A 72089-nucleotide genomic window follows, 5' to 3' on the forward strand; every position below is an offset into this window, starting at 1 on the left:
TTGTTTCATAGTATCATAGCAATATTTGAACTGAGTTGAAATAATAATTTATAATTGTATCCCTTTTCACGTCGTATGATATTTTATGAAAAAGGAAAACGTCCAACATAGTAATTGTGAATGCTCTTGAGTTTTAGATAACAGAGCTGTTTTCGTAGCGGCCAACTATTGAAATGTCAAATGGATACCCCGAATATAAAGGTTTTAAGAAGTTTGACATCAGCTTCAAGTCTTCTCAGCCGTGATCCCTCAGTCGCCCTTAAGACGGTTGAGCAAAACAATAGACAAAGCAGGGCGGGCCTCATGACGCCTAATCTGAAATAATTAGACATTGAGTGAGAAATTGAGTGAATTAATTGACAAGAAGAAACAAATTAAATAAATAAATAAATAAATAAATAAATTAATAAATAAATAAATAAATAAATAAATAAATAAATAAATAAATAAATAAATAAATATATTTAAATAAATAAATAAATAAATAAATAAATAAATAAATAAATAAATAAATAAATAAATAAATAAATAAATAAATAAATAAATAATAAATAAATAAATAAATAAATAAATAAATAAATAAATAAATAAATAAATAAATAAACAAACAAACAAACAAACAAACAAACAAACAAACAAACAAACAAACGGTGTCAAAAAAGCTTAACTAAAGCTTCGCAAAAGCGGTGCAAAAGCTTCGCAAAACGATGCGGTATTGGCCAAAAAAAGTGCACCTTTTGCGAAGCTTTAAAATTGTAAAAAAGCGCAGCTTTTAAAAAAAACCAGCTTTAGCGAATCGTGTTTTGGCTAAAAATGCAGCTTTTGCAAATAGCTGCGCTAAAGCTTCGCAAAATCGGTGCTAAAACTTCACAAAAACAGTGCTACAGGCTTCGCAAAAGCTTTGCTTTTTTAACAGAGAAGCGCCGCTTTAGCAAAGCGTTGTGCGGTACTGGCCAATAAAACGCAGCTATTTGCAAAAGCTGCGCTTTTTGTTTGAAAAAACTCCGCTGTTTTTGCAAAGCTTTGTAGGGTACTGGCCAAAAAGCGCAGCTTTTGCGAAGCACTGCGCTTTTTATTAAAAAGAAACAGCTATTGCATAGCATGTGCATTTTGGGCAAAAAGACGCACCTTTTGCGAAGCATTGTGTAATTACAAGAAAAAAACGAATCTTTGCGAAACTTTTAGCAGTTTGGGAAGTTTCGAATACATTTTATTTTTTACAGAAACAGACATTGCGATCAGCCATATTTTACCTGTAATAATATTGTATTAACAAACAAAAACGGTTGGCCGATATCTTAAAGAATTTAATGGGGTTGCAAAATTGAAAGTTCATGCTGTATAAATGTACGAGAATCAGTTCTCAAGTATCAAGGTTAACAAACATTTAAAACGTTTATAATAACTAGATGATGAAAACATGGTTCAATGAAAGAAGGTTGAATCATATTTACGATTGTTAACGACATGTTATGTTTTCCATGAATCATTATGGCTTGACCAAACAGATTCCAACGGATGTTTGAAAAATAAATTTTAGTTTAAAGGGGCAATTCAGCATGGGGAAGAGATGTAAATAAGATAATAACAGAACAACAACAAACTGTGAAATTAGTAAGTAAAAACGATGCATAACATAGCACGTACGTCTAAAAATATACATTTTTTATCTCCCTAGTCTGCGCTTGAAAGCGCTTATTGAAATGTGTTGTAAATCTGTAGTTTCCGGTGTTTGCAACTCTTTAAAAATTAATATTGTCTTTGCTACATTTTAAGACTACTATTTACTGTTACAGAAATAATAGCATAATAAATTGATTAACCTTAAAAGTTGAGAATTGGTGAAAGGACTATATGCTATTGTGTTCGGTATAATGAAATGGCAGTACATATTTAAAATATTAGGGGTAAAGGCAGTTGCTTCGCGTCAAGCAACATTATTTCCCTCACGTTGACAACATGTTCTGTCACACTAGAATCCATGCGATATTTATTTACATAAACTCCAAGAGTCTTGTTCAAATCATTATATAAATAAAACACAAAGCGATCATGAATGTTAAGCCCATAAGCCTGTTGTTTGTTAACTATATTGTTAATGTAATATGGGTTCGTTATATACAATTTTATATAAAAAATAACTTTAAACCTAGGCTATTCCAGGTTAAATGAACTTGCAAGAACAAACTCTTTATAACTCTCACTGAAGGAAAAACAGAAATCATCATCACAGTTGATCTTACCTGGATGCCGGTTTCACAGCTTATTTCCTATTTCCAGCAAAACATATAACTGTGTCTGTCTTAGAAACTGAGATTTCTCTGCAATGAAGCCACTGCAACAAATCCTTCGGTATATATGCAGCCTTGGGACAGAAATCGATTAAGAAAGTAGGATTTGAGCTGCAATGAACGAAATGAAAGAAACGAGTAAAGCAAAACTAATAGATGTTGTGGATATTAAAGAGGGTTATAAGTAGTTTTGATCCGAGAGGTTGTATTCGACTCGAGTGGTTTTTTGCAGATTCGGATTTTAAAAGGCGCATTCCGAGTGAAATCAAAATCTGCAAAATCCACGAGATCCGAATACGACATTCCGGATCAAAACGCAGTACTATTAACCCTTTAATTATACACGTTACTGGTTAGATCGCTTTAAAGCCACAGGTTTTCATAATTAATGTCATTTTAACGACGCACTATTTTGTTCTATGACGTCATTTGAACATCGCGCAACAATACTTGTCATGACGTGACGTCACAAGAGTGGAATATGGCCGTATTGCACTGGAGTGGAATACGGACTACCGTATTTTTCGATTTGAATTGCGTGTGGATTAATGATGGGTAAATAATAACTTAATAATTTTGTGACTGACACAAAGCGCATTGTTTGTATGTTTACCGAAATTTGCGTGTGACGTTGTTTATTGACGTGATGATGTGAATTTATATTATTATTGACGTTAAAAAAGTTAATAGACTTTTAAATGTTAATTCAATGGGATATTTCCTGTGGCATGTTGGATTTGTATTATATCTTTGCTAGTTGATTTCACGAGAGCTGGCTGCAAGACTGCATGAAGAACGCGTGATTGCTCTATGTCTACATTGCATACATTAACCAACTTACCTGTTTCCTGAGGAAGGGGGTGGCTTTAATATGTTGGGTATGTTTTGGTAATTTGTAAATGGCAACATTTTTTGGACGTAACACACACACAAATCATCTCTGAGGTAGGGGAAGGTGCTTTAAATGATTTCTTTCTGCGTTGTTTTCTATTGACGTACGAAATAAAATATCTAAAGTGTAGTGCTCAAAAGCAGCTACGTTGCTGACCTGTAGAGCCTTTCAATGACAATAATGGATAAAAAATGATCTTGTACGGAATGCCATACATTCTAATTGCAAGAAAGAAACATGACCCCTATCTATCTTACGATAAAAAAATATGTGGGGGTATTTTATCTAAGAAGAACATCTAAGCATATGTAGTTTTGACTCATCCAAAATACGTTTGTGTGGTCAATTAATACAATTTAACCTTGATATTGTTCAAAATGTATCGCAAAATATCATATATGTCATGTGTTTTGTTTTCAAAATCTTTGAAATCATCAACTACTCTGCACTAATTATCAAATTTATGGATACATATACAGTTGTATGATTGTTTAAAGAGATTTATATACTTTAACAGTAATTTTTGTAGTTTTATTCCCTGTAAATATTGCTTTTGTGTCTTCTCTGCATATTCTGATGTGCCAAAAAGCTACGGTATTTCTCCAAGAAGTTATCAAGCCATCAGAGACCTGGAGATTCAGCTATGAATCCGATATTTCAGGAGAATGCAGATATGTGTCACCTCTGAAGGACTTGTGTGAGTAAAATATTCAAAAGAAGTACATTTACATCAAATCCGTTAAAATTAAGCAGCATATAATCATGAATGACATTTATGGCAAATCAGATACTTAAATTTAAATGGTCGGCAAAGTGATTTCTCTCTGCATTTATTTTGTGCATCATGTAGTCATCTGACATATGGAAACACAAGCTATTATCATGAATATTTCAGTCTGTTTGTGATTGTTGTCCATTTCTCCTGTTGCGGCACGTCCAAGGGCTTAGCAGTTTGGTACATAGTCTATCAACACAGATAACGTTTTTGCATATATACTATAATCAATCAGGTCTGTTAAATATGTACTAAAATGGACCTGGGAAGCACACTTTGATTAACTGAATCTATCATTTTACGTTTACAACTAAAATGATTTAACGAATGGAAAAGGCCTTGAAGAGTTGGCGGGCCAGTTTAATTGTGTTCTTAATAACACCATTGGAAAGGTAATAAGCGAGGTTAACATATTTAATTATTTCAATGCACAATAAAAAATGGCTGCTTTCATCGACTGAAATGGCTATTTATGCTTTGTATAAATGCCACTATTTTTTTTTAATATTGTCACTCTTTAAGTAGTGAAAACAGTATTTTAGTTTATTATAATGTATACAGTATTAATTTATTGTATATGTTTGTGTATATATTAGATAAATTGTCAACCTAAGCGGAACTGCTTGATATTTAAACTAAAGGTTAAATATATCCAAGTTGCATAAACATAGGACACACGTTTTCCTTTCATATCTTGTATGTCCCATTTGATGTATTAAGTGAACTATATCCATACCGTATCCGCCAAAGACACTGCAAGCCCGTAGAGATCACCTTAGTTCATATTTACTGTTTTGTTAGACATGAAAGCATATAGTAACGAGATGATTTTTCAATTTTACATAATTAAACATGATACATAAGCCCAAAGAAGGCAAGTATATATCATGCATATACAGTTTTACGTTAATATTTTAGTGGTGTAGTCAGAATCCATCCTTTGGTCTCGGTAATTTTACTTTCGCGTTGTGAAATGAGGATACTATGTTTTAAACATTTCCGATCTCTCTTAGTATGTCTAACGATGATGTATTTATTGTTTTATAATATCAAGTTTAAACAAGTTATTTTGCTAAATGAAATTATATTTTTATACCTGCTCTGCTTAAGATGTTTAGAGAAATTCGGGCCTTTTTATTAGCTTTCATGCCTTATACTGCCTTTATCTGTAAAAAATGAGCTATATTTTTTACTTTTAAAAAGGAGATCCTCATTACCCTAAAGATCATTCATACGTTCTTGAGGTAAAATATATATATTCTATACACTAACATTATTTAGGTCAGTTGTTTATACAACATGATCTCTTTATCACTTGATTGTGAACAATATATTTAATTACTACACCTTTAAAGCGTAGCATAAATAGAACATTACACAGGAGATCTTTTTTTTAACTAGTAATAGTATTGTGCAGTGTTCTTTCTCCCACTATTTTGGGATTGGGACTGAGAATATCTCTGTCATTGTTCACTGAAATTTGATTTTCAATTTTGCCATAAGTGTTTTATAAAAAAAAAAAAAATATTTAAAACATAACAATGGGATCAAAAGTTAGTAACAGTTATACATAATATGTAGAAATGTATATAATGTGATTTTTATTTGTTCTTATTTTCAAAGAATAAGTTGTATGTATGCTTACAGCCTTGGTATTATAGAAGTCGTCTTCGGTCATAATACAAAATATTCTCATGAAACTTGGAATACATGTTACCAAAGACAATAAACTTAAAGACATAAAGCAGCCATTATGTATCAAATACGTATTTTCATAGGGTTTATTTTGTGGCCGTCGATGGCGTGCAAAAATAACCTTTTGTAAAGGTAAAAAAGCTAGTCAACATATAAAAATGGAACTTAGTAAACATGTTATCAATGACAATAAACTAATATGGAGCAACGTTCATGGCTTAATAACTAACACTCTCGTAAGCAAAGTTTGAAGGGGATTTATTGTAATGCAATACGGCTTGTCTGTTGTTCTGCTTGTCGATTGCTTGATACTTTTGCATTGTCCTTATTTGAAGTAGAAGTTAATCATAAATCTTTAATTGTCTGTCAATAGTGATTTCGGGGGAAAACATAAATCCCGTGCCATTAAAAAGGCATCTGTGTTGCGATACGTTTCTTCAATCTTGAATCAAATTAAGGTCATTCATCCATCATAATGATGCAAAACTGAGTGAGTGCATATCAATTGTGTATTCATATATACAAAAGGGCTAGCAGTAAGATTCAATTTTAAGCATCAAACTGTTATGTTTGAATATTGTTTTAAGTTTTTACCGTGACTCTTTTATATAGACACTTATTTAAGAAATACATTATCAGAATGCTATTTAATCATTTTCATTCAGTCCCTTTAATAAATCGTATGACGGCGTTGAAGTATTTGACGTTAAACGATTTGAAGTAAAGGTTCATGGTCGAGGTTACTTTTAGCAGTGAAATTGTTTCATATCAATAAAAAAAGTAACTGACCCTCAAACATTCAAGTCAAGTTCGAAGTGACCGTAGGTTGCGAAATGGCTTCCGATCAATTACTAATACACGTAGACAAATCTAAACATGATCGAGGTCAAGGTCAAAGTAAAACTTCAGCTGTGAAATATTGTCAAATCAATAACAAAAAAAGGAGATTTGGGTCAAGGTCAAAGTTACATTTAGTAGTGAAATGGATTCCGATCAATAACCAACAAACGTAGATGACCCTTAATGATATTGGAACTAAGGGACAAGGTCAAAGTCAAATTTTGTAGTTAAATGGTTTCCAATCAATGACCGTGAGAGGTTGATGACCCTTAATGATTTTTGGGTCAGAAGTCGAGGTAAAAAATACCTTTCGCAGTGAAATGGTTTTAGAGTAATTACCTATAAAACGTATTGATAATAAACATTCCAACTACGCGAAAAATGATGGCAAATGATCACATATATCTTTTCGAAGGAAAGAGTCCAATTGATTTGAGGGGGAAAATGCACACACCCCATTACATAAAAATGAAACAAAGTAACTTGACTTAAATTGCTTTTTAAATGGGACGAAACTCTACCCTGCATTGTTTGCCTACATATCGTCTTTGACCAAGATGCAGTAAATGTGCGTTATAGCGCTCAGAGTGTATGCCATTTAAATGTGTTGGACCAATGCTCAGAGTATATGCCTTTATTTCGTTTTGAACCAATGTTGAGAGAGAGAGAGTCCTTTAAAACGTGTTGGACCAATGTTCAGAAAGAGTCCTTTAAAATGTGTTGGACCAATGCTCAGAGTGTGTGCCTTTAAAACGTGCTGGACTAATGTTCAGAGTGTATGCCTTTAGAACGTGTTGGACCAATGTTCAGAAAGAGACCTTTAAAATGTGTTGGAGCAATGCTTGGAGTGTGTACCTATAAAACGTGTTGGGACCAATGTTCAGAGAGAGTCATTTAAAATGTGTGGGGTCAATGCGCAGAGTGCACTCATTTCAACCGTGTTAGACCAATTTCAGCGAGTGTTCTTTAACATGTGTTGGACCAATGTTAAATAGTTTCCTTAATAGCTTGTTGGACCAATGTTTTCTTGACACAACTTGTATATTATTTGTTTTATTATGTATGTCACGAATTTTTGGGCCGGTTGCCTTCGATTGCTGTATACATTTCTTGAATTGACTTGACTTGACGAATGTTCCAAGTTTGTACCTTTGTGTTGGACCAATGCGCAGAGTGTATGACTATCAACGTGATGGACCGATGTTCAAATAGTGTCCTAAATTATGGGTTGGATCAATGTTCGGTGTGTGTGCCTTTAAATCGTGCTGGACCAATGTTCAGAGAGTGTCCTTTCAAACTTGTTGGACCAACAGGCGCGTAGCTGACTGTGCGCAAGTACACAGTTGCGTAATAAAATCTTGACAGGTCGAAATTTTAGCCATACTAAAAAATATTTGAAATATAATACGAAGGGGTGGGGAATGGTGGTTAAGGGATAAATGTGCTGTCCGTAATCGATCTGCGAAATTCCAAATTAGCCCTAGCTACGCACCAGGTCAATGTTGATAATTTTCAAACGTGCTGTATCAATATTCAAAAGTTTTGCCATTAAAACGTGTTATACTAATATTCCGAGTTTGTGCATTTTGAACGTGTTATAACCAATGTTCCTAGTTTGTGAATTGGAAACATGATGGACTAATGTTCAGAGTTTGTGTCTTTGAAACGTGCTATACAAATGTTCAGAGTTTGTGCCTTGGAAACATGCTTGACCAATGTTTTGAGTTGGTGCCTTGGAAACGTGCTGTACCAATGTTTCGAGTTTGTGCCTTGAAAACGTGCTTGACCCATGTTCAGAGTTTCTGCATTGGACACGTGCTGGACCAATATTTAGAGTTTGTGCCTTGAAAACGTGCTGGACCAATGTTTAGAGTTTGTGCATTGGAAAAGTGCTTGATCAATGGTCAGAGTTTTGTACCTTGAAAACGTGCTGGACCAATGTTCAGAGTTTGTACCTTAGAAACGTGCTTGACCAATGTTCAGAGTTTGTGCATTGGAAAAGTGCTTGATCAATGGTCAGAGTTTTGTACCTTGAAAACGTGCTGGACCAATGTTCAGAGTTTGTACCTTAGAAACGTGCTTGACCAATGTTCAGAGTTTGTACCTTGGAAACGTGCTTGACCAATGTTCAGAGTTTGTACCTTGGAAACGTGCTTGACCAATGTTCCTAGTTTGTACCTTGGAAACGTGCTTGACCAATGTTCAGAGTTTGTACCTTGGAAACGTGCTTGACCAATGTTTCTAGTTTGTACCTAGGAAACGTGCTTGACCAATGTTCAGATTTTGTGTCTTTGGAAACGTGCTGAACCAATGTTCCTAGTTTATGCCTTGGAAACGTGCTGGACCAATATTCAGAGTTTGTGCCTTGGAAACGTGCTGGACCAATGTTCCTAGTTTGTGCTTTATAAACGTACTGGACCAATATTCAGAGTATGTGCCTTGGAAACGTGCTTGAACAATGTTCAAAGTTTGTGCCTTGGAAACGTGATGGACCAATGTTCAGAGTTTGTGCCTTGGAAACGTGATGGACCAATGTTCAGAGTTTGTGCCTTGGAAACGTGATGGACCAATGTTCAGAGTTTGTGCCTTGGAAACGTGATGGACCAATGTTCAGAGTTTGTGCCTTGGAAACGTGATGGACCAATGTTCAGAGTTTGTGCCTTGGAAACGTTCAGGACCAATGTTCCGAGCGAGTGCTTTGGAAACGTGCTGGATCAATGTTAAGAGTGTATGCCTTGTAAACGTGCTGGACTAAAGTTCCGCGTATGTGCATTGTTAACGTTCTTGGCCGATGTTCCGAGAGAGTGCATTGGAAACGTGCTGGATCAATGTTCAGAGTTTGTGCCTTGGAAACGTGCTGGACCAATGTTCTGAGCGAGTGCATTGGAAACGTGCTGGGCCGATATTCGAGTTTGTTCACTAGAAACGTGCTGGACTAAAGTTCCGAGTGTGTGCATTGGAAACGTGCTGGGCCGATATTCCGAGAGAGTGCATTGGAAACGTTCTTTGCCGATGTTCCGAGAGAGAGCATTGGAAACGTGCTAGATCAATATTCAGAATTTGTGCCTTGGAAACGTGCTTGACCAATGTTCTGAGCGAGGGCATTGGAAACGTGCTGGGCTAAAGTTCCGAGTGTGTGCATTGGAAACGTGCTGAGCCGATGTTCCGAAAGAGTGCATTGGAAACGTGCTGAGCCGATGTTCAGAGTTTTATGCCTTGGATACGTACTGGACAAATGTTCAGAGTGTGTGCCTTTGATACTTGCTGGACCAATGGTCAGAGTTTTTGCATTGTAGGCGGGCTGGACAAATGTTCAGAGTGCATGTCTTGTAAACGCGCTGGACAAATGTTCAATGTTTGTGTCTTTGAAACGTGCTGGACCGAAGTTCAGAGTTTGTGCCTTGTAGGCGGGCTGGACAAATGTTCAGAGTGCATGTCTTGTAAACGCGCTGGACAAATGTTCAGAGTGCATGTCTTGTAAATGCGCTGGACCAATGTTCAGAGTTTGTGCCTTGGAAGAGTGATGGGCCAATGTTCAGAGTTTGTGTCTTGGAAGAGTGCTGGGCCAATGTTCAAAGTTTGTGCCTTGGAAACGTGCTGGGCCAATGTTCAGAGCTTGTGCCTTGGAAACGTTCTGGACCAATGTTCAGTGTTTGTGCCTTGGAAGAGTGCTGGGCCAATGTTCAGAGTTTGTGCCTTGGAAGAGTGCTGGGCCAATGTTCAGAGTTTGTGCCTTGGAAGAGTGCTGGGCCAATGTTCAGAGTTTGTGCCTTGGAAGAGTGCTGGGCCAATGTTCAGAGTTTGTGCCTTGGAAACGTGCTGGACTATTATTCAGAGTTTGTGCCTTGGAAACGTGCTGGACTATTATTCAGAGTTTGTGCCTTGGAAACGTGCTGGACTAATGTTCGGAGTTTGTGCCTTGGAAACGTGCTGGACTATTATTCAGAGTTTGTGCCTTGGAAACGTGCTGGACTAATGTTCGGAGTTTGTGCCTTGGAAACGTGCTGGATAAATGTTCAGAGCTTGTGCCTTGGAAACCTACTGGGCCAATGTTCAGACTGAGTGCATTTAACGCATGTTGGACTTATGTTCAGAGTTAGTGCCTAAAACGCTAAACCAATGTTCAAACTGAGTGCAATAATAGCGTATTGGACTACTGTTCCGACTGTATGCATTTACAACGTATCGGACCGATGTTCAGAGTTTGTGCCTTGGAAACGTGCTGGATGTTAAGAGTGAGTGCATATAACGCGTGTTAGACTTAAGTTCTGAGTGAGTGCCTTTAAAGCGTGCTGGACTAATGTTCAGAGTGTGCCTTTAAAACGGGTTGGTTTATGTTTAGCGTATATGTCTTCAAACGTGTTGAACCAATCTTTAGAATGTGTGCCTTTCAAAAGTGTTAGACCATTGTTAAGAGTGTATGAAATAGAAAGTGCTGGACCAAAGTTCATATTGTGTGCCTTAAAACGGGCTGGATAAATATTTAGAGTATATATGCCTTTAAATGTTTGAGACCAATGGTCAGAGCGTATGCCTTTAAACGTTTTAGACCAATGTTCAGAGTGTTTGCCTTTAAACGTTTGAGACCAATGATCAGAGTGTTTGCCTTTAAACGTTTGAGACCAATGATCAGAGTGTTTGCCTTTAAATGTTTGAGACCAATGATCAGAGTGTTTGCCTTTAAACGTTTGAGACCAATGGTCAGAGTGTTTGCATTTAAACTTATTTGACAATTGTTCAGAGTTTGACATTGTTAATGTGAATGAACGTAAATAAATTTTACGTTTGCAAACTTGTAGTTAACATTTCAAGTTTTCAAGAATACAATTTATTCCAATACCTGGGCTCATTATAACATGACGGCTTGACTATATGAAAAATAACCTAAGAACTATAATGCTGTTTTAAAGAACAGAAGAAGCAATATGCAAATGAACAAAGCAAAATGTTACAGGAAAAACAAATGTTGATTAAGAAGTTTGTTTAACAATGTGAGATATTTATGAGATGCAAAGTATATTTCATTGCTTATAACATATAAATAATTACATATGCACAGTGTTAAAACGTATTAAAATGTGTTAAAACGTGTTCAATATTTCTCTTAGAAACAGGCAAAATAGATTTAAAGGACGTCTGTTTGCTACAGAATTACATGTAAGATTTATACTTGACTGCATAGTTCATGGCTTTTCATTGTTTTTCATAGTGGGCGTCTTGTCATCAAATTATATAATGCTCCTTGACATTTATTTCGCTGTCTTTCGTTTCATAAATACATGGTTCTTGAACAAACGATAGTACATTCATTTAAAAAAAAGTTTAATCTCCATTAATCCTCGTTGGTAGGACGATCATAGTCATTGACATTGTTTGTACCGTTATAGTTGTATCTCCATCAAGAGAAACGTGACGATTATTAAACAGACATTTTCTGGTGCCTCCGCTGGATTGCTATTCAGTTTCTAGCAACCATAATTAACAACAAAACATTTCAATAACAAATGCATGTTCAATTGTCACAATATCAAGGAAAAAATCATTTTTTATAAACACAATATAAATTATACCTCTTTGATCGTATTATAATGTTCACACTATGTTAATTCCACATACGGAACCCTACGTCCTCGGCATGACCACAGTCGTGAACACCCCACCCATGGTGAGGACAATCTAAGAAACTGCTTTCTCCTCCTCCACATTTCACACCGTCCATCCAGATGTCCCCACTGCCCTCACCCAGACCTGCCTCGCACACATAATGCACGTTTGTTTTGCAAATAAACAATTGATATTATAAACTAAACTAAGCATTAAACAACATTCCAATTGAAAATTCATAATATATTGTCACTAAATCCAGAAGCAAATACACAACATATTGATCCTGTCACTGTGCTGGTGCTATTATGTTGACACTATATTAATTCCACATACGGAACCCTACGTCCTCACTATGAACACAGTTGTGAACACCCCACCCCTCGTGAGGGCATTTTAGGAAGCTACTTTCTCCTCCTCCACATTTCACATTGTCAATCCAGATGTCCCCACTGCCCTCGCCCAGACCCGCTCGCAATACATAATTACATTCCCTGAACCCGAACATCCTACACACAGCGTTAACGTTGTTTGTTATGTAAGGTTCACTTACTTGAGTGTGCTCAAAGCTGTCGTCACACACCGTTCCCCACGTATTATCGTGACGGACCTCTAGCCGCCCCTGGATGCCGTTGGAGCCATATGAAGACGTGTTGGCCAAACGGATGTCTGTTACACTTGGGATATAATAATAATGTAACCTTTTCAGAAAAACAATTTCATTCCCTAAATGACTCGAAGTTAACTCCAATTTATTCCCAAGCCTTTCCTCTACCCCTTTTATTTCATTTTTAGTTGTTTGTAAATCTAATGATAAATTAGTGATTTGAATTGGCATTTCCGAAAAGTTAGTATTAATAACATTTACAAGGTTTTCTGCTTTAAGCATCATTTTACTAACATTACGATCAGCAAATGTCAGGAAACGTTCAAGATTGTCTTTATTCTGGCGATATGCGGAAGAAATATTTTGTTTGATTTTTGATTCCGTTTCATTTAATTTTAAAGTAAGCTGTTGACATGTGTCTTCAAACAACTGTTTTATTTCTTTTTCGACAGTGTCCGAAAACATGCTTACGTTGGAAATAGACTCATTGATGAACTCTGACAAAGTAACATTTGCCATCGATATATTTTCATGAATGTACTCGATATTGTGTTGCACGTCTGCAGTCAGGTTATTCATGTGGCTAGTTATCTTTTGTGTAAGCTCTCTCAGTTGGCCTTTAACATCGTTCTTCAGTTGATATAATCCTTTTTTGTCGTTTGCGTAAGCCTTTCGCATATTTTGAACCTCTGCTGTAACAACATGACTTAATATATTATTCCCAGCACGTATGAGTTTCTCGCCACTTTCTCCAGTTGTATCACCAAGGTTGTAAGAAGTAATGTCATTGTCTTGGTTTGGACTGTTTGGGTCGTACGTAACCGTTAAGTTTTCCAAAATGTCGACTCTGTTTGAGATTTCGTTGACCTCATCACGAATTGATAATAACTCCTGAAAGAACATTATATAACGTGCATTATTCGTAATGCATTGTTTCTGTATTACAGTGATAACAGTTTCTTTAACTGAAATATATATATCTTAAATTCGTGTTGTTGGTAGTTTTATCATACAGTGTGTAGAGAAGAGATAAGACAAATATTAGTTTCGGTGAAAGATAGCAATATATTTCATCGAACCAATATACCAGCACAAAAAGCTATATTTGCTTTTTGTGTCGACGAGATGAACTATATTTAAAGATGCACTCTTACTCCCAAATAAGATTTACCAAAATAAATTAAAGTGTTTTAATATATCAAAAAGGATGTCAGCTGCCGAAAACAATTGTTCTGATGAAGGATACCGAGTTTAATTTGAACGAAATTTGCAGAAAACATGGTATTTCTACCTTATACGATAGTAGATCACAGTAATTATTTTACCACTCGCCAATCATTTAATAGTTTTGCGTTTTCAGCTACTAAATGCATGGTTACAATCTTGTTATTAGTTATTAATATTTTCCACAAATGCAGCATTTAGTTAGTAAGAAGATTTATTACTCAAAATATTTGTTTGTTATACATGTGTTTGGACTTACTTTAAATAAGAGAGTAATTTTGAATATATAATTTGAATAAAAATATATTGTTTCATTATCGTGTCAACAAATCTTTCATAAACAACAATTAATTGTTATATAGTAAGCATATTGCACCAAATATTAACTTAATTAACTTAATTACTCAATACTGGAATTGCGTCTAATTCCCAGAGCTGTTTTTCTTAATGTTTTCCATTTTTATACAGAGAAACATATTTCGCATCGATTAACTTTCTTGCGCCTTTACGTTTTCCATTTTGATACAGAGGAACATTTTTCGCATCGATTAACTTTTTTTCGTCTTAACGTTATTTTTTTTTCATTTTTATACAGAGGAACATTGTTCGCATCGATTAACTTTCTTGCGCCTTTACGTTTTCCATTTTTACAGAGAAACATATTTCGCATCGATTAACTTTTTTGCGCCTTTACGTTTTCCATTTTTACAGAGAAACATATTTCGCAACGATTAACTTTCTTGCGCCTTTACGTTTTCCATTTTTTACAGACAAACATATTTTGTATCGATTAACATTTTTGCGTCTTTACGTTTACCATTTTTACAGAGAATTTTTTTTCGCATCAATTAATTTTCTTGCGCCTTTACGTTCTCCATTTTTTACAGAGTAACATATTTCGTATCGATTAACTTTCTTGCGCGTTTGCGCTTTTCATTTTTATTCAGAGAAGCATATTTTACATTGCGCCTTAACGTTTTACATATTTCACAACAAACATATTTCGCATCGATTAACTTTTTGCGCCCTTACGTTTTCCATTTTGTACAGAAGAACATATTTCGCAAAGATTAACTTTTTGGCGCCTTTATGTTTTTCATTTATAAAGAGAAACATATTTCGTATCGATTAACTTTGTTGCGCCTTCACGTTTTTCATTTTTTTACAGAGAAACATATTTCGTAGCCATTTACTTTCTCGCCCTTTTACGTTTTTTATTTATACCGAGAAACATATTTCGCATCAATTAACTTTGTTGCGACTTTAGGTTTTTTATTTATACAGAGAAACATATTTCGTATCGATTAACTTTCTTGTGCCTTTACGTTTTCCATTTTTATACTGAGAAACATATTTCGTATCGATTTACTTTGTTGCAACTTTACGTTTTTCTTTTATACAGAGAAACATATTTCGTAATTGTCTTGCGCCTTTGAGTTTTTCATTTATACGGAGAGACATATTTCGTATCGATTAACTTTCTTGCGCATTCACCTTTTCAATTACACAGAGAAACATATTTAGAATAGATTACCTCCCTTGCCAAACCGTGAGTTTATCTGAATATACTGCACATTTTTTTTTCATCAATATAAAATAATTAAAATTGACGTGAGAGAATATATGTTTCTTTAGATTATGCCTGTTGGTGAACATAATAGCTAGATAATTCACATATTACTATATGCACTGTCATTTTATTCCATATGAATTCGTATCTTATGGCATTCAAAATCAATTTGTTGTTTCTGATTTCTTTACGTTTCATTCTTTCCTGCTAATCAAATCCTGTATTGTTTCAAAATGGATTTTGCAAAATCGGGTCAAATCATTTACAAATGACAAAACATGTATACCAAACAGTATAAGACATTGTTGACCATGGCTTTTGGTTGATAATTGCCGCAGTGAAAAAAAAACATGGTCAACAGTGCATTATTCTATAAATAACACATTATAAAAAATATTCAGCAATAGCGTAAAATTTTCGATTTCTTGTTAATCAATCAATATGCAATCTAAACTCTAACGAAATATCAATTCACCATTGTTTACCTTTTACTAGATTATGATGTCGTCAAATAAAGCACATAAAATATTATTAATATATTTGCTTTATCCACCATTTTATCCTGTGAGCTAACATTTGGCATAATATTCCAATTAGGATGAATGTAATTGAATTTAAGTAGTTAACACGCTTGAAAATAACCATAGTTTGTCTCAGAGTGACATAGCAACAGATGACAATGGATTGGCTTAATAATATATATTAATATCTATTATATAAACCCAAACTATCCTTCTATAAAACAAAGTTTCATGTTGTATAATGTGTAATGAAAAAGAGGAACGTCCAAAATTGTACTTGTTTAAGCGTTCTTGAGTTTAAGATAGCATTATTATTTTCGTAGGGGCCAACTATTGAAATGTCAATATGATTACCCTGAATATAAGGCTTTTAAGCATTTTAACATCATCTTCAAGTCTTCCCAGGCGGGATCCGTGGATGGGCTTTACGACTATCAAGCACAAAAGCAGATACAGCAGTTCGGGCCTCATAACGCCTTTTCTGAAATAAATAAATAAACAAACAATTAAATGAATAAATGATTGAGTAAATGAGTGAGATAGTGAGTGTTTGGGTGTGTGAGTGAGCGATTGATCAATTGAGTGATCGATTGAGTGAGTGAGTGAGTGAGTGAGTGAGTGAGTGAGTGAGTGAGTGAGTGAGTGAGTGAGTGAGTGAGTGAGTGAGTGAGTGAGTGAGTGAGTGAGTGAGTGAGTGAGTGAGTGAGTGAGTGAGTGAGTGAGTGAGTGAGTGAGTGAGTGAGTGAGTGAGTGAGTGAGTGAGTGAGTGAGTGAGTGAGTGAGTGAGTGAGTGAGTGAGTGAGTGAGTGAGTGAGTGAGTGAGTGAGTGAGTGAGTGAGTGAGTGAGTGAGTGAGTGAGTGAGTGAGTGAGTGAGTGAGTGAGTGAGTGAGTGAGTGAGTGAGTGAGTGAGTGAGCGAGCGAGTGAGTGTCAGTCATTTATACATATTTCATGACTACCAGTGTGACAGTTCATATTGGCAACATTCGGGTAAAGACAGTTGCTTCGCCTCAGGTAACAGTATTTCCTCGTGTTGACACTACGTTCTGTCTGGCTAGCATCCATGCGATATTTATTTACATAAACTCAAAGAGTCTAATTAAAATCATTATATAAATAAAACATAAAGCAATCATGAATGTTAAGCCCATAAGCCTGTTGTTTGTTAACTATTTTTAATATAATATGGGTTCGTGATATATAAATTTACATTAAAAATAACTTTAAACCTTGGTTATTCCAGCTAAAATGAACTTACGAGAACAAACTCCTTTCTAACTGAAACTGAATGTAAAACAGAAATCATCATCTCTGTGGCTCTTACCTGGATACCGGTTTCACTGCTAAATTCCTATTTTCAGCAAAACAAAACTTATAACTGTGTCTGTCTAAGAAACTGAGATTTCTCTGCAATGAAGCGGCCGCAACAAATCCAGGTATATATGAGACAAAAATCGGTTAAGAAAGTCGTATTTCAGCTGCAATGAACGAAGTGAAAGAAACGAGTAAAGCAAAACTAACAGATGTTGTGGACAAATAATATCTAATATCCAGAAACAGAAAAATGATCTCTTCTCTAATAAAACTTTAAATTATTTGTATGAAGTGACTGAAAGCAAAATTAATAGATGTTGTTAATAATTAATATATAATATCCAGAAACACAATAATGACCTCTTCTCCAATAACACTTTAAATTAGTTGTATGAAGTGATTGACATGAAGCGCATTGTTTGTACATTTAACCAAAATCCGCGTACGACGTTGTTTATTGATTTGATGATGCAAATTTATATCATTATTGACGTTAAATAGATTAACTGACCTTTAAACACGTATTCAAATGGATCTTTCCTGTTGCATGTTGGATTTTTACTGTATCGTTGCTAGCTGTTTTCACGAGAGCTGGCTGCAAGGATGCATGCAAAACCCATGCTTGTTCTGTATCGACCTTGAATACATTAACCAACTACCCTGTTTTGGGGACAATCAGATTTGTGGTGTAGGCTTTTGGTTATTTGTAAATGGCAACAATGTTTTAAGGTCACACACCATTACATCTCCAAGCTATGGGAAAAATGCTTTAAATAAATACGTTTTACGTTGTTTTGTTTTTTTGTATCACAAATAAAGTTCTCTATACGAGCCGTGGCCCTCCGAATGAATGATTTAAAGTGAAGAGCTTTTATTTGTACGAGCCGTGGCCCTCCGAATGAATGATTTAAAGTGAAGAGCTTTTATTTGTACGTGCCCGACTCACCCAGTGAGTGATCTAAAGTGAAGAGCTTTTATTTGTACGTACCCGACTCACCCAATGAATGATCTAAAGTGAAGAGCTTTTATTTGTACATGCCCGACTCACCCAATGAATGATCTCAAGTAAAGAGCTTTTATTTGTACATGCCCGATTCACCCAATGAATGATCTAAAGTGAAGAGCTCATATTTGTACATGTCCGACTCACCCATTGAATGATCTAAAGTGAAGAGCTTTTATTTGTACGTGCCCGACTCATCCAATGAATTATTTAAAGTGAAGAGCTTTTATTTGTACGTGCCCGACTCACCCAATGAATGATCTAAAGTGAAGAGCTTTTATTTGTACGTGCCCGACTCATCCAATGAATGATTTAAAGTGAAGAGCTTTTATTTGTACGTGCCCGACTCACCCAATGAATGATCTAAAGTGAAGAGCTTTTATTTGTACGTGCCCGACTCATCCAATGAATGATTTATAGTGAAGAGCTTTTATTTGTACGTGCCCGACTCATCCAATGAATGATTTAAAGTGAAGAGCTTTTATTTGTACGTGCCCGACTCACCCAATGAATGATCTAAAGTGAAGAGCTTTTATTTGTACGTGCCCGACTCACCCAGTGAATGATCTAAAGTGAAGAGCTTATATTTGTACGTGTCCGACACACCCAATGAATGATCTAAAGTGAAGAGCTTATATTTGTACGTGTCCGACTCACCCAAATGAATGATCTAAAGTGAAGAGCTTTTATTTGTAAGTGTCCGACTCACCCAATGAATGATGTAAAGTGAAGAGCTTTTATTTGTACGTGCCCGACTCACCCAATTAATGATCTTAAGTGAAGAGCCTTAATTTGTACGTGCCCGACTCACCCAATGAATGATCTAAAGTGAAGAGCTTTTATTTGTACATGCCCGACTCACCCAGTGAATGATCTAAAGTGAAGAGCTTTTATTTGTACGTGCCCGACTCACCCAGTGAATGATCTAAAGTGAAGAGCTTTTATTTGTACGTGCCCGACTCATCCAATGAATGATCTAAAGTGAAGAGCTTTTATTTGTACGTGCCCGACTCATCCAATGAATGATCTAAAGTGAAGAGCTTTTATTTGTACGTGTCCGACTCACCCAAATGAATGATCTAAAGTGAAGAGCTTTTATTTGTACGTGCCCGACTCATCCAATGAATGATCTAAAGTGAAGAGCTTTTATTTGTACGTGCCCGACTCATCCAATGAATGATCTAAAGTGAAGAGCTTTTATTTGTACGTGCCCGACTCACCCAATGAATGACTTGAAGTAAAGTGATATAATGCTGTACGTGCCATACTCATACTAATAATATTTTATAACGAAGTGCGCTTACAAATTACGGGCCCGACTCACCCAATGAATGATCTAAAGTGAAGAGCTTATATTTGCACGTGCCCGACTCACCCAGTGAATGATCTAAAGTGAAGAGCTTTTATTTGTACGTGCCCGACTCACCAAGTGAATGGTCTAAAATGAAGAGCTTTTATTTGTACATGCCCGACTCACCCAATGAATGATCTAAAGTGAAGAGCTTTTATTTGTACGTGCCCGACTCACCCAATGAATGATCTAAAGTGAAGAGCTTATATTTGCACGTGCCCGACTCGCCCAATGAATGACTTGAAGTAAAGTGATATAATGCTGTACGTGCCATACTTATACTAATAATACTTTATAACGAAGTGCGCTTACAAATTACGGGCCAGACTCACCCAGTGAATGATCTAAAGTGAAGAGCTTATATTTGCACGTGCCCGACTCACCCAGTGAATGATCTAAAGTGAAGAGCTTTTATTTGTACGTGCCCGACTCACCAAGTGAATGGTCTATAGTGAAGAGCTTTTATTTATACGAGCCCTACTCACCCAATGAATGATTTAAAGTGAAGAGCTTATATTTGCACGTGCCCGACTCACCCAATGAATGATCTAAAGTGAAGAGCTTTTAGTTGTACGTACCCGACTCACCCAATGAATGATCTAAAGTGAAGAGCTTTTATTTGTACGTACCCGACTCACCCAATGAATGATCTAAAGTGAAGAGCTTTTATTTGTACGTGCCCGACTCACCCAATGAATGATCTAAAGTGATGAGCTTTTATTTGTACATGTCCGACTCACCCAATGAATGATCTAAAGTGAAGAGCTTATATTTGCACGTGTCCGACTCACCCAATGAATGATCTAAAGTGATGAACTTTTATTTGTACGTGCCCGACTCACCCAATGAATGATCTAAAGTGATGAGCTTTATTTGTACGTGCCCGACTCACCCAGTGAATGATCTAAAGTGAAGAGCTTATATTTGTACGTGCCCGACTCACCCAATGAATGATCTAAAGTGAAGAGCTTTTATTTGTACGTGCCCGACTCACCCAATGAATGATCTAAAGTGAAGAGCTTTTATTTGCACGTGCCCGACTCACCCAAATGAATGATCTAAAGTGAAGAGCTTTTATTTGTACGTGCCCGACTCACCCAATGAATGATATAAAGTGAAGAGCTTTTATTTGTACGTGCCCGACTCACCCAGTGAATGATCTAAAGTGAAGAGCTTTTATTTGTACATGCCCGACTCACCCAATGATTGATCTCAAGTGAAGAGCTTTTATTTGTACGTGCCCGACTCTCCCAATGAATGATCTAAAGTGAACAGCTTTTATTTGTACGTGCCCGACTCACCCAATGAATGACTTGAAGTAAAGGGATATAATGCTGTACGTGCCATACTCATACTAATAATATTTTATAACGAAGTGCGCTTACAAATTACGGGCCAGACTCACCCAGTGAATGATCTAAAGTGAAGAGCTTATATTTGCACGTGCCCGACTCACCCAGTGAATGATCTAAAGTGAAGAGCTTTTATTTGTACGTGCCCGACTCACCAAGTGAATGGTCTATAGTGAAGAGCTTTTATTTATACGAGCCCTACTCACCCAATGAATGATCTAAAGTGAAAAGCTTATATTTGCACGTGCCCGACTCACCCAATGAATGATCTAAAGTGAAGAGCTTTTATTTGTACGTACCCGACTCACCCAATGAATGATCTAAAGTGAAGAGCTTTTATTTGTACGTACCCGACTCACCCAATGAATGATCTAAAGTGAAGAGCTTTTATTTGTACGTGCCCGACTCACCCAATGAATGATCTAAAGTGATGAGCTTTTATTTGTACATGTCCGACTCACCCAATGAATGATCTAAAGTGAAGAGCTTATATTTGCACGTGTCCGACTCACCCAATAAATGATCTAAAGTGAAGAGCTTTTATTTGTACGTACCCGACTCACCCAATGAATGATCTAAAGTGAAGAGCTTTTATTTGTACGTACCCGACTCACCCAATGAATGATCTAAAGTGAAGAGCTTTTATTTGTACGTGCCCGACTCACCCAATGAATGATCTAAAGTGATGAACTTTTATTTGTACGTGCCCGACTCACCCATTGAATGATCTAAAGTGATGAGCTTTATTTGTACGTGCCCGACTCACCCAGTGAATGATCTAAAGTGAAGAGCTTATATTTGCACGTGCCCGACTCACCCAATGAATGATCTAAAGTGAAGAGCTTTTATTTGTACGTGCCCGACTCACCCAATGAATGATCTAAAGTGAAGAGCTTTTATTTGCACGTGCCCGACTCACCCAAATGAATGATCTAAAGTGAAGAGCTTTTATTTGTACGTGCCCGACTCACCCAATGAATGATCTAAAGTGAAGAGCTTTTATTTGTACGTGCCCGACTCACCCAGTGAATGATCTAAAGTGAAGAGCTTTTATTTGTACATGCCCGACTCACCCAATGATTGATCTCAAGTGAAGAGCTTTTATTTGTACGTGCCCGACTCTCCCAATGAATGATCTAAAGTGAACAGCTTTTATTTGTACGTGCCCGACTCACCCAATGAATGACTTGAAGTAAAGGGATATAATGCTGTACGTGCCATACTCATACTAATAATATTTTATAACGAAGTGGGCTTACAAATTACGGGCCCGACTCATCCCATAAATTACGGGGACACACACACACACACGCACACTCACACGCACACACACACACACGCTCGCACGCACGCACGCACACATGCACGCACGGACGCACCCACTCACGCATGCATACACACACATACACGCACGCACACACACACGCACACACACACATACCTTTTTTAATTTAAATTTGTCCCGAACAATTCCTAGTATTTTCCCTTGTTATCTACATTTATACAGCATCATCCATAATGCATTTCTGTAAATAGTATCAAAGAATTTCATCATATCGACTAAAATTATCTTGAGTCTTTTATTTTCAAACAGATTATTGTGAGCGCCCATTTTGGAATCCGCATTAGGCATATACAATATTAATATGTTCTTCACAATATTTGTCAACATGCTACTTAAGAACAGTTGTAAATAGTTTAGATAAATAAGTAACTTAAGTACCCCTGTAATAATTAAAATCTGACTCTGAACCTTTTTTATGAATCTGGATAATAATACATCAATACATTGCTCGGGATAATAACCCAAAAATAAATAGATAAACAAATCACATAAATGCGAAGATTATATATATACAGTTTCGATAAAAAAAGCATTTAACACATTATCATTGCCGTCGGCTTAATATCGTTTCACTGACTTAACAGCGTTTATAATTTCGTATACAGTTTAAGTTAATCAAGTTCTGGGGAAAAGTAATTGGTTCATTAAAATCATTACTATACTCATTTTGCTCCCTATACAGTCAAGATAAAGTAGATAAAACACCATTGTTAAATAATACCACACTGCAGCCCTAACTCATTCCGCTGCCTTTAAAGACGAGCTACAATTGAATATAAGCACACGTGCTTGGTTATCCCCCAAATTAGCCTATTCACATTTCTCATGCTTTACAGACGAGTTACAATTGAATATAAGCACACGTGCTTGGTTATCCCCCAAATTAGCCTATTCACATTTCTCATGCTTTACAGACGAGCTACAATTGAATATAAGCACACGTGCTTGGTTATCCCCCAAATTAGTCTATTCACATATCTCTTGCTTTACAGACGAGTTACAATTGAATATAAGCACACGTGCTTGGTTATCCCCCAAATTAGCCTATTCACATTTCTCATGCTTTACAGACGAGCTACAATTTAATATAAGCACACGTGCTTGGTTATCCCCCAAATTAGTCTATTCACATATCTCTTGCTTTACAGACGAGCTACAATTTAATATAAGCACACGTGCTTGGTTATCCCCCAAATTAGTCTATTCACATATCTCTTGCTTTACAGACGAGCTACAATTGAATATAAGCACACGTGCTTGGTTATCCCCCAAATAAGTCTATTCACATATCTCTTGCTTTACAGACGAGTTACAATTGAGTATAAGCACACGTGCTTGGTTATCCCCCAAATTAGTCTATTCACATATCTCTTGCTTTACAGACGAGTTACAATTGAATATAAGCACACGTGCTTGGTTATCCCCCAAATTAGTCTATTCACATATCTCTTGCTTTACAGACGAGTTACAATTGAGTATAAGCACACGTGCTTGGTTATCCCCCAAATTAGCCTATTCACATTTCTCATGCTTTACAGACGAGCTACAATTGAATATAAGCACACGTGCTTGGTTATCCCCCAAATTAGTCTATTCACATTTCTCTTGCTTTACAGACGAGCTACAATTGAATATAAGCACACGTGCTTGGTTATCCCCCAAATTAGTCTATTCACATATCTCTTGCTTTACAGACGAGTTACAATTGAGTATAAGCACACGTGCTTGGTTATCCCCCAAATTAGTCTATTCACATATCTCTTGCTTTACAGACGAGCTACAATTGAATATAAGCACACGTGCTTGGTTATCCCCCAAATTAGTCTATTCACATATCTCTTGCTTTACAGACGAGCTACAATTGAGTATAACAACAGGTGCTTGGTTATCCCCCAAATTAGCCTATTCACATTTCTCATGCTTTACAGACGAGCTACAATTGAATATAAGCACACGTGCTTGGTTATCCCCCAAATTAGTCTATTCACATTTCTCTTGCTTTACAGACGAGCTACAATTTAATATAAGCACACGTGCTTGGTTATCCCCCAAATTAGCCTATTCACATATCTCTTGCTTTACAGACGAGTTACAATTGAATATAAGCACACGTGCTTGGTTATTCCCCAAATTAGTCTATTCACATTTCTCATGCTTTACAGACGAGCTACAATTGAATATAAGCACACGTGCTTGGTTATCCCCCAAATTAGTCTATTCACATTTCTCTTGCTTTACAGACGAGCTACAATTTAATATAAGCACACGTGCTTGGTTATCCCCCAAATTAGCCTATTCACATATCTCTTGCTTTACAGACGAGTTACAATTGAATATAAGCACACGTGCTTGGTTATTCCCCAAATTAGTCTATTCACATTTCTCATGCTTTACAGACGAGCTACAATTGAATATAAGCACACGTGCTTGGTTATCCCCCAAATTAGTCTATTCACATTTCTCTTGCTTTACAGACGAGCTACAATTGAATATAAGCACACGTGCTTGGTTATCCCCCAAATTAGTCTATTCACATATCTCTTGCTTTACAGACGAGTTACAATTGAATATAAGCACACGTGCTTGGTTATCCCCCAAATTAGCCTATTCACATATCTCTTGCTTTACAGACGAGTTACAATTGAATATAAGCACACGTGCTTGGTTATCCCCCAAATTAGTCTATTCACATATCTCTTGCTTTACAGACGAGCTACAATTGAATATAAGCACACGTGCTTGGTTATCCCCCAAATTAGTCTATTCACATATCTCTTGCTTTACAGACGAGTTACAATTGAATATAAGCACACGTGCTTGGTTATCCCCCAAATTAGCCTATTCACATATCTCTTGCTTTACAGACGAGCTACAATTGAGTATAAGCACACGTGCTTGGTTATTCCCCAAATGAGTCTATTCACATATCTCTTGCTTTACAGACGAGCTACAATTGAATATAAGCACACGTGCTTGGTTATCCCCCAAATTAGTCTATTCACATATCTCTTGCTTTACAGACGAGCTACAATTGAGTATAACAACAGGTGCTTGGTTATCCCCCAAATTAGTCTATTCACATATCTCTTGCTTTACAGACGAGCTACAATTGAGTATAACAACAGGTGCTTGGTTATCCCCCAAATTAGTCTATTCACATATCTCTTGCTTTACAGACGAGCTACAATTGAGTATAACAACAGGTGCTTGGTTATCCCCCAAATTAGCCTATTCACATATCTCTTGCTTTACAGACGAGTTACAATTGAATATAAGCACACGTGCTTGGTTATCCCCCAAATTAGTCTATTCACATATCTCTTGCTTTACAGACGAGCTACAATTGAGTATAACAACAGGTGCTTGGTTATCCCCCAAATTAGTCTATTCACATATCTCTTGCTTTACAGACGAGCTACAATTGAATATAAGCACACGTGCTTGGTTATCCCCCAAATTAGTCTATTCACATATCTCTTGCTTTACAGACGAGCTACAATTGAGTATAACAACAGGTGCTTGGTTATCCCCCAAATTAGCCTATTCACATATCTCTTGCTTTACAGACGAGTTACAATTGAATATAAGCACACGTGCTTGGTTATCCCCCAAATTAGTCTATTCACATATCTCTTGCTTTACAGACGAGCTACAATTGAGTATAACAACAGGTGCTTGGTTATCCCCCAAATTAGCCTATTCACATTTCTCATGCTTTACAGACGAGCTACAATTGAGTATAAGCACACGTGCTTGGTTATCCCCCAAATTAGTCTATTCACATATCTCTTGCTTTACAGACGAGCTACAATTGAGTATAAGCACACGTGCTTGGTTATCCCCCAAATTAGTCTATTCACATATCTCTTGCTTTACAGACGAGCTACAATTGAGTATAAGCACACGTGCTTGGTTATCCCCAAATTAGTCTATTCACATTTCTCTTGCTTTACAGACGAGCTACAATTGAATATAAGCACACGTGCTTGGTTATCCCCCAAATTAGCCTATTCACATATATAAGCACACGTGCTTGGTTATCCCCCAAATTAGTCTATTCACATTTCTCATGCTTTACAGACGAGCTACAATTGAATATAAGCACACGTGCTTGGTTATCCCCCAAATTAGTCTATTCACATATCTCTTGCTTTACAGACGAGTTACAATTTAGTATAAGCACACGTGCTTGGTTATTCCCCAAAATAACCTGTTCAAATTTCTCTTGATTTACAGGCTTAATCACAATTCTCTGCATTTAAAAACGATCTTAATTGAATATAAGTTAAGTCTTAGATATGACGAAATAATATCTATATGAAAAACTAAGACTTTTGTCAAAGATATATCAGGGCTAATTGTTTGTTTCAGTGTAATATCCTTATAGATTTCACCTCGTGATCACCCAAAGTTAATATATATTTTTGGTGTTCACGAGGTAAAATAAATTGCGTCCTAACACTATTTTTATTATATGCCTTAAATGTAGTAAAATGATATTTAATTTTATTTTTCAGAAAAGTGCGCTTAATTGTATGCGAATTTAATCATTTCGGAAATGACTTCGTTGTATTTGTGTCCAAGCCTTGTATGCGCCACCGTTTGATTTGAAATTAAAAGCGGGTTCAAATAGTGAAGTATATTCTTCTTGTTTTTCATTGGTAAATCTCTAAAGATAACCGGAAACATATAATACATTTGTATTTCCTATACAAAGAAAAACTTCTCTAACATTGACCGTGAAATATAATGCTTTTGTGTGAACCAGCGCAGTGTGCATACTCTATGTAATACATTTACCTTATATTTCCAGTTCCTTGCACAGGAAGGACATAGCCCCTTCTATGTCTTTAATGTGCCATCTTTGTACTTAGCCCTCGATATTAATGTGTGTATGTCTGTTATATGACTTCCAGCATACTTTTGAATGATATATTTCAAACACTTTTATATTATGGGTTAACTGGACATACAAGTATTTGATTAAAGCAATTGCAAATTACATCTGCTTATTTCCATTGCAAATATAATAGAATAAACCAATATTCCGGATTATTTGTAGCGGTTACTTTCCTTCATAGCGACAATAACCCTAACCTCACTTTTGTCTAACAGGATGCGAGATTCGTACAACGCAGTAGTTATCTTCACTGGCCCGCGGTTTCTTTCTGTAACATCCTTGAACGAATTAACTTACATATCCTGTTTATCTTCTATGAACTAGTTTTTTTATTTCTGGCAAAACAAGTGCACACTTTTCCCAGACTTGACCTTGGGTGCTTTTAAGTCTGAAATCTGTCTGTAAAATCACAGTTTATAAACACCACAATGTCAGATAAATATAACGTTCTTTGTATATTCGAGAATTTATGAGTGCTACTTTTTATTTATTCTGTAAAGACAGCAACATGAGCATAGGAATATTTAGGTATTACCTATTACTGGTGCTTCTTCCAAATGTTAGCTCATTTGTAAAGGCATAGAAATGATAATATGCTTGGTCGGGGTAGAAATCGCTTATATCTAATTTAAGCTTGTCTGTAAAGGCAGTGTTGGGGACATTGTGTATTAGGGGTATAATAAATTATTGGTGCTTTTATCAAATTGTAGACCGTTTATGTGGTAAGGGTATGACTTAACACTGTTGCTTAAAAACCAATGTAAGCTAGTCAGTAAAAACAGCGAGATCAGTATAAGCTATTTGGGGTTTCATTTTTTCCCGCTAATTTAATAACTAAGTATTTGACCATTTTAATGGAACTAATATAGGCAGTTTGAGGGTATAACCTGTGCATAAATTCAATTTAAGCTGCTCTGATAAGTCAGCTCAATGATATAATGTTGTTTTGAGGTATAACTCGTCGCTATTTTAGCTCTTCTGGTTAGGCAATGAAATGAGTAAAAGTTGTTTTGGGGGTATAACTCATCGCTACCTAGCTTCTCTGCTACGAAAACGAAATGAATAAAGTATGTATAACTTAGCGCACATGCTTATATCAAATGTTAGCTCGTATTCGGAGTCAGCGAATGAAGTATAAACAGTTACGGTAAATAACTCAAGGGTGCTCATGAGGAGAGTCGGACACGTACATCATTAGATCTCTGCACTTAAGGTCATTTATTGGATGAATTGGGCAGCTAAACAATTAAAGCGCCCCACTAGTTGTCATCAATAGCGAGATGCGGTCTTGTACACTATTAGATCAGTTTGTTTTAGATTTCTGATAATGTACCTGTAGAAAGCGAATCTCCTTTCTCAGAAATGTTTTGTGTGTGTGTGTTACCTTGGCACGTTGTTGAAAAAAAATACCAAAAGGAATATACCCACATAGATTGTATTTCGTGAAAACGGGTTTTTTGGCTTATTAATTTTAACACACGTACATCATGTATACCTGCAACAAGCTTTCACGAAAACAACATGTTGGCAAATTTTTATTAAGATATCAAGAGTCCGAAGGAAATTTCCCCTTGAATTAACGTTTAAAAATACATACACTCAAAAATTAAAAAAAATGATACAAGGACATTTAAATTTATCTTAAATGTGTGTAATGCTTTAACAAATATAACAAGTAGTTTTTGATTGACTCTGGCTAATGACGATTCGCTTTCACATTATTTGTCAATAAACGATCATGGCTGGAGACACCGGACATACTTAAACCAGTTTAACGCATAGAAAATGTAACCGTTTCTTCTATATCATTTCTCGGTCGTGTTTGTAATCGAGGTGCACGGACTTAAAACGTATAGATATATACGGATTTCAAATTCACATACCTCCTTATTGTCGAGCGAAAACGATACAGTAATAAATTCAATGCCGAAATAAACTTAGCTCCAGTGTATCATGCGTCCTAAAACCAGTTCTCTCGCAAATAACAGCACGTTCATTTGCACATCTTTAGGCACCTGGCATTTGTTAGTGCATATAGTTAAAATCGTAAGAAGAGTCCAACGTGCCAAAGAATAAATCTCCTTTGAACATTTTTTTGCATAACATAGACTGTAGAATTCAATCAGAATAATTTTCCAATTGATCTTCGCAGTTATGATTGAATTGCTTTTGTTATATAGTCTAAACCTAATCTCAATAGATATTTTGTTACTCGATTCTAAGTCAGACTCAATTGACTCATGACATTCAATTTCTCCATTTTAGCATGTAAAAACATTTATTTTCAAACACATATGAGCTTTTACATTTTTTTTTTTGGAATTGCCAAGCATGACAATCCGTTTATTCATTCCAAATAATCACATAGACAAAAAGTATGAATAAACATAGTTTACATGTCGTATCTAGAAATTGCATATGAAAAGTACATTTCACAAAATCATTCAAAAAACGAGATGACACATTATTGTTTGAATATTCAATTCCATATCCCCTGGCCCAAATAGTTTATTGTCAATTTTAGTCAGAGGAGGACTGCCTATTAGTTTGTGAACATAATCTGAAACTACAGTGACATGAACACCTGCATCTGTTTTAAAAGTGATACGCTCTTGTCTCACCTTCAAATTAAGTGTCTATCATCTTGGCTACTGACGATTCCAAGAAATGACCGCTCCTATACTACGTCATTGTCGTTGCAGAAAACCTCCCCGGCGTAACCATGGCGCGATTGGTCGCCAGCGGTTAGAAAATCTCCCCGGCGTAACTATGGCGCGATTAGTCGCCATCGGTCAGAAAACCTCCCCGGCGAAACCATAGCACGATTAGTCGCCAGCGGTTAGCGTCTCGGCCCCAGAACGATAAAAGTACTAAAATACGATTTTACACTGAAATTGTATGCTTAATTTTGGAGTTATATTAGTTGTTTAAATTTATTTTCAAATACCCCCTTTTTTAAAAGAGTGGGTTTTTGTTTTTTCGCCGCTTCCTGTGGGAGTTATATCTTAAAGCGTAGCTGTTATTTTTTATTTCCGGCTCGTGGATAAAAAAACATCTCGGATATTTTATTTTTTCAGTCGTTGCAGTGCAAACATTTTATGAACATTAATGCCTCTCAGTTCATAATTATTACAGTTAATGCACAAAAGCACTTTAAAATTCATCAGGTCATTAATATATGGCCAAATTACTATGCCGCCATTTCTTGAATGAAAATTTGAAAGGTCGATCGTGTTAGCATTGCAATTGCCGATAATTATTGGAAAAAAAACATTTATTTTTAGTTTTAGAGTTTGTTTCATGATACAAAATCATCAGTTAATATGTTGTGTGATAATTTTTTGAAAACATCAAATTGATGGTTTCACTTTTGTAAGTTCACTCCATATTTCATCGAAAAGTTAAAAAGTTCGGCCATATACTGAATGTTTCAGCCCCAAGCTGAATGTTTCAACCCCTTGCTAAACCTTTCAGCCCAAAGCTGAATGTTTCAGCCCCAAGCTAAATGATTTGGCCATATGATGAATGTTTCAACCCCAAGCTGAATGTTTCAACCCCTTGCTAAACTTTTCAGAACCATTCTTTACGTCTTTACCTTTATGTTAAAAAGTTTTAGGCACATGCTAAATCTTGCAGCCTCATGTTCCACAATTCAACGTTTTAACTTCAATAATCATAAACGCTGAAACAACACTTTTAATTCTCCATAACAGTTATGTGTCTGTTATGAATTAAGAAGGTTGTATTCAAAGAGCCAACGGTATAAGGGGCTCTGTGACTAGAGGCCTTCTTATTGCCTCTCTAGCCAGATTGCACTCGTTGCCTAAAACTATAACAAAAAAGCAACAAGATACACAACGTGTGGACAATTATTGCAAGAGCTACAGGAAGCCATTGACCTCGTGGAAAGGAGGAATAGGTAAATTTATCTATTTAGATATAATTAAGATATATTTGTGCTCATGGTGGTAAATTTATCTATTGAGATATAATTAAGATATATTTGTGCTCATGATTTTCGTAATTTTAAATTATTAAATACTTATTGATAGTCTTACTTGATGCCATTATGTTGAGTTATTGTTGCGTTTATGAGAAATGTACAGGGATGTACATAGTGAATATACTTATAGATGCTGACCTGGTATTGCCATGTGAAATAGGTTTGTACTTTATCACAAATAAGATTGCACATTATCAAATATTATTGAGAGTCATCAATTTATCATAATGGTATATTGTATAAAAAAAACTTGGGAATAAAAATGCATCGGGTTACCGACGAACGAAATTTTATTCAAAAGGGGCCTCAGACCCATGATACATGTTACAATGCAAATTAAATATAGCAGAATACATATTATGAAGCTAAATATGAATGCTCGAATTTACAATCGCCGGAACTCTAACACGGCGCTCTTACCAACTGAGCTAACCGGGTGGCTAGTTCTTACCCACACAAACTATACTCCTCCCCTATTAGCCCTTTAGGCCAACAGAGGCTCTCCTGTCATCATTTAAAAAAGCGTGGAAGGAAAAGTGTGCACGGAGTGGGGATTGATCCCACAAATGCCGGAGCACAAGCACGGCGCTCAAACCAACTGAGCTAATCGGGTGGCTAGTTCTTACCTACACAAACTATACTCCTCCCCTATTAGCCCTTTAGGCCAACAGAGGCTCTCCTGTCATCATTATACAAAACGTGGAAGGAAAAGTGTTCCTGGAGACGGGATCGATTCCACAAATGCCGGAACACTAGCACGGCGCTCTAACCAATATCTATAAAATGCTTTAAAGAACTTATTTCCATATTGTATTTATAATCAAACTTGGAATATCGTTAATTGTTTTAGCTCTTCTCATGACAGCCAGCCTGATCCTATTCGAAATGTTCCTTCTAACTGGCAAAAGTTAGCACCTGTCATACCCGTATGAGAAAACTACACTGATCATGTCAAACTCTTAATGAACCACCCACGAAAAGAAGACGGATATTGACAGAAATAACCACATTGTCAGTTACAAAACTAGTGAGTGTAATGAGTACAAATGTTTTGATAATGAGTATAAAGGTATTTCTAAACTCTTATGGCTGTATCTTCCAACCTTTTTATAACATAGCTAATTATTGACTACAAATATCAGCAAGCATTCATGACATTGCTTCCGGTTGAAATTAGTATTTGTCTTTCTTAATTCTGATTGGTTGTTTCATTTGGAGGCATATATTTAGGAAATATTTCCTTATTTCTATTCGGTCTTTGTTTGCCATACATACTTGACAGCTGGGCCAAACTCACCAGTACTGAGTGTCTTTGTAAACAAATCCGTGACATCTTGGTAAACATTAAATATTTTATCTCATTTCAGGACTATCAAACATGAATTAATTTGCAGTAGCAGCAATACAAAACTAGATGTTTGCAAATACAGCTAGCCGGGCAAGCATAAGAAATGTGGAACTGAAATCAAATTAATCAATATCAATGGAAGCCAACAGACAAAGGCCAAACAAGAATGTAGACCCCAAGGACCATTTGCAGAAGAAGCATTGAAGGATTGTGACATAAAAAAGATTGAGGAAAATTGTGGAGGGGTGACTAGTTTTAAATTGTTATGATTTCTTAAATTATGTAGGTACAGTATCTGGTTGAAATTTGGCTAGTTGACATTGTTTAACTATAGAAAGTTTGAATTGTGTAAGAAACTTGTACAATGAACTTGTATGAATATCACATGAAATAAACTTCTAATATATATATATGTATGAATATCACATGAAATAAACTACTAATATATATATATATGTATATATATATCACATGAAATAAACTACTAATATATATATATATGTATATATATATATATATATATATATATATATATATATATATATATATATATATATATATATATATATATATATAAGGAATTTCATCTATATCTAAGACGAAACTCTAAGCATTTGTATTTTTAACTCATTCAAATGCTTCTGTGAAGTCAATTGATAAAATTTAACCTTGGAATTGTTATAAACGTGTTGCGAAATGTCAAAAATGGTATATATTTTATGTATTTTGTCTTCAAGTTCTTTGAATTCATGAACTCCTCTGCACTATTTAACAGATGAAAGGCTACATATACAGTTTTGTATGCCTCAAATGATTGTGAACAGTGATTTTCATACCTTAACAGTAGTTGATGTAGTTTTATTCCGTGTAAAATATTGCGTTTTTGTCTTCTCTTTATATTCTGAAGTGCTAAGAAGCTACGGTATTTCTCCAAGAAACTGTCAAGCCATCAGAGACCTGGAGATGCAGATATGAATCCCATAGTTCAGGAGAATAAACATGTAAGTCACCTCTGTAGGACATTTGTGTAAGTAAATTATTCTTCATAGAAAATCAGTTTTAATTAAGCAGGATATAAGCTGCTAATGAAAGAGTGCCGTTCTCTTAAATGCATATCACATTTAGCCTTTAAAACAGATACTTATATTTAAAATATCGGCAAAATGATTTCATTGTGCTTTTTGTGCATCCTTTAGTCATCTGACATATGGAACACTAGCTATTATCATTTATCTTTCAGTCTGTTTGTGGTTGTTGCAGAGCTACAGATAACTTTTTAACTTAAAGTGTATTTTACACCCTTATGCAATCTACTAAAGTGTATGATACACCCTTGGGTCATTCATTAAAGAATATTGGCGATTGGCGAGTGTACTGGTACATTAAATTACAAATAAGAATGGCTTATTTTATGAACGTTTATAGAACATTTATAAGAACTTAAAGAAAATTGAAGTGTTGCTTAGCAAGTTGCTCAAGTTCATTTACACAATATATAATCGATTATAAGAACGCTACGCATCGGAAACGATTGATTTTAACAAACCGGTTTAACATTTAGTCAAAACGGCTAGCGTAAAATGGTAAAAAATACTCGTAAGAACGTTACGCCCTATTTATTTGTTTAAATCGTACTGGTACGAAAAGCTGTTTGATTTAATTTCTTAATGGGCGATTTTTTAATTTACGCCCATTACGACCCTTATCTGTAGCTCTGGTTGTTGTCAATTTCTCCTGTTGAGGCACGTCCGAGGGCTAAGCAGTTTGGTATCAACACAGATAACGTTTTGCATATACTATAGTCAATCACTTCTGTTAAATATGTACATAAATGGATCAGAGAAGCACAATTTTGACAAACTGAATCTATCATTTTACGTTAAAAACTAAGATAATTTAACGAATTGGAAAAGCCTTGAAGAGTTGGCAGGTTAGTTTTATTGTTTTTTTATTAACACTATTGAAAGACAATAGGTTAACTTATTTTATTATTTCAACGCATAAGGAAAAAATGTCTGCTGTTCATTTGACTGAAATGCTTTTTATACTTTATATGAGTTCTACGAATTTGTAAAATATTGTCACTCTTTAAGAAGTGAAAACAGTATTTTAGTTTTTCATTATGTATAAAATATGAATTTATTGTATATGTTTGTGTAAATATTAGATAAATTGTCATCTGTACCAGAACTGCTTGATATTTAAAACAATATGATATATTTCCATGTTGCATAAACATAGGACAAACGTTTTACTATCATTCCTTGGATGTCCGACTTGATGTATATAGTGAACTATAGCTATACCGTTTCCGGCAATAACACTGCAAGCCCGTAGAGATCACCTTAGTTCATAATTACTGTTTTTGCTAGACATTTTGTTAGACATGAAAGCATATCGTAACGAGATGATTTTCCAATTTTTACATAATTCAACATGATATATATGCCCAAAGAAGGCAAGTATATATTATGCATACACAGTTTTACGTTAATACGTTTAGTCGTGTAGTCAGAATCCATCCTTTGGTCTCGGTAGTTTTACTTCGCGTTTCGTTTGAAATGAGGATACTATATTCAGTCAAAATGGTGTTTTGAACAGTAATTATCTCACTTAGTATGTCTAACGATGAAGTACTTTTTGTTACGTAAAATCAAGTTTAAACAAGTAATTTTGCTGAATAAAATATGTGGTTTAAACCCGATAGGCCTGTGATGTTTGGAGAAATGTAGGCCTAAATAAATGAATAAATAAATATTCATATGAATAGATACAAACATAAACAAATAACTAACTAACTTAATAGCTAAATAAAACAAAATACAAAATATATAAATAAGCAAGTATATATGTACATAAATAAATAAATTGTATCTTCAAATATAACAAGTACTATGCAAACACAGTCAAAACCCGTTGGCTCGAACTCGCTTGGCTCGAATTTCTCGTTGACTCGAACTGGATGTAAAGGACCGATTTCTATAAACTGAATGTAAACATTCCCGCTTGGCTCGATATTTCCGAGGCTCGAGGTTATTTAGCCTGTCCCTAGGACTTCGAGCCAACGGGGTTCCACTGTAAACAAAGCAAAATATAACTGTAGATACGTATGTGTAACAATACTTTATACAAACATAAAACTTATTTAAAGAACGCAAAGTACCCTTTGTTGCTACTTACATATAATTATACACATATTGGGAGTGCTAAAACGTGTTTAATATAATAAATGGTCACACACCAGGATTGTTTTCTCTATTTCGACAATTGGTTGCTATAAAAAACATTACAGTTAGATATGGTTGCTTATTCATGTATTTCAATAGCAGACGTCCTGTCATCAAATTATATAATGCCACTTGACGTTTTATCTGTTCTGTCTTTCACTGCAAAAATACGCGTGGCATTCTTAGACGATGTACGAGCGGTTGTACTTTCACTTAAACCACGTTGTTTAAATGCTTGCTTGTATTGTTTTAGGGACAATAAAAATTACTGTTATCATTTGAGTAATAATTTTCTCAGGAGCATCCGTTATTAACATGTAACGTTATATGTGTATTTTCATAAAAAAGAACATGGCGATGTATATACTGACATGTTTTGGTGTGCTGCACAGAAGCTTTAATATCCCCTTTCAATTCGCCATTCATACGCCATTTTCTGTTTCTTATAAAGTTATCAATTTTGAAATAACCTTGATTTAAATGCACGTCAAACTTTGTTTTGCAAATAAACAATCGATACTATGAAAAAAAATAAAATAAACAACATTTCAATTGTAAATTCATATTATATTGTCACTAAATCCAGAAACAAATACAAAACATATTAATCCTATCACTTTGATCGTACAAATATGTTCACACTATATTAATTCCTATTAAACCCTATGTCTTCATTATGACCACAGTTGTGAACCCCCCAACCATTGTGAGTGCATTCTATGAAGCTACTTTCTTCTCCTCCACATTTCACATTGTCCATCCAGATGTCCCCACTGCCTAGACCCAGACCTGCCACTATCACATAATCACATTCCCGGAACCCGAACACCCTACACACCACGTTAACGTTGTTTTTTATGTAAAGTTCGCCTACATTACCGTCAATGCTGTCATCACAAACTGTGCCCCACATATTATCGTGACGGACCTGGACGCCGGTTGAGCTGTATAGAGACGCGTTGGCCAGACGGATGTCTCTTGAGCACGGGTAATAGTTACCATCTTGTATTGTTCCATTGTTGGCCATAAATTCTTTGTTACATGTTAACAAAAACAGATGTTTTTGCTTTTCTTCAACTTGTTGTATATTTAGGCTGACTGATTGTAAATCCAATGATAAATTGCTTAATTGATTCGGCATTTCTGAAAAGTTAGTACTGATCAACTTAAAATTGTTATCTGCTTTAAGCATCATTTCACTAACATTGCGATCAGCAAGTGAAATGAATGATTCGATTTTATCCTCATAGTGTTGATATGTTGAAGATATATTATGTTTTAATTTAGTTTCAGTTTGAATTAATCTTAACGCAAGCTGTTCACTTGTGTTCGAAGATAACAGATTTACTTTCATTTTAATATTTTGTGAAAAAGTACTGATGTTTGTGGTAGACCCATTGTTGAACTCTGACAAACTAACATTTGCCAATGTTATATTTTCATAAATGTACTCGATATTTTGTTGCACGTCTGCAGTCAGGTTATGCATATGGCTAGTAATTTTTTGTTCAAGCTTTCTCAGTTTACCTTTAACATCGACCTTCAGTTGGTTTAAGTCCTGTTTGTCATTTGCGTAAGCCTTGCGCATATTTTGAACCTTTGGTTTTACAGCATGATTTGGTTCGTAAGTCCCAGCATGTACGAGTTGTTTGTCACTTTCTCCAGTTTTATCGACAAGTTTGTAAAAAGAAATGTCCATGTCTCGGTTAAGACTGCTCGGTTCGTACGTTGCAGTGAAGTTTTCCAAAGTGTCAACTCTAATTGAGATTTCGTTAACTTGGTCTAAAATAGATGCTAGCTCCTGTAAGATAATTGAAGGGTTTCATAAATTATTAATTAAATTTTGCCATCATTAGACATTTTCCCTATTCGAGTTATTTAAGAAAAGACATACCAATGACAAGTAGTTCATTCCAAGTCGAAAACAAACAATAAAGTATTTTGGAAATCGAACGATTGTTACTGATCTTGAAAAAAACGAAGGAAAAATAATGGCCTTAGATCTTTCGCCCAAGTTTAACGACAGAACATAACCTTTCAACCTTTTATACCACTTGCAACAATAGAGTTATTGTACAATAAGGAAATATGTCCCTGCTTGTACTTAAGATCTTATAGTGAATTGAAGTAGCCTGAATAAATGACTTCAGCAGATCTGATGAAACTTGTTTTCAAATGTTTGAATCCATTAATCACTGGCGAATATTTCGTACTATTCACATTTAAATATTGCCGCTTCCCCTTGTTCTTACGAATTATAATTATACGAACAACTTTGGTTGATGGTACTCAAAGGAATCTTTCTTAGAACAGGTTTGTCGATTAACACTACTTTACATGTATTGGGGTTTTAAAAGGGACTATTGCAAACAGATAATAAACTATAAAATACAAATGTTTGACCTTCTTTTAACATGGACGTTATACTGAGCTTCCATAATTGGACAATTCTGAACGTCATCTGTGTTTAGGTGAGTTATCTTTCATAAATGATAAATCGCATGGTATATGACATATAATACAAAACAATTACCCTAAACATAAAACTTTTGAGCGCGCTCACGTCTTCTTCTAGTCTTCTAAGCCGCTCGCGCCTGGATGGGCATCAAAGATGTCAGGAACACAATCAGGCATAAATGGACGAGCTTCGTTCTGTCTAACTGCAAAATAAAGAGAGAACTCTGTAACATAAATAAAAAAAATGTTATTCATTTGATTTATTTATTTATATTGTTTGTCATGTTGAATAATATTAATTGCAAATAGCTCGTCATGCTAGCTTGAAAGTTGTCAATTATAAAATGTGCGTTATGTTAGCTTCAATGTTATCAATTATAAACAATGCGTCATGCTAACTTCAATGTTATCAACTATAAAAAGTGCGTAATGTTAGCTTCAATGTTATCAATTATAAAAAAGTGCGTAATGTTAGCTTCAATGTTATCAGTTAGAAAATGTGCATTATGTTAGCTTCAAAAACATCAACTATAAAATTTGCGTAATGTTAGCTTCAATGATATCAATTATAAAAAGTGCGTCATGCTAGCTTCAATGTTATCAACTATGGATAATGCGTCATGCTTACTTCAATGTTATCAACTATAAATAGTACGCCATGCTAACTTCAGTTTTATAAATTATGAAAAGTGCATCATGTTAGCTTCAATGTTATCAACTATAAAAAAGTGTCTCATGCTAACTTCAATTCTATAAATTATGAATGTGCGTCATGCTAACTTTAATATGTTATCAACTATAAAAAGTGCATCATGCTTACTTCAATGTTATAAATTATGAACAATGCGTCATGCTAACTTCAATGTTTTCAACTATTAAAAGTGCGTAATGTTAGCTTCAATGTTATCAACTATAAAACGTGCGTAATGTTAGCTTCAAGGTTATCAACTATAAAAAGTGCGTAAAGTTAGCTTCAATGTTATCAACTATAAAACGTGCGTAATGTTAGCTTCAATGTTATCAACTATAAAAAGTGCGTAATGTTAGCTTCAATGTTATCAACTATAAAACGTGCTTAATGTTAGCTTCAATGTTATCAACTATAAAACGTGCGTAATGTTAGCTTCAAGGTTATCAACTATAAAAAGTGCGTAATGTTAGCTTCAAGGTTATCAACTATAAAAAGTGCGTAATGTTAGCTTCAATGTTATCAACTATAAAAAGTGCGTAATGTTAGCTTCAATGTTATCAACTATAGAAAGTGCGTTATGTTAGCTTCAATGTTATCAACTATAAAAAGTGCGTAATGTTAGCTTCAATGTTATCAACTATAAAACGTGCGTAATGTTAGCTTCAATGTTTTTAACTATTAAAAGTGCGTAATGTTAGCTTCAATGTTATCAACTATAAAAAGTGCGTTATGTTAGCTTCAATGTTATCAACTATAAAAAGTGCGTAATGTTAGCTTCAAGGTTATCAACTATAAAAAGTGCGTAATGTTAGCTTCAAGGTTATCAACTATAAAAAGTGCGTTATGTTAGCTTCAATGTTATCAACTATAAAAAGTGCGTTATGTTAGCTTCAAGGTTATCAACTATAAAAAGTTAGCCATGCTAACTTCAGTTTTATAAATTATGAAAAGTGCATCATGTTTATTTCATTGTTATCAACTATAAAAAAGTGTGTCATGCTAACTTCAATTTTATAAATTATCAAAAGTGCGTCCAGCTAACTTTTATGTTATCAACTATAAAAAGTGCGTCATGCTTACTTCAATGTTATGTTTTCAAATTATGAAACGTTGCATCATGCTAGCTTCAATGTTATCAACTATAAAAGAATTGTTATGCTAACTTCAATGTTATGAATTATGAAAAGTGCGTCGTGCTAACTTTAATGTTATCAACTATAAAAAGTGCTTCATTCTTAATTCAGTGTTATAAATTACAAAAAGTGCGTCATGCTAATTCAATGTTATCAATTATGAAAAGTGCGTCATGCTAACTTCAATGTTATATTCTATGTAATGCTAACTTCAATATTATCAACTATAAAAAGTGTGTCATGCTAACTTCAATGTTAGCATCTATGAAAAGTGCGTCATGCTAATTTCAATGTTAGCAATTAAGAAACATGCGTCATGAGCGACTAATTTATATCAAATATGTTACTTTTATCCAACTCATATCATTTCCATTTAAGGGGCTGACTGCACGTAAAATCCTAATATAACAGTTTTTGAAATATATAATTTTTATTCAAGTCAATTAATCATATTAATAAATAATACAATGGAATGTTCAGACTACACGCTCAAAAGGCAAATATGAGAAGGTTAAAGCCTTACAGACAGTAAAGATGAGACTTCAAACGTCACAAGGCAACATTTACAGGCTACATATATGCATACAATAATTTTGATTAATAACTATGAGGCTACCGCCTGGAATCAGCGTCCCAGAAATGTACTGGAAATTTAAACATGTTTATAAGTTTAACTATTTACTAGTGATGTGTATTGATGAAGGTGGAGATGCTATCTTCATAACAGTATTAATATTGTTGGTCAAAAGGTGCCCCCCCATAGCGATAACAGGTTAAAGATTGTGCAAAATTAAGCTCCATAATAACAACACATAGTCAATTATTTAAAACTAATGCGTAATGAGTTTATGGGATTATTAAGGATAACCATACAGAGAGATGCCCAAAAGCTTAAACACAAACGACTATTATACTTATATATAAACAGCAACAATTCCGTTTCCTGTCAATAAGATTTTACTTTACTTTGCGAGTTCTAACAATCAGAAAATAGATTTCCCAGCATTCATAAGCAGGGTGAATATGTTTCTCTTCTGCTTTGAAGAAATGTTTAGCTCTAAAGTGGTTTATATAAAACTTAAGGCTGATACAAAATGAAGTCGTTTAAAACAACAAGTACTGAGCTGCAATGTATGAAATGAATCCAATCACAAAAGAACCAGACTAGAATCTCCTGTTTTCGAAAGATGATGCACATGATGCACACGTTTATACAGGACGATATTGGCGTATATATCATCCATTACCTTAGTGCAATAACTCAATATCTGCTTCTATTTTCATTTGCAGTTATTGAGTTAATGCACTAGTTTGACGATAGATATATTTTGTTGGTGTATAAATGAAAAATTTATCATAAAAACACAAACAAGAAATAAAACTACGTCTACAGTACATATAAATTATTTAAAAAATATGACATTTACAAAATTTTGATATATAAATGTTAGTTGGCCATATCAGTGTCGCTAATTCAAGCGATACTTAAAAATAATGAAGTAAGTTCCGAAATTGTCGGCAATATAAAAAAGGAACAATCCTAAAATTCTTACGATTGAATGCTGGAATATATGTACTTAGAATCTTAAAAGAGAGACTTTTTCTTTGGCACGTTATATTCGATGTGCATAAATAAATGTCAATTATTGAAAGTGTACTTGAACCGTGCTGTGATTTGCGTCTGAACTGGTTCTAAGACGCATGATACACGCGTGATTAGTAATACATTGAAGCAACTACTCAACATAATTATTTTACGGAAATGGACAAAGAAATGATGAGTTTATTTAGGTACTTGTTATTGGTAGATACAATTAAATGCAAGGAAAAAAACACTTTTTAAGATTGTAATTTTAGTAGATATTTAAAAAAAAAAATCATTCTCCCCCGGTGAAGTAAATCTGAAATCTGTTTATTGGTATACATATTCAGATATCGATGCATGAAACAAAAGTCATGTGTTGTTTATTTTTGCAATAATAGTTGTATTTATGTTTCAATGAATCTAACAAGAAACATACCCAATACTGACATATCTTTAATGAATTTTAGCTAAAGCTGAGTTGCTCTGTTTAATCTCAAGCATCAAGCACATATACTTGAACGTGCCTCTGGTATAGACAACCTCACACAAGTGGTTCTTTAATCGAGTCACACTTACGTCATTTACATTTGCTTACAACTGTCTTTACAATCGATCAAAATAACTTTGTTTTATCAAGTATAACTTACCAAAACGAGGATTATATAAGAAAGATATATCAGTATAGTATTTAATAACAATACTAACAAGAGCTGTTATAGGACTGCACGCTCGACGTAATGCAGCTTTGTCTTATGAATCACATAATGATGTTAAATGTGCCTGTCAAAAGCAATAAAAACAAAAAAATAAAATGTCAACAAGAACAAAAAGCCGCATTGCGACGAAGCCAGGTCTACAATGATTGACAGAAGAACTTCAGCTGCGTTATGAGATCCGGTTTTTACTTGTTTGCTATATTTAGTAACAGTGATCTTGATTTTGACCCTAGGGTCCCGAATTCAGTCCTATGGAATTCATTCTTAAAATATTTCTACATCCAAAGCTTGGCCACAATATGTCAACCCTAACTTAAGTTTTTCAGTACCAAACGGTTATCTATTTTCTTAAAACAGTGGCATTTACCTTGACCATAGGGGCCGAAAACACAATTCCATGAAAGGTCGCCATAAACTCTTCCTTTATGCGAAGTTTGGTTGCAATACGTGAATCATTAACGGTTACCTTGATCTTGAAACGTGAAGCCCAAACGCAATCACCATATTGTTTCCTTTATACAAAGTTTGGTCACCATATGTTACACTAAAATTATTCCATACGGTAAGTGATTTTTACGACGCTTTCATGCCGGGGAACAACGGCGAACGGTATTCTAATGACCAAGATTCACTTCGGTTAATTTATAAAAAAATGTGCCTGTCAAAAGCAATCAGAAAATAAGTTAATGAAGGGCCAAAATTTGTTTTTAGGGTTAATATTGAGTTATGTTATCTGATTGTGTGACGGTCTGTAAAGAATAAGATCAAACGAATGACAAGTATAGAAGTTATTAGTGTAAATCCCGACTTACTTTAACTAGACACAAAGTGTCTTTCTTTAAATTTAAGTTCTAATGGTTTGTGACGTTGTTCATGCAAGTGACGTAATCGACGCCGCCGCTGTTCGAACAGCGGAATTCGCTACGTTCAATCGTTCTGTAGGCGTTATTGTATTGTGGCGTTGGATAATCTAAGAGAAAATTCGCAGACACTGAGAGTAACTATAAACATTTACTGTTTTTGAATTGCGGTTCATCTGTATATGAAAACATTTGGTCAGGGCATAGATAATTAATAAGTCATACAGCGATAAATCACAATATTGTAATTATTATTACATTATTATTATATTTATTATTATTATTGCAATCATAACTTAATTACATGTTTACTGTATTTGTATTTATTCTTTATACACATGATGAATCAAAGAGCTGATCATTTAATGTTATTCCACATTTAATCATTTATATTTGCTTAAAACAACTCTATCTTTTACAGTGTTCCTCGCTTCTTTTTAATAAATAGTCATTCACTGTCGTTTTTAAAGAAGTTTTAAAGAGTATGCGAAAAATTACCAGATCGTTCGGTTCAATAACTGAAGACAAAGTGTTCAAAATTTCAAAAGGAGGTTGACATTAACAAATTAATGAACTTTAGCGCCTTTGTGTTTTTGATAGATGTAAAAATGTTCAGATAGTGTGCCTTTCAAAACTAGTTTGATCAATGTTCAGATAGTGTACATTTCAAAACTAGTTTGATCAATGTTCAGATAGTGTACATTTCAAAACTAGTTTGATCAATGTTCAGATAGTGTGCCTTTCAAAACTAGTTTAATCAATGTTTAGATATTGTGCCTTTCAAAATTAGTTGGATCAATGTTCAGATAGTATTCCTTTAAAATGAGTTCGACCAATTTTCATATTGTGCGCCTTTAACAAGTGTTAGCCCATTGTTCCAAGATTGTGCTTTTAAAACGTATTGGATTAAAGTTCCAAATGTTTGACTTTATAGCTGCACTCTCACAAATTGAACGTTTTGATGATTTGTTTTTATTTCTTGTCTTGGAACGAGCCTATTTTTGCGAAAATGCATGGAAACCAATTTATTAGTTCAGACTGATGGTCTTTAAAAAGTATTGGACTAAAGTTCCGAGTGTTTGCCTTCAAAACCTATTGGACTACAGTTCAGAGTGTTTGCCTTTAAAACGTATTGGAGATAAGTTCAGATTGTTTTTCTTTAAAACGTGTTGGACCAATGTTTTTAGTGGGTGCCTTTCAAACGTGTTGGATCAATGTTCAGAGTGTGTGCCTTTAAAACGTGTTGTACCAATGTACAGAGTTTACGCCTTTAAAACCTGCTGGGTCAATGTTTAGAGTGTTTGCCTTTAAAATATGTTGGACAAATGTTCAGAGTGTGTGCCTTTAAAACGTGTTGGACCAATGTTCCTAGTGTGTGCCTTTGAAACGTATTGGACTTATGCTCGGACCATGTGCCTTTAAAACGTGTTGGACTAATGTTCAGAATGTGTACATTTTAAACGTGTAGAAATGTAAATGTAACTTTGCGAACTCGTTTAGTTAACAGATCAAGTTTTCAAGTGTACATACCAATTTATTCTAACAAGTAAGTTCATGATAACATGACAATATGAGGATTCGATAAGCCTCATAACAAGCAATATGTAAATGCACAAAGCAAATAATAACAGGAGAGACGTAGTTTTAACCATGCTTTATATAAACATGAGAGCGTTTTTAGAAGATAAAAAGTAGTCTTTATTATAACATATACATAAACACATATTGACAGTCTTAAAACATGTTTCATATTTCTTTCAAAAACTGGCAAATATTTCCCTTCTTGGACAATTGGTTGTCATATAAACACACTAATATTTAGATATGGTTGCATAGAACACGGCTGTTCGAGGTATTAAATAGCGGGCGTCCTGTCATTGAATTAAATAATGCCACTTGACTTTCATCTGCTGTGTCGTTCGTTATAAATACATAGTATTTTGAAATCTATAACAAACGATTGAACATTCACTTTTTTGTTTAATCTCTGTGTGTCTTTGTTGGTAAGACGTAAAAAGTCATTTATTTAATTTGAGTAGAGATTTCACCGAAGTATCCGTGTTTAACGTGTAAAGTTATATTTTAATCTGCATCACGACAAACCTGACGGTGCATAAGATGACGCTATTTGACGTGCAACACAGAACGTCTATTATACACATATAACTTTTTCACAACATTGCAATAAAAATACATACGCTATTTTCATTTTTCCAGTATAATAAGCACTTTTAATGCATAAATTATAAACCCTTTCGATTAAATCGTGATATTATGTTATCACTGTATCAGTTCCGCATACGGAACCCTATATCTTCCTCATGATTGCAGCCATGCTTCCCCCAACCGAGGTGAGGGCATTCTAAAAAGCAACTTTCTCCCCCTTCACATTTCACCTTGTCCATCCAGATGGCCCCACTGCCTTTACCCAGGCCCGCCCTTATCACATACTCACATTCCCGGAACCCGAACATCCTACACACCACATTAACGTTGTTTGTTATGTGAGCTTCAGTTACATAACGTTCGAAGCTGTCATCACACACAGTGCCCCACTTTTTATCATGACGGACCTCTAGTCGTCCCTGGATGCCAGTGGAGTGGTATGCAGACGCGTTGGCAAGCCGGATGTCTTTTGCACCCGGAATATAATAATAATAATGTAAAAAAATTAAAGAAACAATTTCTTTCTCTAAATGACTTGAAATTAACTGGAGCTTATCCCCAAGCCTTTTCTCTACACCTTTCATTTCATTTTTAGTTGTTTGTAGTTCCAGAGATAAATTGGTGCTTTGAATCGTCATTTCCGTAAAATTAGTACGAATCATACTGAAGATGCTATGTGCTTTTAGCATCATCTCACTTACATTGCGATCAGCAAGTGACATAAATCTTTCAAGTTCATCTTCAATATGACTGTACGTTAAAGATATATTGCTTTTTATTTTTTCTTCTGTTTCATTTAATCTTAACTCAAGATCTTCACTAGAGCTTGCAAAAACTTTTTTTATTTCCATTTTTATATTGTCCGAAAAAATACTAACGTTTGAATTAGACACGTTGATGAACTCTGACAAAGTAACGTTTGCAAGCGATAGGTTTTTATGAATGTATTCGATATTGTGTTGCACTTCTGCAGTCAGGTTATGCATATGGCTAGTTATCTTTTGTTCAAGCTCTCTCAGTTGGCCTTTAACATCGTTCGTCAGTTGATGTAAGTCCTTTTTGTCATTTGCGTAAGCCTTGCGCATGTTTTGAACCTCTGCTTTTACAAGACGTGCTTCGTTATGCTCAGTACCAGTTTCATCACCAATGTTGTTAGAATGTATGTCCATGTATTGATTAGTGCTACTTGGGTCTTGCATAACTGTGGCGTTTTCCAAAGTATCGACTCTAATTGAGATGTCTTTTACTTGATCTCGAATAGATAATAGCTCCTGTAAACATTCGAAAAAAATATTTATTATTAATTATTATGTCAAAATAAAATGCAGCCTCTTTTCGTCAAGTATGGCCTTCTGAAAAGAATACCAATGCGCTATATATTCATCATTATCATGTAGAAATCTAACATTAAACATATTTTGGAATTTTAATGCTTGTTACCGAATTTGATCAACAATATAAAAACAATAATAACCATATTTCGTTCACCAATGTTCAACAGCAGAACATGTAACAAGAGTAACTCGTTCGATAATATTATTCTTATACCATTATGAAATGTGTAACTACTGATAATGAATAGTTTCACTTTTTGTTTAGAATGTCAAGATATTATATGTAACAAAAACGGAATATGACCGCTAAATTATCTGAAAATTGTTTTGAAACTTTCTAAACACCAATCTTCCAAGGATTGAAGAAAGGGTATTCACGGCAATTATATGAGAATCAGTTTCAAATTCGTTCTTCATACGCGCTACTTAAGTACATGATCAAAAGGGTTTCAGAAAGAACATAGTGTATGGCAAGACCACCCCGTCTCCCTGTTCGAAATTGTTACGAAATTGGTTTCAACTTAACCTTTGATATAAGGACACCCAAATGACATTTGAGGGAAGATATATGTTACATTAGATATATGTTACATTAGATATACGTTACATTCGGAACATACACGATGTTTGTGGTAGTGTTCGAGTTTGCTTCATAGCGGTAGGGCTTTGGGTAGAATGTCACCCAAGAACCAATCCTTTGCAATTAATGATACTTTTAGCTTTATTTATTTAAATATTGACAATAGCCATGCGAAAAAAATCCTGTTGTAACGGTCACATAAGGGGAAATATGTGTAGACTTATTTTAAAGTGATCATAGCAAACGCAGTATTGCATAACCTACAAATGTTTGAACCTATGGATGACATAATGATCATTAACGAGCATACGATCGTCGTCATTGATCTTGAATCTTACTCATATTTAGACGAGTTCTGATTCTTGTTTTTTTTTAAATGATAGATTGCTTTGTATATGAGTTATTATGTAAAATTATTACCCTAAACATAAATCTTTTGAGAGCGTCCACGTCTTCTTCTAGTCTATTCAGTCGTGATCCCTGGATGGGCGTCAAGGCTGTCAAGCACACTATCAGTCCGAGCTGGACGAACCTCATTCTGTACAACTGCGATATAAATTGATAATTCTGTAACAGCAATAAAATATCTTAGGGGTTTTGATGAAAATATACATCCATATTTATTACTACTAATAATAGTGTATCAAAGTGTATCAAATTATCTTGATTGTTACCAATTATAAGACTTATTTTGCTTAAAAAATCTTAATTTAGCGTGTTTTATTCCTTTTAATTAATTTTACTATACAATGGAGAGTACAGTAGTCAAATGTAAATAAAGAATCTGTTTAGAGGTAAAAGAATATGGCCTTACGGACAGTTAAAGTGAGACTCATGCCGTTACAAGACATCATTAGCGGGCTACAACTGCAACTGAATTGGCGAGCTGCTCATGTGTATGCTTATGTTACATTTTATGCCTTTCGAATTGGTAAACAACTAGTTGTCAAAATGGATCGGAGATGTTCTCTGCTTCGTCCTGATGTTTCTTTGAATACCAAGTTCCTGATTATTTACATGCTACCGGTGGTGGTGTGCGTAAGATAAGGTTATGTAATGTATCTAATATTTGACAGGATTAACCAGTTATTTTTGTCATGTTTTTTAGCGACGCGAATGTAGTTCATACACTACACTTTAATTGATAAGCATTTAATAATATTTAAAAATGAGTGTGTTATAGCTTATGGACGGTCAGCGTCACAGGAATGTACTGGTTTTTTGAACATTTTAGAAGTTTAGCTTATCAGTACTTAAGTTTTGCTTGTCAAGTTTATTGGTTAAGGTTGATACATTCTTGCCATAATAATGATAGAATGTGTTCAGTTACTATGCCGGTCTGAAACTGCCGCCTTTGGTGATAACAGGTTTAAAAATTGTGCAAACATCAGAATTACAACGTTTAGAAAATAAATTTCTAAAATCATTAAATTTAATTGTTTGTTTAAGTTAACTAAACAAAGAGTTGACTAAGCACTCATAAAATAAGACTTTTATACTTACATTAACACAGCTACAATTCCTGTTCCTGTCAAGGAGTTTACACTTAAGCAAGTTCTAACAATGAGAAAATAAATCCCGTAGTTAGCTGACAAAATGTATATCTCTTTTGCTATGAAGACTGATGCAACAATATGCTTTATATATATCTGAAGGCTGTGCAAAAAAAACTCGGTCATAACAACAAGCACTGAGTTGCAATGAACCAGACTGGATGCGTTGAGCTACGAGGAGTGACTTAATCCGATTCAAAAGAACCATACCTGAACCATACTAGCGCCTTCTTTCGATAGACGTTACACATGATGAAAGCGTGTGTACAGGAAAACTTCGGAGTAAATAAATTTGTATTGTTTTCTGATTATTGTAAGCCAAACTGTGTGCACATGGAACGGAAATTCTGCAATGACATCGTTAATAGTGTTTCCCAGACCTTAATTTTAATTTATACTTTCATTGTTTGAAACAGTGAACTATAAAGTTCATTTCACTAATATGATATCTCTATTAACCACTGTAAATCATGTAATGTACGTGATGACAATAAGGAAGGAAACGTTCAAGTGTTATTTACAAAGGCTGACCAACACAATTCCTTCTATATCAGAGAAAAACTTTAATTTTACCTTTGCTGAGAAAGAAATCCACTTAACCTGGGCTGATAAAAAACTAGCATAAAAACACACACAAAAAATGAACCGCATGTACTGAATATATTGAAATAATTACGTCATCGTTATGACAAATATAATATTTTAATATTAATGTTAGATAGACTGGTAAATAAGGTACCATCAAGCGATGTCCAATGCGTTTCTTTTTATTGAAAGTTAGCTCCTTATTCGTCCCAAATAACCATAAATAACATTTTTGAAAATTATTTTGTTTGAATGCTTGGATGTATGTACTTAAAACACTTTACTCAAGGGACGCTTTTCTTTGGCACAATTCATTCATCTTTCGATTTGCACAAATGCCAAGTGCCTAATAGTGCTTAAAGTGCAGTTGAATCGTGGTGTGATTTATTTGAGATCTTGTTTTAAGACGCATGATATACGCGTGCTTAGTGTGTGTCGACATTGAATCAATTACAAAACATAAACGTTTTCCGGGAATGCACAAAAGATGTAGGGTTTATTTTGGTTATTTGTAATTTGCATATGGGATTTAAGGCAACAAACAATAAACACATTTTGACACATTTTGGAGTAGATTTAATTTCTCGTAAAGTCGTTCTTTCTCGTATATGAACTTCGTGCATCTGAATTCTGTATATATATTTATCACATGCTTACCCTTGTTTTCCGTGTAATATACCCATTACGAATATTTTTATCTTACACATGTGTAAGATAACATATCAGACATTTCTATTGGCTAGACTAATCACACGCGACCTAGATATCCCTCCGCATTGTTTGTAAACAAAATGGTTTAAACGCCAACAAATACTTACCTCAAAAATGAAGCGGTAGGACTTCCGGGAGACAAATGGCTAACGAATCATAGTGCCAGAAAGCATCTTGTTCGAAAACTTTCTGATAACAATGTTCCGCCAACCAGATCATGCAGATTACTAGTCACAGAAATATCCAGTCAGTCAACAAATACAGCCACATTAGTGACAAACAACACGAGAACATTTCAAACATCTCCATCTTAACAGGCAATATGCGACCAATGCCATAAAATTTGCTTGCCAGTTTAATCAGCTGTCGGTTACCAAATCACCAATACGAATTCCGCAGCACAGGTTTCTCATCACACGTACGTCCCAAGACGGTTAGAACAGCTTGTTCTCTGGAAACATTCTTGATGGAACTTTTTCAACATCCATGCAGTGCAGAGTAAGGCTTCGTCGTAATCATCTGCATGTTGTGAAAATCCATGTACACTAAGAAAACGCTTCAAAGTCTTCGTATAAATCGACAGCGAATTACTTTTAAATCCGTGCACACAGTAAAACTTGACAGACCGATGTAGGTCACATAAACTGCGTAAAGCATGTACTCTCAGTGTGACGTCATCAAATTTTGTACTTATTGTGTTTTAATGGTTAAAATTGTTCGTTATTCATGTTGTTGGATATTTTACTACACATTTTTATACTTGTGACTTGTTCAGCGCTTTATCAGAATTAAAACTTGATAACTGTTAGCTGTTTTTTTGTCATTTTCATTTGGAACTATTTATATGGCGCATCGTTGACATTCCACTCAGTGTACTTTGGCTGTCAAACAATGGGTTTAGAAAGTGGAACGTATAATAAAATAATAAAAACACAGTTTTAAGCATGTGATAAAAAAGATCTGACACTCGTTGTCATCTTATACAAGATTTTTATTAAACTCGTCCATGAAAGTTGTTAGTAAGCTCGCCAGAGGATCGCTTACTAACAAATGTCATGAACTCGTTTAATAAAATCTTGTATTAAATGACAAATCGTGTCAGATCCTATAGATATGCAAAAGTTACAAGACAATACTGAAATAAGAACCGTGTGTGTTATGTATTTCATCAATAGTAGTCAAAACCATATTACAATTCAAAACACAAGGAACATGTTCAATGCTGACATATCTTGAATGCTCTATTTACTCGAGTCGCGCTCTATTTACTCGAGTCCCGCTCTATTTACTTGAGTCCCGCTCTAAATGCTCGAGTCCCGCTCTATTTACTCGAGTCCCGCTCTATTTACTCGAGTCCCGCTCTATTTACTCGAGTCCCGCTCTATTTACTTGAGTCCCGCTCTAAATGCTCGAGTCCCGCTCTATTTATTCGAGTCCCGCTCTATTTACTCGAGTCGTGCTCTATTTATTCGAGTCGCGATCTATTAACTCGAGTTGCGCTCTATTTACTCGAGTCCCGCTCTATTTGCTCGAATCGCGCTCTATTAACTCGAGTCCCGCTCTATTTACTCGAGTCGCGCTCTATTTACTCGAGCTGCGCTCTAATTACTCGAGTCCCGCTCTATTTACTCGAGTCGCGCTCTATTTACTCGAGTCGCGCTTATGTCATTTTTTCAAAATGGATAGTGGTACTGATCATGACAGCAATTTCAAGAAGGTGTTAATTGTATTTCCTTACAACTCTCTTTCTTATTAGGCAAACACAATTGGTATAAACATATATTAATGAAAAGTTTCCTTAAGACTTATTATATTGCGAAAACAGCCGCTTGTGTTTTATCAAAAATACGTGATATAAACAGTTTTAGTTATCAAATGCACGCCTCTGCAGAATGACTTGATGTTAGATAATTGGATAAATTGAATTGAATAGGATCATTGTTTCTTGTTTTTTTAGCCCATTATTGTGCTAAAATATTTTCAAATAGACAGATAATAAAACGTTTCAAGGCCGCACGAATGACTTTCACGATCTAAACAGTTAAAGAAATAGACAAATGGTTTGCACTGTGACGATATTGCTACCCGATTACAAATTTTGCCAAGACAGATTAAAATGTTTACCCAAATATGGTGAATAATGATCCCGTATATATATATTTTTAATTAATTATATACCAGCCATTATTTCTAAAATAGTGGTTAAAAACTGTTCATTAGTAGCACGGCTTTAATTGTTTTTTAAGGGGAGATAATTTTCAGCAAGCATTGTGTGGCCTAAATCGTCATGGAACAATATTCAGATTATGTGCTTTAAAAATGTGATATACCAAGGTTCCAAGTGTGTGCTTTTGACGTGTTTTGAACAAATGTTCAGAGTTTGTGCCTTTAAAACGTGTTGAACTAATGTTCCAAATTCGTGCCAATAAAGCGTATTGGACCAACGTTCATAGTTGCATCCTTAAAAACGTGTTGTACTAATGTTTCAAGTTCGTGTCTATAAAAGGTATTGTACCAAAGTCCAGAGTGTTTGCCTTTAAAACGTATCGTACACATATTCAGATTAAGTGCTTCACCAATGCTCATAATTTGTGTCTTAAAAACGTATTAGTTCAATGTTCACAGATGATGCTTTTAGTGCGGTTTTTACATTTGTTCAAATTGTATGCCTACAAAACGTATTTGACCAATCTTCATAGCGAGCTTTTGAAACGTGTTGCCACAAAGTTCAGAGTTTTTGCTTAAAAATCTTGTTGAACTAATGTTTCATGTTTTTGCCTTAATAACGTGTTGAACCAATGTTCCAAGTTCCAAGTGCCTTTAAAACGCAATAGACCAATATTCAGTGTTTTTGCTTTTTAAACAGTTTTTACAAATGTTCAAATAGTATGCCTTTAAAACGTGTTTGCCTAATGTTCATAGTGTGTGCCTAAGGTAGATGTTCAATACTGACATATTTTTTTTATCTTGAATGAATTCTTTTTAAAGCTGATTTGCTTCGTTTATAACCTAAAACATCTAGCACATATAATTGTAAATAGCTGTAAATTTTAATGAAGTCGCACTAGACATCCGCCATAGAGGTTATTACTCGAGTCGCAGTAATGCTACAAAATGGAAAGTGATACAGGTTATGGCAGCAATCTAAAGAAGGCGTTAATTTTATTTCCTTACAACTGTCTTCATTATTGTGCATAAAATAAAATTGGTATAAACATGTTATGTCAGAAAAATCTATTCCTATCCAATAAACTTACTATATCGCATTCACAAAAAAGGAAATAGCAGTCGCTTGCTTTTGTGTTGTATTGAAGAAAACGTGATGTAAACAGGTTCAGTTATCAAATGCACGCCTATGCAGAATGACATGGTGTAAACAAAAAATGTATAAACTGCAGTGAATAGAAACCTTGTTTCCTGTTTTCAGCCATTTCTTTGCAAAATAGACAGTTCATGGCTGCACGAATGACTTTCACGATAAAAAAAGGTTATAGAGATCGACAGCAGTGCGTTCTGACGTTTGTGCTACCCAATTACAAATTTAACTGAGAAATAACATGAAAAAAATGGTTTTATTTTCGGCGGGTGAAACCGATTTTCACCTGTCTTGTTTTGGCCTAAAGAAGATTCACTTTCGGTGTATGTTAGGACAAATATTGTCATCACTCAAAACTAGTTTCCAAGCACTAGCTTTGAAACACTTTGATCTCTTTTAATCCTTACGCTTTTTAGGTAAGTATATTTGATTTTGAACGAACACAGCTGCTTTCTGATGATATAAGCTATGTGGGCTTTCATTGGATAGTTTGTGATTGGAAATAATGTATCAAGGAAACACAAGCACATTACGTCTCTGAGTTATGGGAAGATACCTAAGGTGAAAACGTTCTTGAGCTCATTTGTTCTGTAAAACGAACAAACTTACCCGACTCTTAGAACAAATGGTATATGGTGAAGTGTTGAAATGGCTTACCTGCCCGACTCTTAAGTGAAGTGCTCTTATGGTATAAGTGCCAGTCTAAGAAAGTGTTGGGCCATTGTGCAGATAGTGTGCCTATCAAACTTGTTGGAACAATTTTCCAATTTAAACCTTCATAACGTGTTTGACCAATGTTCAGTTTGCCTTATTTAATGGCTATTGGACAAATGTTCAGATTGTCACCTTAACAAATGTTCGACCAATCTTTAGATTGTCACATTTAATGGTCATTGGACCAATGTCCAGATTGGACCAGTGGTCGGATTGTTACTTTATCTTGGTATTGGACCAATGTTCAGATTGAATCAGTGTTCGGATTGTTACATTATCTTGTTATTGGACCATTTTTCAGATTGCCACCATAACAAATGTTGGACCAATGTTCAAATTGTTCAGAATGTCACCATTCAACGTGTTGGACCCATGTTCTGTATGACACCTTTACAACGTGATGGATCTATGTTCTAAATGTCATCCTAAGAATGTTTTGGACCCGTGTTTAGTGTTTCGGTCTTTCAAACGTGCTGGACCAATATTCAGACTATGTGCATTTAAAACGCATTTGACCTATGTTCAGATTGTTTCCATTTAAATGTTAGGAACGGGCTCAGGTACGGTTATCATACCTAAATCTAAAGTATACTTTACTAACCGCGCGTTTTTGCACATTTTGCACATCGCAAAGATCTGTACTTTACCGGGCGTTATCTTTGAATATGATTTTCAGTATACTCCGCGATAGAAGCATAATGGCCGCGTTCATTTAAATATTTTTTTCCCGCGTTCCACGCGTCGCGTCAACGCGAAACGCAGCGTTGCAAAGTGTGAATGAACGGTATTAAGGTAGCTGTCATTTTTCTAAAAAGAGTTCACATATATAAGTCTTGTCAGTTGTATTAAACTCATACAAGCTCAATACGTTATATATAAGTCTTGGTTCGTACTCAAAACGTAGTTTGATCCCTGAACATTATGCTTCGTAACTGTGGAAGTATTTAGACGCTATTATCACCTTATTTGTAAAACTCTAAATTTCGAATGCTCTTGTTAAACTTGTGAAATTTGTGTATAAATAATATATGAACGCTTTTCAATCGTTTTACTATGCTTTGTGTTCTGGTTGAGTATTTATTATTAATAAATGAGCGATGTCTTTACATTGAATTTTATATGCTCTTTTCAAGTATGAAAAAATGCTCAATTTCTAAAATTTAATAATCACAATTAATATGCCGTTGAAAGAATTTGAACAACCAAATCGATAGTACAAATTATGCTATAAATTATGGCCCTTCTAAATGCCTCCCCAAACAACTTATACACCCATAAATGTCGACTCTTTCATTGAACAGTTGTGTATCTATACCTGTGACAATCTGCGTTCAACATATAGCAAGACCTTTTCTTTGAAATACACCTGGCTTAATCTTAGATATCGTAGTCTAATAATTTTCAGTTAGTCGTTATTTGCCAGTTTAACCATAATTGTAATATTCGTAAAGAAGTAAATGAATTTAACAAATAACAAATCACATTTAAACAACCACTTTGGGCAATGATAACTTTTTAAATGAAAACTTAATTCAATTTTTGTTTAGTAATTAGTAATTTTGACACTTAAAAACATACAATTATTTCTGTTTTTCTTACAAAGACGTGTGAAAAACGAACGGAGCTACTGGTACAAGCTCTTCCTAAAGGTCAACGGTACCTGTTAAAACACTTGCATATCGCAGTAAGACTCATCGCGGCGATATGCTGCGATATATTGCGGGCGTGTTTTCGGAAGTCGTACTGGATAGCAGCAGATGGACGCGGTTATGACGCGCATCAGCGCGTTGGCTACAGTGGAATACATTGCCGAGTTTGTTTTCCGCGATGACGCATTCTCGCCCTCATTGGAAGCGCGTTTTTAAAAGAAATTCTTGGTTGGTAGTGTAGTTTACAATTTATTAAAAACACTAAATTCACAATAGAATACCACATTGAGGATATCAGAATAACAGTATAAGAACGAGGTTATTTAATATATAAATAATATATAAATCAGCACAAGCAATATGCAAATGTACATAGAAAAAAAATAAGGGAGAGGCGTATGTTTAACATTATCTAACAATAGATGCCATACAAACATGAGAGCTTATATAAAGAACACGTTTATGCTTATTACATATTAATTAACACACAATAGCAGAGTCAAATGACATAATGACAGAGTCAATATAGGGTTAATACACCATTTCGAGGTCGTTACAATCTGTAAAGACCCGCAAAATGGTTTACAGCCCAAGTGCAAAGCACGAGGGTTGTTAATTATTTTAAGGGCCTTTGCAGATGGTAACGACCGAAAAAAGTTGTATTATCGCCATTATTACATTAAATACACACCATGAGTAACTTTTGTATTAAAAAACTGTTAAATATCACGAAAATGCAAAAACAGTTAGTTCAAAATAACCTCCATAACAGGTACTTGTGTGACGTCACGAGCGATGTCATTGCAAAAAGCTAACATTAGGTTCGAAAAGGGCCGAAACATAACTCGACAGTTTCACTTCGTTGTTTCGACGCCATTTCATTAAATGTTCAGTCGATTGGAAAGTGAATTTTCTTAGAGATTGAATGGATTGTTTGGATTATTTACACACAATACCTATTGGGTGATCAATTAATTACCGATATATTCAAACTTTAACATTTATATGTTTGGCAACTAATTTAAACCGGAAAATATTGTTAACATGTTCGGTATAAAATTTACAGCATTTTTAGCATCAGAGAAAACATATTTAACTATTCTTTGCTCATTTCATACGGCATAATGAATCATCCATAAAAGTAGTTTGTTCCGAATAAAATATACACACAGATATAACTCAAGTTGTTTCTTGTTTGTGATCTTATTTTCTATGTCTTTTCCATTGAACGGGATTTATGTTTTAAGCTACTGAGCTTGTTTCTGTAGCTTTTCGCATAATTATTTGGAGGTGTTAAATGTTTTAGACTTTATTTAGTGCTTTTTTTAAGCGAACAATAGTCAAAACAACTGCAGAAAGTAAACACACATCAGCTTGCCAGGAAAAGACAACTCAGAAAAAATATGTAAGTTAAATGTGGTTTATTTCATTTCTTTGATATTTGTATGCAGCATTCTCGTTCACCAGAGTGGTGATGCTGTGCGTAAATCACAGACTTATTATTAAACCTCTGATGAATGAGAATGGTATACAGCTACATATGCTGAAATATATTTTTGTGCTAAAGTTTTCATCTTTGACAACTTTTGGTCTGAAACCAGGTCGCTCAGCGGCCATTGTTATAACGCGGGTCCTTATAGCGCTAATGAAAAACAAAAGAGCCGGCCATTAACGGCACGTGAATTTACTGAATAATGCACGTTTTCTACCGATAACGCCCTGGTTTTTGCGTTTTAACAAACCACGATTACAGGCAATAAAACGTGTTTAATATTTGTTGTACAATCTTGAAAAACTTTCTTCTACTGGACAATTGGCTGTAACAAAAGACACATATATCACGGCTGTTCATGGTTTTTAATAACAGACGTTTAAACTGCTCTGTCTTTCGTAATAAATACAAGGTATTTTGAAATATATAACAAACGCTTGAACATTCACTTTTGTGTTTAATCTCCGTTTGTCCTTGTTGGAATGGCGATAATAATCATTTATATAATTTGAGTAGAGATTTCACAAAAGTATCCGTGTTGTACATGTAACGTTTTATTTGTATCTTCATCAAGACGAACATGAAGGTGAATAAAATGACGTTATTTGGCATGCTTAATAGAACGTCTATTATACCGTTTAGATTGGCCAACGATCCGCAAAACTGAAAAATTACCAAAGTAATTATCAACATAACAAAACTTTTAACAGTTTAAAGTTCATGAGCTATCATCACTGATTCCAGGATAAAATAATACCATTGTATGAATTAAATATTATAACTATCACTTAAATCGTGATATCATGTCCACATACGGAACCCTATATCTTCATAAAGGCTACAGATATGAACCCCCCAACCAAGGTGAGGGCATTCTAGAAAGCTACTTTCTCTTCCTCCACATTTCACACGGTCCATCCAGATATATCCACTGCCCCTACCCAGACGCGCCCACCTCACATACTTACATTCTTGGAACCCGAACATCCTACACACCACGTTAACGTTGTTTTCTATGTCCTGTTTGCGTACTTGACCAAGCTCAAAGCTGTTATCACAAACCGTGCCCCATGTATTATCGTGACGGACCTCTAGCCGCCCCTGGACGCCCGTGGAGCGGTATGGAGACGCATTCGCCAGACGAATGTCCTTTGCGCATGGGAAATAGTATCCATCTTGTATACTTACCTTAGTATGTATACATATTCTTAGCCTTTCTTCTGCATCTTTTATTTCCTTTTCAGTCAATTTAAGTTGCAAAGATAAATTAGTAATTTGAGTCGGCACTTCCGAAAAGTTAGTACGGATAACACTGACAAGGCTGTCTGTTTAAGAATCATTTGACTAACACTGCGATCAGCAAGTGTCATGAATTTTTCAAGGTTGTCTTCATTCTGACGGTATGTTGCCAATAAACTGTGTTTTATTTTCGATTCAGTTTGATTAAATTGTAAAGTTAGCTGTTGACTGGTGTTTACGAATAAATTTTTAATTTCTTTTTTCATATTGTCCGAAAAAATAATGACGTTTGAAATAGAACCATTGATGACCTCTGACAGAGTAACATTTGACAACGATATATTTTCATGAATGTACTCGATATTTTGTTGCACGTCTGCAGTTAGGTTATGCATATGGCTAGTTATCTTCAGTTCAATGTCTCTTAGTTGGCCTTTAACATCTTGCTTCAGTTGGTGTAAGTCCTTTTTGTCATTTGCGTAAGCCTTGCGCATATTTTGAACCTCTGCTATTACAACATGACTTCCTTCGTTATTCCCATCTCGTACGAGTAGCTTTCCACTATCTCCATTTTTTTCATCAAGGTTGTAAGAAGTAATGCCTATGTCTTGGTAAGGACTACTCGGGTCATGCGTAACCGTCGTGTTTTCCAGAATATCGACTCTGTATGCGATTTCCTTTACGTCATCTCTAATGTATCCCAACTCCTATTTAACAAAGCCAGACAATGTATGTGAGATACTATTTCATACATTATCGAAATACAAGATATAACCATATTAATTTTATACATGTTTATTGAATACAATCAGGGTATCCTTTTAGAGCATTTGATATATATAGATAGTTATTTTTACAAATATTGATTTTGTATTGACCAATAAACCCATCAATAGCTTAACAGCTAAGGTTCATTACTATAAATAATGAATAACAACTTCGGTATTCATATTACATCATGTTTACCTTAAATATAAAGCCTTTCAGAGCTTTGAGTTCCTCCTCTAGTCTATCAAGTCGTGTCCCCTCGACGGGCCTCATTGCAATCAGGCCAAACATCAAAAAACATAACGGGGTAGACATCGTTGCGATTATGCTGAAAAACAGAGTTTTGTTATATTACGAAGGCATAAATAATTGACAAAAGCCCACACCGTTAATTCATTCAACAATTTAAACCATTAAAACAGATGAAACTGTGAATTTGAATATTCATCTTATAAATGTAGTTATAGTTTCGGCTATCAGTTTAAATTTCGACATGTATTTAATAGATGACACTCATCAACATTCGCATTTATGCTCGCACAGTATATTATCAGGAGGTGGAAGGAAGGTAAACGCATTGTTGTTTGATATTTGACATTAATCATTAGAAATGCGAATACGAATACAGTTTACCTGTCCGATAATCCAATTACAAAGTTAGCACTCATTGCAAAATATAACTATATATTTACACCTCACCATCCAATCCTTTAATGGACTAACTTTCGGGAATTGCGAATATTTCCGATGAACGCCACATCCTCGGATATGTTTGGATCATGCATAATCGCATAACAATATAGATGAAAATTCAAAATGATTTATATTGTTTTATGTTTAAACTTTTCGCTACTGAGCATGTTTCTGTAGCTTTTTGCATATATATTATGTCTGAAGGCCCCGAAAAACTTCATCGAAAAAAGTGTTGGTTTATTATATGTTCAATGTATAGAGGATATTTGTTGAATTCAGTGTAAGCACTGTACCACGAGTGGTCACAGAAAAATAATATTTTTTCTCGTGGCTACGCCACTCGTGAAAATACTATTTCAGTCACCACTCGTGACATTAAATACGATCTTACACTGAATTAAACATTTTTTTTCATGCATTGATCGTGGTTTTTTCATTAAATTACCCCGCTTGAGTAAAAACAAATTGTCGACAGTCACTTGCTGTGGCCTGTTTGCGAAGGGAAGTAACTGCGGTATAACCGCTTCTTATCAAGGTTACCTCCTTTTCACGCGAGCAGTCCGTCCGCTATAAAAAGTTCAACACTTTATGGAAGTGGTTGTTGCAATTGTAGTTGTTTTTAGATAAAACCATTCTAAAATCAACGAAACCTATCATTTTTAACGTTTATTGAAGCACAAAATAAGTATTTAATCAAAATCATTTCGGAAAATAAAATTGTTAAACCGCGTAGAAATACAATTAAATGAAACTAGAGTTTGTGACATTTTTTGTACATTCAAGAACAATTTCAACGTATTTAAATTAAGATTTATATTTGTTGAGTGTTTTTCGTAGTGTTTATCTATTCACTGTCGCTCTCATACTCTAGATCTTACAGTATTTTTTCGGGGTGAATTCATGCTGTGCAGCCGAAGGATGTTTTGTTGTTGAAAGAGCGAATTAGTCTCATCTCTATAAAAGTTGAATGTCACATTTCCGTTAAATTTTGGTTTACGAAACCAGAGTACATGTCGAGGATGTGCCCGAATATGCATTTGAAAAAGGATGGAACGCACACTTCGGAAGATTTCTAGACAAGATGTAAATATGTTATTAACTATTGCATAATCTGATATTGACACTTCTATACAACTCGGCTAATGTGTCTTTTACTGCACTACATGTACTCAACTTGTTACATACATTTTTAAGTCAAGGGAAGCAAATCTTATAAAAGATGGAAAAAGTAGTTCCGAGTTGTCTGCAGAGTAAAATGGTCGAATGTTATCATTTTACTCGAGTCAGAAGGAAATGATCAAGTTATCATGCACCAATAATTTTCATTCTTTCACCGATATGCATGAAATAAATTGTTGTCATTAGTGTTTCCTACGGACTCATCACACCTTCAGCAGCACAACTGCGGTCATATCTTGATGATGACATCAATCCCGCAATTCCTACCTTAAGTAAAGACAAAAGCCAATTTTACACAATTTGCAAGGCTCAAGAAAATGTTACATTCGTCTGCCTTTAACCTACATTTCAGTTTACTATCTCTGATCTAAAACAAACACAAACATCGTTCACAAACTAGCCCGTGCTGACCTTCAGTGAATGAATTTGTCCGACTCAAAGTTTAAGAACTTAAAGCTGATGTTTATAAACGTTTATGCACAATTTTCAAAAGACTGCAAAGGACGTCTTCGGCGCATTTTGAACAAATTATTTGACTTTCTGATTCAACAATACAAATGAATTGGTGTCTCCCAGTAAGCTATACTTTTAAATTTGCTTTACAGTATAGTTTTGAAATAAAGGCATGCTTTTAAACATTTAATTAAATATAGTTATTTTAGATACTATAAAACAACAATTAATTAAGAGGCAATATTTTTATCGCACGTATCGTATGATCGTATTTTAAAGAAATATTTCTGAGAAGTAAATATTATATTATAAAGCTAAAAGCTTTTTTGGTCAGTAAAGGCTAAATTTGATTTATGACACTAAAGATATATCCTTAATCTTACCATCTTACGATAGATGATACGATGGCGCCTATTGTATAGTTTGTATCTATATTTATGATTTATAGTTGTAAGTACTAGCATTCGTATTAATTCAATTTCCTGAAAGTATAAAAAAATCGCAGTAACGGTTTGAATATACACCTTTGGGATATGCCTAAATATATGTGTTTTAGGCGATGCTATAATCTAAAACTCTCTAAAGAGCCCAATATTTAAGGTTCATATCATACGATACAGTATGACACAACGTATATGTTATGACATGAACTGGTTGGCAGTATAAAGTGTTTTTTAATTCATTATGACACTCTAATTGGACAAGCGCGACGTAATTTTTCCAATGGTGAACAACTTTTTTAAACATCCTTCAAGGAGATATTTTTCTCCCGTTTTACTATCCTGAAATAATGTATATCTTTTATTTAAAAGATTTAACACAAACAGAGAAAAATATAAGGAATTAATATTGTATTTTGTACGTTCATGCAGTACGAGCGCTCGGCCGATATTTTTCACATTTCACAAAACGCGCGTAAAGGTATTTATTTACAAAAAAGGATACCTGAAAGAATCCTTAAGATAACCAGTTTTCTTGTAGGTCGGATAACGCAATGGAACTTTCAGAGAACTACCATACTTGTGAGTCTGATATCTCAATGAAACTTTCAGAAAACCATCATACTTGTTGGTCTAATATCTCAATGGAGCTTTCAGAGAACTTAAATACTTGTGGGTCTGATACCTCAATGGAGCTTTCAGAGAACTTACATACTTGTGGGTCTGGTACCTCAATGGAGCTTTCAGAGAACTTACAAACTTCAATGGAGCTTTCATAGAACTAACATACTTGTGGGTCTGATACCTCAATGGAGCTTTCAGAGAACTAACATACTTGTGGGTCTGATACCTCAATGGAGCTTTCAGAGAACTAACATACTTGTGGGTCTGATACCTCAATGGAGCTTTCAGAGAACTAACATACTTGTGAGTCTGATACCTCAATGGAGCTTTCAGAGAACTAACATACTTGTGGGTCTGATACCTCAATGGAGCTTTCAGCGACTTAACATACTTGTCGGTCTGATACCTCAATGGAGCATTCATAGAAGTAACATACTTCTGAGTATGATACCTCAATGGAGCTTTCAGAGGACTTACATACTTCTGAGTCTGATACCTCAATGGAGCTTTCATAGAACTAACATACTTCTGAGTCTGATACCTCAATGGAGCATTGAGAGAACTTACATACTTGTGGGTCTGGTACCTCAATGAAGATGTCAGGAAACTAACACACTTTTTGGTCTGATACCTCAATGGAGCTTTCAGAGAACTAACATACTTTTGAGTCTGATAACTCAATGGAGCTCTTAGAGAACTAACATTCTTGTGTGTTTGATACATCAATGAAACTTTCAGAGAACTATCATACTTGTGAGTCTGATATCTAGATGGAGCTTTCAGAGAACTAACGTACTTGTAAGTCTGATACATCAATGTAGCTTTCAGAGAACTAACAAACTTGTTGGTCTGAAACCTCAATAAAGCTTTCAGAGAACTTACATACTTGTTGGACTATTTTGTAAAACCTAAATTGTAATACCTTCTGCAATTTCCAAAGCATAGGGTAAAATAATGATAAAATAAGTGTTTTCAAATGCAATATAAAGAACACAAATTTCTGGTCCAAAAACTTAAGCAAATACGTTCAAAGAAAGAAAAAACATATAAAAATGTCAAAGACAAACTGTGATCTGTATCTGTATTGCATTGATGATATGGCAACATAAAACAATCCAACTATGTATGTTCTTACTGCTACCATGAAACCACCCTGTGATTTTACGTAAATATGTGTGGAATTAAAAAGGCGAAACCATTGACTCGTAATGATGAAATAAAAATACTTCGCACAGCTGACGCAAGTTTTAGAGGTTTGAAAGCCTTTGTGGTTTTTATCCCTGTAGTTTTCATTATATTATTGCGCAGAAATGGCAATTAACCAAAATCAGTGGACGATTTGTTAATCCAAAAGCAAAATTAAAACAGTAAAGTTGTTACATTTTATACTAGTACTATAAATAACACCTGAAACTGTATACTGCCGAGACGAGAAAGAATATGGACGCCAACCAGGCTCTATGCACGCTACCTCGATTATGGTTGAACTAAATGCAAGACACCTCACCAACGGATATACATATATAATTCAGTTACGTAGCAGTTTAAAGATTCATAATATAATACATACCTTATTTAGAATATCAATTCGAAGAGCCCTGTCAAAATTATTATATCAATATAAATCATAAATGTAATGCCCATAAGCCTAACATTTGATTTTACACTCGGAACCTATAACGGAAGGGAAGATAATATATATTTGAATGCAGCTATGCTATTCTATAGTTTTGACTTTTTTAAACATATGTTAGTCCAGGTAAAATTCACTTACACTAACATTAAAGCAGTTAATGATACTTAACACTGATCATCACTGACACCCTTACCTTGGTACCAGTTGCACTGCTAAAATCATATTTCTAGTACAAAATGAAACAATTTGTTTATCTAAGAAAGTGAGATTCCTCTGCAATGAAGAGACAGAAACCAATCTTGCAGTTTTATAATGAGTTATATGTATTCAGTCTTGAGACGAACAGAAACCGGTTGAAAGAGTACGATTTGAGCTGCGAAGAACGAAAGGATATTATAGAATAAAGAGTTGACGGTGTTGTTGTGGATAATTGCTATATATCATTCGGAAACTCGCATTTGTTGCTTTTGAATACCTTACTGATTCAATAGCTCGTATTAATTTGATATTAATGTTTACGTCTAGCAGTTTTAAGTATGTTAAATTTAAAAGTTAATTCAAGGAGACATTTCCTTTGGAATGTTGGATTCTTATTGCAACTTTACCAGCATGTTGTTTTCGTGAGAGCTGGCTGAAAGGATGCATGAAGAACGCGTGCGTGTTCTGTGTTGACATTGACTACATTTACCAACAAACCTGGTTTCTGGGAAAATAAGATATGTGGGATTTGTTTTGGTAATTTGAAATTGCCAAAAATATTTCAAGGTAATATTCAAATATCATCTCAGAGAAGAGGATAGGTTTTTACATAAACACTATCCTTAGCTAAGTAGGTTTAAAGAAAATGTTCATTGCTCTGCCTTTACATACGAGCTTAAACATGGTTGAGTTATACCGCCAAAACAGCCTATACTCATTTCGCTGCCTCAACAGTCAATCTAAAACTGTATATAAGCGCCAGTGCTAAGTTATGCCAAATTACAGGTTATACTCAATTCGTTGCCTTTCCAGACTAGCTAAAATTGGGTAGAAACACCAGTGCTGAGTCATACACCAAAACAACTCATTTCACTGCCTTTCCCGACAAGCTTAAATTATATAAAAGCGCCAGCGCTGAGTCATACACCAGAACAACTTATCCTCATTTCGCTGTCTTTACAGCCGAGCTAAAATTGGATAAAAGCACCAGCGCTGACTCATACACCAGAACAACTAATACTCATTTTGCTGCCTTTACAGGCGAGCTAAAATTGGATAAAAGCACTAGCGCTGAGTCATACACCAGAATAACTTATACTCATATCACTGCCTATACAGGCGAGCTAAAATTGGATAAAAGCACTAGCGCTAAGTCATACACCAGAACAACTTATACTCATTTTACTGCCTTTACAGGCGAGCTAAAATTGGATAAAAGCACTAGCGCTGAGTCATACACCAGAACAACCTATAATCATTTCGCTGCCTTTACAGACGAGCTAGATTGGATAAAAGCACCAGCGCTGAGTTGAACCCTAATAAAGCCAATATTCATTTCGCTGCCTTTGCAAACGAGCCAAATTTAGGAAAAGCACTAGCGCTGAGTAGTCCCTATGCCTCCCCCCCCCCCGCAAAAAAAAAAGATGAAAAGAAGGCTTTACTCATTTTATTTTCATGCCTTTGCAAATGAGCTCTTATTTATAAATAAGCATTAGAACTGAGTGCCACCCAAAATCATCCTATACGATTTGCGTTGTCTTTACAGACGAGTTAAAATTGGCTAAAACACCAGCGCAGAGTCATACACTACCACAGCCAATAGTTTTTACGTTGTCTGTAAAGACAACCTTTAAGTAGGTATAAGCGAAGCATTAGGTATCCAGAAACAGTCAAGTTATTTTCTTTGTAAAAAGTTCTTCTAATGTCGTGTTGTTGTTTATCATATAAAGTTTTGGCTGCAAATATTTATACATGCTAACCACCGCAGCGATGTGAGCCTTATAGTTATTGACATTTTTCGCCGAGAAGCGCACTACAAAAAAAGGCCCATCTATGTTTATATTGTGTTACGTGCACTGTCCGGGACAATGCATAACACAAACAAAGCTCCATCTATTTTAATATTGAGTTACGTACACTGTCTGGAAATCAGCACACAGCAAGCATATGTTAACATTGAGTTACTTATGTATTGCGCTGAACCCTCGATACGTATGTTTGTCAGTATGTTATAGTGGGAATGACTACGTACACACATTCAAATTTAATATCCCTAGTAATAACACATAATGGATTTACTGGACAGATTTGATTAAAGCATCGATGAATAACATTTGTTGACTTCAATTACAAGTGTCTTAAGCGGGGAACGAAATTAAAAACGCTAGAGAAAGCATGAAATAACAGGGTCATTTGTTTAGTTAATCTTATTGCAATGCCGCTGGAAAACACAACCCTTACTGTCACGCTTACCTTTGAGTATACGTTTCTTACTTTCAGGATCAGGGACAGATTCGTAAAGTGCATTAATCATTTGCACTGTACACGCGTTTTTTTCTGTTTCAGCCTTGATCGAATTACCTGACGACATATGCTGTTTACCAACTATCAACTATATTCGTGTTCTGGTATCTCAAGAACGCACATTTCTTACATTGCTGTTATGAATTTGTCCTAGACCTGCTCGGATAATATCTCTAGTCTGTAATATTTTGTTTTATATTTTTAGTTTATTAGCACAATTTTTAAAAAAGTGTTAAGTATATGCTTTCTGGCAGTTTATTAAGATTTATCAGTGCATTCGGAGCACCTTTTTGAATACATTACAAATATCATCAGCAGCAGCAGCAGCAGCAGCAGCAGCAGCAGCAGCAGCAGCAGCAGCGGCATTATAGCTTAACAAACATCAGCTTGTCAGTATATTTTATTTTGGGTTAAGTTATAAACAATTATGTCAAAAAAATAATATTGTATTCAATAGATACATAGCATTACTTGTATTACAAAATAGTTTACAGCAAAGCGATAAGTGTTAAGTACAAAGAGAAATCACACATCAACCGTCCTCCAAATTATTAAAGGCGCTTGAAGAACTTATACTATTCATCCTGTACAATAGTTAAGCGCTTAGATGTAAAAAGTCTATATCTACATGTCTAAATAATTGTCTAACTGTTATATAGCAACTGAGAATGTTCTCAAGAGGAAATATATATATAGCAACACGGAATTAAAATAAATGAATTCACAAGGTTAATTTGGTGTTGGAAGTTGTTTGACGTAGTCTAATTCATTTGTTAGCTATTAATATATATATATATATATATATAGTTTCACTTCAACGTTATTTGATTTCTGGTTTACTGATTGTAGTTCTAATGATAAATTGATGATGTGATTTGGCATTTCCGAAAAGTTTGAACTGATCACACTGATAATGCTATCTGCTTGACGAATCATTTTCCTAACATTGCAATCAGTGAGTGCCTTGACTCTTTCGAATTTGTCTTCATTCTAACCATATGTAGAAAATAGTTTTTATTCTATTTTTATTTCAATTGTATCAAATCTTTAATTCATTATTTTAATTAAGAAGCAACTTATAAAGTTGTTATATAATCAATTTATAGCATGATTTTCTTTATAAGCTTCTTTGATTATATCATATCATAATAGTAGCTTCATTATGGTATTGCGGTGTTATTCAAAACTGTAACCCATTCATAATAATAATTGTTAATAATAATTAATAAGATTAAACAATCTCGATGTTAATATCTTAAGTGCCCTTACACGTCTTTGAATTCTAATGATGTATCGTTTTTCATAATTTAATATTTTGACATGAAAGTGATATGTTTTGCAATATGTAAAATTTGTTCAAATGGATAAACCTCTTGAAAAAACATTGTGCAATTTTGATATTCAAATGTTCTTCTAATTTACAATTACTGATTCTTTCCCATGTGTATGGTTTTCGTTTGCCACTTTCTTGGCAACCTTACAATTTCTAAAGACCTTGTGTCAGTAAATTTTTATAGCAGAAATCTTTGTGAACAACTTCACAACTCTTTCATCATTTAAAATCTTTATAATTTTTCAATCATTAAATATACCACACCATTTTGCTTTCTCTGCTCTTAATTCCTGTCATGCTTTAATGTTTACATTCCTACTGCGTCTCCTTATATGAACGCATATTCTTTCAATTGCTTTTATAATCTGATGAATGAAACATCTTCAAAATACCTCGTAAACAAAACAAACGATGTTGATTGGCTAAACGACGTTTCAGCACGGTACATGGTTTGTGACGTTGTTCAAGCAAGTGACGTCATCGACCACGTTCAACCGTCCTGTAGGTGTTATTGTATTGAGGCGTTGGATAATCTAAGAGACGATTTGCAGACATTGAGAGTAACTATAAACATTTAATGTTTCAGAATTGCGTTTCATCTGTCTATGAAAACATTCGGTCAGTGCATAGATAAAAAATAATTCATACAGCGATAAATCACAATATTGTAATTAGAATTGCAATCATTACTTAAGTTCATGTGTATCAAATTGTATCTGTATTATAATGATTTAATGAGCTAATTATTTAATGTTATTCCGCATTACAACAACTCTAACTTTTACAGGGTACCTCGCGTTTTGTCGTTTTGAATCAGAAGTTTTAAAAAGTATAAAAAAACACCCGATAGTTCGGATCAATAAGTGAAGACAAATGGTTCTTAATTTTCAAAAGGAGGTTGACTTTGACAAATAAATGACCTTTAACGCTTTCGTTTTTTATAGGTATTGGACACCTGCTTAGAGCATGTGCTTTTCAAACTAGTTGGATCAATGTTTAGATAGTGTTCCTTTAAAATTAGTTGGACCAAGTTTTACACTGTGCGCCTAACAAAAGTGTTGGCCCATTGTTCCAAGACTGCGCATTTAAATCGTATTGGAATACAGTTCAGAGTGTTTGCCTTTAAAACGTACTGGACTAAAGTTCCTAGTGTTTGCCTTTAAATCATATGTAAATATACAGTTCAGAGTGTTTGCCTTTAAAACGTTTTGGACCACCGTTCAGATTGTTTGCCTTTTAAAAGTATTGGACTAAAGTTCAGAGTGTTTGCCATTAAATCGTTTGACCCATGTTCAGAGTGCGTGCTTTTAAAACGTGTTTTACCAATGTTCAGAGTGTGTGCATTTAAAACGTGTTGGACCAATGTTCAGAGTTTGTTCCTTAAAAATGTGTTAAACCAATGTTCAGAGTGTATGCATTTAAAATGTGTTTGAGCAATGTTCAGAGTTTGTTTCTTAAAAATGTGTTAGACTAATGTTCAGAGTGTATGCATTTAAACGTGTTGGACCAATGTTCAGAGTTTGATCCTTAAAAATGTGTTAGACCAATGTTCAGAGTGTGTGCATTTAAAACGTGTTAGACCAATGTTCAGACTGTGTGCATTTTAAACGTGTTTGAAACATGTTCAGACTGTGTACATTTAAAATGTGTTTGACCAATGTTCAGAGTTTGTTCCTTAAAAATGTGTTAGACCAATGCTCAGAGTGTATGCATTTAAAACGTGTTTGGCACATGTTCAGACTGTGTAGATTTAAAACGTGTTTGGCACATGTTCAGACTGTGTGCATTTAAAACGTGTTTGACCAATGTTCAGACTGTGTGCATTTAAACGTGTTTGACCAATGTTCAGACTGTGTGCATTTAAAACGTGTTAGACCAATGTTCAGACTGTGTGCATTTAAAACGTGTTTGACACATGATCAGACTGTGTGCATTTTAAACGTGTTTGACACATGTTCAGACTGTGTGCATTTAAAACATGTCGGACCAATGTTAAGACTGTGTGCATTTAAAACGTGTTTGACACATGTTCAGACTGTGTGCATTTAAAACGTGTTTGACACTTGTTCAGACTGTGTGCATTTAAAAGTGTTTGTCTAATGTTCAGACTGTGTGCATTTAAAACGTGTCGGACCAATGTTCAGACTGTGTGCATTTAAAACATGTCGGACCAATGTTAAGACTGTGTGCATTTAAAACATGTCGGACGAATGATAAGACTGTGTGCATTTAAAACATGTCGGACCAATGTTAAGACTGTGTGCATTTAAAACATGTTTGACTCATGTTCAGACTGTGTGCATTAAAAACGTGTTTGACACATGTTCAGACTGTGTGCATTTAAAACGTGTTTGACACTTGTTCAGACTGTGTGCATTTAAAACGTGTTTGACACTTGTTCAGACTGTGTGCATTTAAAACATGTTGGACCAATGTTCAGACTGTGTGCATTTAAAACGTGTTTGTCCAATGTTCAGACTGTGTGCATTGAAAACATGTCGGACACATGTTCAGACTGTGTGCAGTTAAAACGTGATTGTCCAATGTTAAGACTGTGTGCATTTAAAACATGTGGGACCATGGTATGTTCAGAATGTGTACATTTAAAACGTGTTTGACACATGTTCCGACTGTGTGCATTTAAAAGTGTTTGTCCAATGTTCAGAATGTGTGCATTTAAAACGTGTCGGACTAATGTTAAGACTGTGTGCATTTAAAACGTGTCGGACACATGTTCAGACTGTGTGCATTTAAAAGTGTTTGTCTAATGTTCAGACTGTGTGCATTTAAAACGTGTCGGACCAATGTTAAGACTGTGTGCATTTAAAACGTCTCGAACACATGTTCAGACTGTGTGCATTTAAAACGTGTCGGACCAATGCTAAGACTGTGTGCATTTAAAACGTGTTTGTCCAATGCTAAGACTGTGTGCATTTAAAACGTGTTTGTCCAATGTTCAGACTGTGTGCATTTAAAACGTGTTTGTCCAATGTTAAGACTGTGTGCATTTAAAACGTGTCGGACTAATGTTAAGACTGTGTGCATTTAAAACGTGTCGGAAACATGTTCAGACTGTGTGCATTTAAAACGTGTTTGACCAATGTTCAGACTGTGTGCATTTAAAACGTGTCGGACACATTTTGAGACTGTGTTCATTTAAAACGTGTTTGACCAATGTTCAGACTGTGTGCATTTAAAACGTGTTTGACCAATGTTAGAGTGTGTGCATTTAAAACGTGTTTTTCCAATGTTAAGACTGTGTGCATTTAAAACGTGTTTGTCCAATGTTCAGACTGTGTGCATTTAAAACATGTCGGACCAATGTTAAGACTGTGTGCATTTAAAACATGTTTGTCCAATTTTAAGACTGTGTGCATTTAAAACGTGTTTGTCCAATGTTAAGACTGTGCATTTAAAACGTGTTTGTCCAATGTTCAGACTGTGTGCATTTAAAACGTGTTTGACCAATGTTAAGACTGTGTGCATTTAAAACGTGTTTGACCAATGTTTAGACTGTGTGCATTTAAAACCTGTTTGTCCAATGTTAAGACTGTGTGCATTTAAAACGTGTTTGACCAATGTTAAGACTGTTTGCATTTAAAACGTGTTTGTCCAATGTTAAGACTGTGTGCATTAAAAACGTGTCGGACACATGTTCAGACTGTGTGCATTTAAAACATGTTGGACCAATGTTCAGACTGTGTGCATTTAAAACGTGTTTGACCAATGTTAGAGTGTGTGCATTTAAAACGTGTTTGTCCAATGTTAAGACTGTGTGAATTTAAAACGTGTTTGTCCAATGTTCAGACTGTGTGCATT

The 72089-nt window shown here is 34.9% G+C and overlaps 3 protein-coding genes across 5 annotated transcripts in view; all 3 read right to left on the reverse strand.

Moving 5' to 3' along the window:
- LOC128222009 (RB1-inducible coiled-coil protein 1-like) overlaps nucleotides 1-2351 on the reverse strand; it is a 52223-nt gene extending 49872 nt beyond the window's left edge. The window contains exons 1-2 of one of the 2 annotated variants that reach the window (XM_052930743.1): nucleotides 2244-2351; nucleotides 189-315 (exon numbers count right to left, since the gene is read on the reverse strand). In XM_052930743.1, coding sequence (XP_052786703.1) covers nucleotides 189-305 — 117 coding nt within the window. In that variant the 5' untranslated portion in view covers nucleotides 306-315; nucleotides 2244-2351. The remainder of the gene's footprint in view (nucleotides 1-188; nucleotides 316-2243) is intronic. The other variant, XM_052930740.1, reaches the window with a different exon arrangement.
- An 8960-nt stretch (nucleotides 2352-11311) lies between these two features.
- LOC128222012 (uncharacterized) lies at nucleotides 11312-17287 on the reverse strand. Its single transcript, XM_052930745.1, has 3 exons — nucleotides 17277-17287; nucleotides 16374-16500; nucleotides 11312-13595 (listed from the first exon to the last, which is right to left on the reverse strand). The coding sequence occupies exons 2-3, from the start codon at nucleotides 16488-16490 to the stop codon at nucleotides 12420-12422; spliced, it is 1293 nt and encodes a 430-aa protein (XP_052786705.1). The 5' UTR covers nucleotides 16491-16500; nucleotides 17277-17287; the 3' UTR covers nucleotides 11312-12419.
- A 27562-nt stretch (nucleotides 17288-44849) lies between these two features.
- LOC128222559 (uncharacterized) lies at nucleotides 44850-48981 on the reverse strand. 2 transcript variants are annotated; one of them, XM_052931629.1, is made up of 3 exons: nucleotides 48887-48981; nucleotides 47804-47929; nucleotides 44850-46740 (listed from the first exon to the last, which is right to left on the reverse strand). In XM_052931629.1, the coding sequence occupies exons 2-3, from the start codon at nucleotides 47918-47920 to the stop codon at nucleotides 45592-45594; spliced, it is 1266 nt and encodes a 421-aa protein (XP_052787589.1). In that variant the 5' UTR covers nucleotides 47921-47929; nucleotides 48887-48981; the 3' UTR covers nucleotides 44850-45591. The 2 variants fall into 2 exon arrangements, with proteins under 2 accessions (XP_052787589.1, XP_052787590.1); XM_052931630.1 differs by having other exon boundaries at nucleotides 47804-47950; nucleotides 48887-48971.
- Nucleotides 48982-72089: the final 23108 nt, after the last annotated feature.

This window comes from Mya arenaria, chromosome 16 (genome assembly GCF_026914265.1).
Source record: "Mya arenaria isolate MELC-2E11 chromosome 16, ASM2691426v1".
Taxonomy (NCBI): Eukaryota; Metazoa; Mollusca; class Bivalvia; order Myida; family Myidae; genus Mya; species Mya arenaria.

What these genes read in the sequence shown, in the direction of transcription:
- LOC128222012 (XM_052930745.1), bottom strand. Translation starts at nt 16,490, where the DNA reads ATGAGGCCCGAACTGCTGTATCTGCTTTTGTGCTTGATAGTCGTAAAG. An exon ending in TTAAAAGCCTTATATTCAGG is followed by an intron (nt 13,596 to 16,373) that starts GTAATCATATTG and finishes ATGTTCTTTCAG; the next exon opens with GAGTTATTATCAATTCGTGA.
- LOC128222559 (XM_052931629.1), bottom strand. Translation starts at nt 47,920, where the DNA reads ATGAGGTTCGTCCAGCTCGGACTGATAGTGTGCTTGACAGCCTTGACG. An exon ending in TCAAAAGATTTATGTTTAGG is followed by an intron (nt 46,741 to 47,803) that starts GTAATAATTTTA and finishes GAATGTTTACAG; the next exon opens with GAGCTATTATCTATTCGAGA.